At 30.7% G+C, this 71,740-nt stretch overlaps 7 protein-coding genes and 2 long non-coding RNA genes across 12 annotated transcripts in view; 2 read left to right on the forward strand and 7 right to left on the reverse strand.

Moving 5' to 3' along the window:
- Positions 1-324: 324 nt before the first annotated feature.
- On the reverse strand, positions 325-1,511 carry LOC121209467 (uncharacterized). The gene is made up of 2 exons (XR_005904605.1): positions 1,006-1,511; positions 325-605 (listed from the first exon to the last, which is right to left on the reverse strand). It is a non-coding gene; the product is annotated as an uncharacterized lncRNA (long non-coding RNA).
- A 3,517-nt stretch (positions 1,512-5,028) lies between these two features.
- LOC107944121 (nascent polypeptide-associated complex subunit alpha, muscle-specific form-like) lies at positions 5,029-7,404 on the reverse strand. The gene has a single exon (XM_016877947.2). It carries the CDS (start codon positions 7,402-7,404, stop codon positions 5,029-5,031), a length of 2,376 nt encoding a protein of 791 aa, XP_016733436.2.
- A 2,677-nt stretch (positions 7,405-10,081) lies between these two features.
- Positions 10,082-14,550, reverse strand: LOC107944120 (probable serine/threonine-protein kinase PBL7). Of its 2 annotated transcripts, XM_016877946.2 has the most exons (6): positions 14,398-14,550; positions 14,113-14,231; positions 13,288-13,466; positions 12,951-13,140; positions 11,891-12,285; positions 10,082-11,122 (listed from the first exon to the last, which is right to left on the reverse strand). In XM_016877946.2, the coding sequence occupies exons 2-6, from the start codon at positions 14,219-14,221 to the stop codon at positions 10,286-10,288; spliced, it is 1,710 nt and encodes a 569-aa protein (XP_016733435.1). In that variant the 5' UTR covers positions 14,222-14,231; positions 14,398-14,550; the 3' UTR covers positions 10,082-10,285. The 2 variants fall into 2 exon arrangements, with proteins under 2 accessions (XP_016733435.1, XP_016733434.1); XM_016877945.2 differs by having other exon boundaries at positions 14,113-14,488.
- Positions 14,551-22,400: 7,850 nt separating this feature from the next.
- Positions 22,401-24,753, forward strand: LOC107944119 (CBS domain-containing protein CBSX6). The gene is made up of 3 exons (XM_016877944.2): positions 22,401-22,768; positions 22,858-23,219; positions 23,681-24,753. The coding sequence occupies exons 2-3, from the start codon at positions 22,876-22,878 to the stop codon at positions 24,624-24,626; spliced, it is 1,290 nt and encodes a 429-aa protein (XP_016733433.1). The 5' UTR covers positions 22,401-22,768; positions 22,858-22,875; the 3' UTR covers positions 24,627-24,753.
- Positions 24,754-26,514: 1,761 nt separating this feature from the next.
- On the reverse strand, positions 26,515-31,374 carry LOC121209468 (beta-glucosidase 42). The gene is made up of 12 exons (XM_041080164.1): positions 31,166-31,374; positions 30,815-30,881; positions 30,633-30,691; positions 30,213-30,288; positions 29,976-30,138; positions 29,670-29,895; positions 28,517-28,632; positions 28,228-28,442; positions 27,991-28,025; positions 27,735-27,837; positions 27,261-27,369; positions 26,515-27,015 (listed from the first exon to the last, which is right to left on the reverse strand). The coding sequence occupies exons 1-12, from the start codon at positions 31,289-31,291 to the stop codon at positions 26,838-26,840; spliced, it is 1,473 nt and encodes a 490-aa protein (XP_040936098.1). The 5' UTR covers positions 31,292-31,374; the 3' UTR covers positions 26,515-26,837.
- An 11,734-nt stretch (positions 31,375-43,108) lies between these two features.
- On the reverse strand, positions 43,109-44,240 carry LOC107904402 (uncharacterized). Its single transcript, XR_001686214.2, has 2 exons — positions 43,898-44,240; positions 43,109-43,786 (listed from the first exon to the last, which is right to left on the reverse strand). It is a non-coding gene; the product is annotated as an uncharacterized lncRNA (long non-coding RNA).
- A 4,277-nt stretch (positions 44,241-48,517) lies between these two features.
- LOC107963588 (acyl-CoA-binding protein-like) lies at positions 48,518-50,084 on the forward strand. 2 transcript variants are annotated; one of them, XM_016900048.2, is made up of 4 exons: positions 48,518-48,661; positions 49,497-49,614; positions 49,710-49,772; positions 49,855-50,084. In XM_016900048.2, the coding sequence occupies exons 1-4, from the start codon at positions 48,650-48,652 to the stop codon at positions 49,902-49,904; spliced, it is 243 nt and encodes an 80-aa protein (XP_016755537.1). In that variant the 5' UTR covers positions 48,518-48,649; the 3' UTR covers positions 49,905-50,084. The 2 variants fall into 2 exon arrangements, with proteins under 2 accessions (XP_016755537.1, XP_016755532.1); XM_016900043.2 differs by having other exon boundaries at positions 49,865-50,084.
- A 4,974-nt stretch (positions 50,085-55,058) lies between these two features.
- LOC107963602 (acyl-CoA-binding protein-like) lies at positions 55,059-56,950 on the reverse strand. The gene is made up of 4 exons (NM_001426025.1): positions 56,851-56,950; positions 56,166-56,283; positions 56,009-56,071; positions 55,059-55,421 (listed from the first exon to the last, which is right to left on the reverse strand). The coding sequence occupies exons 1-4, from the start codon at positions 56,860-56,862 to the stop codon at positions 55,345-55,347; spliced, it is 270 nt and encodes an 89-aa protein (NP_001412954.1). The 5' UTR covers positions 56,863-56,950; the 3' UTR covers positions 55,059-55,344.
- A 9,122-nt stretch (positions 56,951-66,072) lies between these two features.
- Positions 66,073-71,740, reverse strand: part of LOC107926237 (plastid division protein CDP1, chloroplastic) — an 8,642-nt gene continuing 2,974 nt past the window's right edge. Inside the window, exons 7-12 of one of the 2 annotated variants that reach the window (XM_016857031.2) lie at positions 71,715-71,740; positions 70,055-70,120; positions 69,201-69,989; positions 68,275-68,465; positions 67,233-67,353; positions 66,073-66,474 (exon numbers count right to left, since the gene is read on the reverse strand). The exon at positions 71,715-71,740 is cut by the window's right edge and continues 94 nt beyond it. In XM_016857031.2, coding sequence (XP_016712520.1) covers positions 67,269-67,353; positions 68,275-68,465; positions 69,201-69,989; positions 70,055-70,120; positions 71,715-71,740 — 1,157 coding nt within the window. In that variant the 3' untranslated portion in view covers positions 66,073-66,474; positions 67,233-67,268. The remainder of the gene's footprint in view (positions 66,475-67,232; positions 67,354-68,274; positions 68,466-69,200; positions 69,990-70,054; positions 70,121-71,714) is intronic. The other variant, XM_016857038.2, reaches the window with a different exon arrangement.

Here is a 71,740-nt window from a genome sequence, read left to right on the forward strand (position 1 = left end):
ACTTTTTCATGGGATTTTTTTTATTTTTATTTTATTTTTTTATTGTTTACTTATTTATTTATCTATTGCAACTTCATCTTTTCATGAATTTTTCTGTTTATTTTTATTATTTACTTATTTATTCATTTATTTATTATTTTCTTGCTTTTTATTTTAAAATTTATGTTGTTCATACTTGTACATTTTTGCTCTATTGTCATTATTATTTCATTTTTCTATTTCTTTTATTTTTTATTTTATTTTTTTGTTATATTATTGCTTATCATGCATTTTCCATTTTATTTTATTTTCAAGATTACCTTATTTATTTTATTAATATTATGATTTGATCATTAATATTATTGTTATTATTATTGTACAAGCCCAATGTTGCCCGGGCCCATAAACAAATAAAATATAACAGCCCAACAAATAATTTTACAAGTCCAAACTCAATAGGCCTAAAACTAAACCCTAACCCAGCTAATCTTAAAAATTTTCAGCAAGCCCCAAGCCTCCAGCCGCTCCCCCTTCTTCAGCCACCGCTTCCACCATTGGCCTTACCACGCATGCCGCCTCGGCCACCACGCCCCTGACCGTTGCTTCTTCCACGCGTCACATGGCACCTACAACAGAAACAAATACAAGGGCAAGAGAAAGCATGCGAATGATGGGAAAAAAAAATAAACAAAGGAACAAAAAACAAAAAAATATGGAATGAATGTTTGGTAGATCGGCTTTAAAAAGCCCGAATCTATCATTTGTAAAGGGGGGGGGGAATGATTTGGTATTTTGGGGGTTTTGTTCTTTATTTTGAATACAAAAAAGAGATTTGAAATACAAAAAAGAGGTTACAGAATATTAATAAAAAATTTTCAAAGCAAAGAGGTGATTGTTCTTTTTTTTTCTCTTTCGATTCGACCCAATATTTCACTGTTTTTTTTTTTTGCGTGGTTCTTCTTTCTTTTTTCATTTTTTTGGACTGTTTATAAAAAGAAAAGAAAAGGATAAAAGCGGGTAACTCACCTGAATCGTAGACCGTTGGTATATATCGGAGTTTCTTCTCTGTTGAAACCAAATGTAATAAAGAGGGTGATACTATCTTTTTGATTCTTTGCTATCATAGAGGTTAGATTCTTGATCGCAAGTCTGAACGTGGTTAGAATCCGAATGGGCCACCGTTGGCGGTGGCTACATGGCAGCTTGGGCTTGTCTTCTTTGGGGTTTGAATGGATGAAAACGGCTAGGGTTAATATCAAAAAGGGAAGGGTTGATTGAGCTGGTTGAGGATTGGGGGGTATTTTCCTAATTAACCCTCCATTTCCTTTGCATATTTCATTTCAACCCTTTTTGTTCTTTATTTCCTTTCAATTCGATTTAAATTTATTTTATTTTAATTCATTGGTTCATTCATTTCGTTTATGTATTTATGTTAATTCTTGTACTCAATTGTTAGTTGTTCTTCCATTCTTTTATTTTATTATTATCACCTTAGTACTTGTCATCATTTTATAATCATTCATTTATTCATCATCTTCTCCATATATTTTATACCTATTGTCTCTAGTACTATGTTATTATTAGGTATCTTAAGCCTATTCTACGCATTTTAAACTATTATTCCTTTTTATTTTAGGATTTTTTATTTTAAACTATCATACGAAGTCTTATATGTCCCTTTTGTTTAAAATTAGTTTATACGTATAATACGTATTTTAAAATTTCTTATATAGTATTTAGTTATACTGGTTTATATGTTAATCATTCCACATGCTTTTTATTGTTATTTATTTTAAACTTCCCATAAACTACTTATTTTATTTATTTATATTATTATTATTATATTATTACTATTGCTATCATCATATTTTTAAATTAATTAATTTCATATTGATTCCGTCACATTATATATTTTTTTTTCTTTCTTTTTGTATATATTGCTATTACTATTACTGAACATATCATATATTTTATATTATTATCAACTTTAAATATTTTACATATGTTGTTTCTTTTAAACTTTTATACGTATTATTCATTTTAAAATTTTTATATACATCTTTGTATTTTAAATTATTATGTATATATACGTATATATTATTTATCTCAATATTCTTATATGCTATTTAGTTATATCATTTTATATGATAATGGTGTTAAATTCTTTGTATTATTTGTTATAAACTTTTCTGCTATTATTAATTTTAAAACTTCATATGTTATTAAGCTTTTGTATACATCTTTTATACGTTAACGATTTTAAATTCTTTTATTGTTATTTGTTTTGAACTTTCTACATATTACTTTTTTTTTAAAAAAAATTTTACTTTGTATTATATCTATATATAACTTTTCATTTAAGCTCTTTGATACATTTTATTTTATTATATATATATATATTATTCATATTAAACTATTTTTATTATCACTATTATCATCATTATTATTATATTATAATACCTCTTTATTATTATTATTATATTTTCCTTTTGTTGTATTTACTTATACGTTATTATTTTCTTACATTAACTAATTTAATATATATGTATTTTAGCACATTTATTTTATTTATATATCATTTACTCTTATTATTATTATTTCATCATCTATTTTATTTATAGTTTTTTTTTAAATAATTTCAAACATTTAGCTTATTTGTTATTTCACTTTCTTATTATTCGTTTGACGCATTTATTTTATCTTCGTTTTTATCGTTATCATTCCCGTTTATGTTTATGTTTATCCTGTTATGGTTATCAATTTTTATTTGTTATGCATTCTTTATTATCTCTTTTCATTACGAATTTAGGTTTTATCCAACCCGATAGTAATTCTTTCACAAAAGTAAATATTCCGTATTTGGTAATCCGAGACAATCGCGCCCTAACTTACTGGGTTTCGATTTTTTTTTCGCGTTTAACCTAAATAACGGCATATTCTTTTAAATCATAATACGAGTGTTAAATAAAATACTTACTCTCTGATATTTGAGGTGTTGTGTCCTAACTCACTGGATATGACATCTTATTACCTCGATATAAGATTTTTTTTGCAAATAAGGCAATGCTTGGTGTTTGGAAATTTCGAGAAAGTAGTGCCCTAACTTATTGGGTTGCCACTTTTCTCGTTGAATTCGAATAACTAAGTACCCTTCTAAGTTTTTTAGGTTTTCTAAATGCAACCCACTATCTTGGAATTTCAAAGCAATATGACCTAACTTATTGGATATAGCGTTTTGCTATTTCGAGATAGGAATTTCAAAAAAGGTTAACTTAATGTCAATACTTTGACGCGAGTGAATCCCAATTTTCAAAGTTAAAATATTTTAAAGAGGACTACATCTCAAAATTTTTTAAATTTCCGGCATTAAAGACATTTGATAATCAATTAGGTACCAATTTTTGGGCGTTACGAGGGTGCTAATCCTTCCTCGTACATAACCCCGTTCTTTTATTTCGTGGACCAAAACTAATGATTTTAAAACAAAATGTTTTAAAGGTGATCCAATCACACCTAAAAAGATTGGTGGCGACTCCCGTTTTCGTTTTTTAAAATTGATTCTCATTTTCCAAAACCCGATTTGAAAATGGTTTCGACAATTATTACAACTACATTTGTATCATTATAGTATTCCTCTATTTGTTTATTCTATTGTTCTACCCATATAGCTATTATATATTATTCCATTTATTATTATACTATACATTAAGTTTAGATATATTTATTCATTGATGTATTGTATTCAAATAAGATAAATACACATCGTTTAAATATTACATCTATTATTATTCAAAACAAATTTTTAAAAATAGGCAATGTTTGGTAGTTGGGAGATTCGAGAAATCGTACCCTAACTTATAGGGTTTCGACCTTCTCGTCAAACTTGAATGACCGAATATCTTGTCAAAATTATAATGCACAAGATTTTAAAATAATAATAATAATAAAATGTAAGCTTACTCTCAAGGATTCGACGTGTCGTGTCCTAACTCACGGGATATGACATTCTATTACTTCGAGATAATAAGGCATTTTATATACATCTTGATTTATTCACGCAATTTTTGGGTAACATTAACATAATATAAAGAGGGATTGTACTTTAAATTCTTTTCGGGTTTTTAACTTCCGACATTAAGACATTAATTAATCAACTAGGTACCAATTTTGGGCGTTACGAGGGTGTTAATCCTTCCTCGTGCGTAACCGACTCCCGAACCCGTTTTCTAAACTTCATAGACCAAAAATTGTTGTTTTAATAAATCAAACATTTTATTAAAACGATCAAATTACGAGGTGATCCAATCACACCTCATAAAAAGGATTGGTGACGACTCCCATTTTTTTCGTTTTTAAAATAAAAAGCCGATTTCAAAAAAATGGTTTCGACATGTAGAGTGAAGAATGAAGGGATTCTTATCCTTAAAAAAAGTTCTTTTAGACTTATAATTTTATGTATATTATAGACTATAAAATGTCAAAAGAAATTATGAAAGCATTTTTGAGCAAATGTGTATAAAGAACATTTTGTGGATTGTAAATTGTAAACAAAAAATCATTTAATTATTCAAAAAGTTATAAACAACATATTCTTAATTAATAAAAAGCACTTTCACCATAAATTTTAAAATTAGGAGGAAGAGTATAAGTTTAATGGATTGGTGACGAAACTTGATTTCCTCCTTTTCTAAAAATAGATTCTGGAGTGGGTCGTCCTTTCAATAATATCTCAATGTTCAAATTAGGACCAACTTGACTTCCATGAGATGTGGCGGAACTTGATTTCCACCTTTTCCAGGGGCAGATGGTGGAGTGGACCCTCCCTTCGGTAACATCCCAATGTTTAAACCAGGACCAACTTGACTTACTTGAGATGGTGGCAGAACTTGATTTATACATTTTCTAGGGGAAGATGGTGGAGTGGGCTCTCCCTTTGGTAATATCCCGAAGTTCAAACCGTGACTAACTTGACGTGGTGGTGGCGGTATATTTATACGTTTTTCAGGGGCAAATAATGGAGTGGGCTCTCCTTCGGTAATATCCCAAAGTTCACAAACCGTGACCAACTTGAAGCGATGATGGTGGCGTATTTATACGTTTTCTAGAGGCAGATGGTGGAGTGGGCTCTCCCTTCGATAATATCCCAAAGCTCAAACCCTGACCAATTTGACGCGGTGGTGGTGGCATATATATACATTTTCTAGGGGCAGATGGTAGAGTGGTCTCTCCCTTCAATAAGATCCCAAAGTTCAAACCGTGACCAACTTGACACGGTGGTGGTGGCGTATTTATATGTTTTTCAGGGGCAGATGGTGGAGTGGACTCTCCCTTCGGTAATATCTCAAAGTTCAAACTGTGACCAACTTGACGCGGTGGTGGTGGTGTATTTATACGTTTTCCGGGGGCAGATGGTGGAGTGGGCTCTCCCTTCGGTAATATCCCAAAGTTCAAACCGTGACCAACTTGACGCTGTTGTGGTGGCGTATTTATACGTTTTTTGAAGGCAGATGGTGGAGTGGGCTCTCCCTTTGGTAATATCCCAAAGTTCAAACCGTGACCAACTTGACGCGGTGGTGGTGGCGTATTTTTACGTTTTCTGAGGGTAGATGGTGGAGTGGGCTCTCCCTTCGATAATATCCCAAAGTTCAAACCGTGACCAACTTGATGCGGTAGTGGTGGCGTATTTATACGTTTTTCGGGGACAGATGGTGGAGTGGGCTCTGCCTTCGGTAATATCCCAAAGTAAACATCGTGACTAACTTGACGCGGTGGTGGTGGCGTATTTATACGTTTTCCGAGGGCACATGGTGGAGTGGGCTCTCCCTTCGGTAATATCCCAAAGTTCAAACCGTGACCAACTTGACGCGGTGGTGGTAGCGTATTTATACGTTTTCCAGGGGCAGATGGTGGAGTGGGCTCTCCCTTCGGTAATATCCCAAAGTTCAAACCGTGACAAACTTGAAGCGGTGGTGGTGACGTATTTATACGTTTTCCAACGGTAGATGGTAGAGTGGGCTCTCCCTTCGGTAATATCCCAAAGTTCAAACCGTGACCAACTTGAAGCAGTGGTGGTGGCATATTTATACGTTTTCTAGGGGCAAATGGTGGAGTGGGCTCTCCCTTCGGTAATATCCCAAAGTTCAAATCGTGACCAACTTGACGCGGTGGTGGTGGCGTATTTATACGTTTTCTAGGGGCAGATGGTGGAGTGGGCTCTCCCTTCGGTAATATCCCAAAGTTCAAACCGTGACCAACTTGAAGCGGTGGCGGTGACGTATTTATACGTTTTCCAGGGGTAGATGGTAGAGTGGGCTCTCCCTTAGGTAATATCCCAAAGTTCAAACCGTGACCAACTTGAAGCGGTGGTGGTGGCGTATTTATATATTTTCTAGGGGCAAATGGTGGAGTGGGCTCTCCCTTCGGTAATATCCCAAAGTTCAAACCCTGACCAACTTGACGCGGTGGTGGTGGCGTATTTATACGTTTTCTAGGGGCAGATGGTGGAGTGGGCTCTCCTTTCAGTAATATCCCAAAGTTCAAACCGTGACCAACTTGACGCGGTGGTGGTGGCGTATTTATACGTTTTCCGGGGGCAGATGGTGGAGTGGGCTCTCCCTTCGGTAATATCCCAAAGTTCAAACCGTGACCAACTTGACGCGGTGGTGGTGGCGTATTTATACGTTTTTCGGGGGAAGATGGTGGAATGGGCTCTCCCTTCGGTAATATCCCAAAGTTCAAACCGTGACCAACTTGACGCGGTAGTGGTGGTGTATTTATACGTTTTTCGGGGGCAGATGGTGGAGTGGGCTCTCCCTTCGGTAATATCCCAAAGTTCAAACCTTGACCAACTTGACGCGGTGGTAGTGGCGTATTTATACGTTTTTCGAGGGTAGATGGTGAAGTGGGCTCTCCCTTCGGTAATATCCCAAAGTTCAAACCGTGACCAACTTGACGCGGTGGTGGTAGTGTATTTATATGTTTTTCGGGGGTAGATGGTAGAGTGGGCTCTCCCTTCGAAAATATCCCAAAGTTCAAATCGTGACCAACTTGACACGGTGGTGGTGGCGTATTTTTACATTTTTCGAGGGTAGATGGTGGAGTGGGCTCTCCCTTCGGTAATATCCCAAAGTTCAAACCGTGACCAACTTGATGCGGTGGTGGTGGCGTATTTATACGTTTTCCAAGGGTAGATGGTGGAGTGGGTTCTCCTTTCGGTAATATCTCAAAGTTCAAACTATGACCAACATTACTCGAATGAGGTAAACGAGGAGCATGGTTTATCCCATTGCCAAACCCCGAAGGAGAAAGAGGGGTGTTCTTGGGTAAAACTTCAAAACTAGGTTGTTGTGTTTGGTAAAGTTTTGCATTGATCGAGGAACTAACAAAGCTTAGAATTAGAATTACAAGCAGATAGGCAGACTTCATGAATTCCTATATTCTTATTTGCTTCAAAAATTAAAATAGTTAAAACTAATTTCTTAATTACCTCTATAATTTGATGACTTCTTTTGTCCTCTTAAATAGGTGTCTTATTGATCTTATATTTGGAAGCAAATCCAATTCAGAATCTCAACATTAATAATATTGCAGCAAATTGTTTTTATTGTAGATTTTCTTTCACTTTTTGAAATGATCAGTTTATAGATAAGTTTGATTTCCTATTTGGGAAACTTTCTCTCTACTAATTATGAAAAAAATCTATGCCTAAATGTTCACAATTAATTATAAACTAGTTACCATTATTCAACTAATTTCAATTAGTCACTAGTGTAGTGATAAACAACTTGTATTATTTAAGTTTTTATTGCAAATTTCGTGTTCGAATTTGGACAATCTCTTCATCCTACACTTAATTTTTTAAAAATCAACTGATGAAACAAAGTCAAATTGAAAATTGAGAACCTAGTTAATTTGACATCATACTGAAGGTATTTATGGGTCGAGTTTAAGTTAAGATTTATGCATGATATTAGCATACTTTATACTTACTCATACTTGGCTCAATTCAAAATATGAGCATAAAATTTTATCCAGTCTTGCCCATATGATTAACCCAAACTCGTTTTAGGCTTGGTATATAATTTTTTTAATTTTTTACAAAAAAAAATGTTATTTCTAATTTTGCATAATATAGTTTTATACAATTTTGTCTTTTAATAAAATTTTAAGTATAGACATCTTAGAATATTTTTCAATGTTTACACTATAGTATTGTATATTATTATAAGATTTAATTTTTATGTTATATAAATTACATAATATAAAAAATAATACAATATAACTAGAAAAAAAGTTAGGTTGAACCTCGGAAATGTTATAGCCTAAGTTTGAATTATATTTTAAATAGGTCTAATTATTTTTATAAACTTGTTTTTAAGCTTAATATTTTTATTTAAATTCTTCCAGATATTAAAAAATATTTTGTTGATATAGTGTACAAGGAAGAGTGAGGAGGAGTAAGTGGTGATGCTAAGAAGGTCGATTCACCTAGGAAGGTGGAGAGCCAAAAATAGACAAGGGGATATGCTGACTGTTAAGAAAGAGGGTGATTAATCAAAGTATAGGCTTAGGCTTAAAAGGTCAATCATTTCTTCATCGTTGGAAGGGTATTTATAGGAGGGATTCTCTTGTCCTATAGTGCAACGTGAGAGGCCATTGTAATGGATAATGGACGTACTGGCATAGTATATGTGAGGTTTGGATGTAGCGGTCCTAAATAGTACGAGATTGTTGTTATTCCCTAGTAGGGAATGGAGTGTGTTCATGCTTGAAAGAGTGTTTGTACCTAAAAAGCGAGTGCCTGATGAGGTAACCTTTTAAGCATGTGGTCTTGTGAAGGAGCGGATGGTTAAGGCCGACTTCGAGAGGAAGCGAGTGGTCAAGACCATCTTCGAGGAGGAACAGGTGATCAAAAGGGCCTAATGATGAAGGGGAGGTCTACTGGTTGATTTCCAAGTCTTATTACATTGACACATGTCTAAGCGCTAGAAGGATATAACAAATTTCGAGTTGGAGTGAATAATCTGTCACTTTAACTACATTACATCCTTTTATCAACCAGTGATTATAGGTTTTTCGTTTTAAGAGGGGAGAGCTATGCCTGAATATAATTCTACACAAGAAAAAATTAACCAATTTAGTTAATTAATGATTTTATTTTGAACCCTATTCAGGTAGAAATCAACTAAAAAGAAAAGCTTAAACGCGATTTCTTTACCACTCCATACGTGACTCATCAATACTAATATTATATTCTTTTTTAACGTTTCACAACTACAAATATAATACAAATACGAATATATATTTGACTAATTACAACATAGAATCTAGAGTTGTCCATGAGCCGGGCCGAGTCAAGTAAAAAAATTAAACATGTTTTCTAGGCTCGAGCCTGGCCCGACCTGAAAAATTGATTTAAAATTTTACCCAAACTCTGCCCTAATAAAAATGCTAAAACTTAAACCCAGCTCACTTGTATTAAATTTTTTTATATAAATATACATTTAAAAAATATAATACATCAAATACACTAGAAAAATTAAAATAAATGTTTCTTAACAAATAATTTTTTTTTAAAATACTTAAATAACACTAAGATAGAAAAATTAATAATAAAACAAGATTTATACAATATCCAAACAATAACAATAAAATAGTAACAATATAATAACGAAATGATAGCAAAACAATAAAAAAACAGCAGCATTTTTTTTTTGTAAATTCAGACCAACCCTGAACCAAAAAAACTTACCATACCCAAGGCCCAACCCGTTTAGAAAAAAGGAGATTTATTTTTTGTTTAAGCCCATTTTCTAATACTATATTTTTGTCAAAACTCTCCCGCTTTTCGAGTGACCAGTACAGCCCAAGAACAAGTCTAATAGAATCCAACCAATATAAAACACAATAGGCAAAACAAAATCCACAATTAATATATGCAAATAATGAATTAAGATCCACACATTATAATTATAGATAATATAACTCAAACCCGAGCATTGTTGGAAACCTCAACTTTTATTACTATACCAAGGACTCATTCACACTAACATTACATTGTGTAAAGAAAAGTATTGTTTAATTAAATGAAAATTGAAAGATATTTCAAAGTATTAACTGTAAAACTTTCTTTTAAGAATGGTGGAATTAAAGGTACAGAAATAAAAATTAAAGACAATGAGCTCACATATAAAAAAAGAAAGAAAAAAAAAACATAAAAGGTATATATATTTTGCTGAGTAAAAGGGATTTTTTTCTTTCTTTTTAGTACTTGTGTTTTTTCAACCTTTATAAATAAGGTCCCTTCTCAATCTTCTTGTGATCCTTCAGGCGAATCATCACCTTCATCATCACTATGTTTCCTTGATTTCTGTCGATTCCTTTTCATCGATGCTTTTTTACTGCTGCTGCTCCTATGGCGTGAAGAACCACTTTCTTTCATTTTGCTACTCTTTCGACTCATTGATGTCAATTTCTTGCTGCTTTTATGTCCTAAGGATGACCCTTTTTGTCCACTTTCATCACCGGATGAACCCTCGGATACGCCGCTGCCGCTTTGTTGGCTCGACGAAGCTGCTGATTTCCCATCGTCGCTTTCGTATTCTTCGTCTGATGAAGTTTTGTTCGATTTTTTACGGTTCAATGAATGTGATTTTCTGCTATCATTGTCTATTGAAAACAATGACCTTCCACTACTCTTTTGGCTAAGTGTACGATCTCCATTTCGACTTTTTTGTTGCGTTAAACCTCTATCGGCACTGCTGCTTCGTGCGGAAGAACCGCCATCATCTTCGTCTTCAGATCCCTCTTCGGCGATGGAAGGTGTGACGTTGCTGTCGGCTGCCTTCGTCTTCCCTGCGGCATCGGCACCGTCTAAGAAGTTGAGCTTGGTGGAGATGCAGTTTAATTTGGAAGAAATGGAAGCGGGAAGAGTGGCCGGAATATTGTTTTCTTCGGTGGCGATGGATAGGAAACTTAAGACGGAGGCTAAATCACTGATTAATGGCCTAGCAGCAGCTTCTTCTTGGACACACATGGCTGCTATTGCTACTGCTTGATTTAATCCTCTTTCTGGGAATCGTTTCTCGAGTAATGGATCTGCCATTTGTGAGAAATGTTTTGGCTCTTTGAATATTGGTTGCGCCTAAATTCGAAAATTCCATTCAATCAATTTAATTAATAAATAAAAATTAACAATTTAATTATTAAAAAATTCTAAATTTAAGTGTCAAATCTTAAATAACTTAGATTGATAAATATCTCCGACTCAAAATCACAACTTGGCTTCGAGTGTCAAAATTTAAATGACCTAATTAACAAATAGTCGAATCCAAAATAAACTGAATCTAAAATAATTTGAATAAAAATCTTCAGACTTAAAGCTGAAAAAACAAGAACATTTAAAAGCCAAATTGACCTACTCCAACTCGCGTAGTTGATAAATCTAGTAAATTGTAAAATGGCTTGAGCCATACATAAAACAATTTGAATTTGAAATTACTTAGATTTAAAATAATCTCAACCAAATGATTGATCAAAATCTAAAATTATTTATATAAGTAACCTAAAATGACATGAAATAACCGAATAAGCAAACTTAAATAGCTAAAATTTGAAATGACTCAAACCCAAAATAAGCTGAACTTAAAATTTTTTGAATTTAAAATTGACCCAAACCCTAAATAACATGTACTAGTAATCTAAGATAACATCGACCTAAGTGATAAACTCAAATAACAAAACCTGAAATGACTAGAAACCAAAATAAATCAAACCCTAAACCACTTGAAATTGAAATTAACTCGAACTAAAAATGATTTCTAACATCTGAAAATTTTAAAACCCAAATTAATCTGCAACTCAACGTGCCAAATTCAAAAAGAAACAAGCAAATCCTTAGCTAGGTACTTACCCAAGCAACTAAGTCTTGCTGGTCCTCAGGCATGGAAGGATCAATAGGTTTTCTTCCACTGATAAGCTCAAGAAGGATAACTCCGAAACTATAGACATCGGTCATTAACGTGGCGGTACCCGATTTCGTATATTCTGGAGCATTGTATCCATGGTTATCCATCATCCTCGATTGCATCGGCATCTTGCTATCGGCCGAAGACCCGAGCTTGTCCAGCCCAACGTTGGAGAGTTTAGGGTTGAAGTTATCATCCAACAAAACTTTAGAGGACTTGAGGTCACGGTATATTATAGGAGGTTTAGTCTTTTCATGCAAATATTGTAGACCTTGTGCTGCTCCATATGCTATTTTCATTCGGGTTACCCAATCTAATGCCTGCCCTCCAGGTTTAATATCTACATTTTAGTTCCAATTACACAAATGTTAATTACAACAAAAAGATACGAAAAAAAAAAGTTAATTCCGCTTTAAAAACATCTATATTGTATCAATTAAGTCTTTTCAATAATCTATACATTAGATTCATCCTTAGATGTCTACTAAAATTGTCTACTAAAATTCAAGGGCATAGTTGGGGGCAATTAGGGCCTTTGCCCCTCTTGGCTAAAGGGGAAATTTCTTTTAATCCTCTCTAAAAATATTCAAACAATCAATTTAAGTTTTTTTAGCCTTTAATTAAATGAAAATTTTATAATTTTATCTCAACTCTCTAGATTTAATTCCTATTTTCATTCTGGTTTAAATTTGACATGCAGTATATTTAAAATATGTGAGGTCAAATTCTACTATACCCTTGTCTAGTTTACAATTTTATCCAAATATTTTCAAAAATATTCTACATTCAATCCGAACTGATATTTAACATCTAAACTACTAACTAAGTTTATGGAAGGACATCGTTAATACCATAACAATACTTGGATCACTTATTCGGAACATTTTAAACTTAGGATCAAATGAAAGTCTAGACGATAATTCAATGAATATTTAGTGCAATTAACCCGAAAATGTTTTAGCATGAAAATGGAAGAGGAACCCCAAAAGTTCAATATGTACATACCATGAAGATGTTCTTGTACTGAACCCCCTGACATGTATTCATAAACCAAAAGCCTTTGGTCTCCATCAGCACAATACCCAATGACACTAACCAGATTTGGATGCTGTAAGAGACTGAGTTGCCCAACTTCAACAAAGAACTCATTGCTCCCTTCCATTGCATTCCTATCAAGTTGTTTCACAGCAACCTCCTATATGTCCAAAATTTCCAATCAATTAAAAAAAAAAAAAAAGATCTTTAGCAGCAAACGAGACGGTGTTTTACGTCTGCATGTATCTGATACATATTCAAACATGATATGATATAATATGATAAAATAAACACATAAAGAGAGGACCTGGCCGGTAGCCTGAATAGTTCCCTTGTAAACTTTGCCGAGACCGCCTTCACCCAATAGACATTCTTGCCGGAAATTCTTGGTGGCAGAGGCTAGCTCACGGAAGTTGAATGCTTTAATGGAGCTATTGTTGTCATACTCAGCTGGGGTACTAGGTGCCTCCTTATTTTCTGTCTCAGCTGTATGAGTCATTGAATTAGTTTATAATTTTACGGTTTTTACGAAGATTAAATCGTAATTTCTTCATTTTAAGATTTAAATACAATTTTATCACATATTAACTTATAATCTATAAATTTTTACAAAATTTCCATCTTAAAGGGTTAAGCCCTCTACCTACCCCGTCAACTCCCCTACGGGGATGACTATGTCCAGGAACAAAGCGTAGCAAGTGCTTTGGCTTCATGAGTTAAATGGTAGAATTCTATTTTTACTCCCTATTAAAATTCAATAATTCAATTTAATCCTTTTTTAAAAGTAAACAATTTTAATTTAAATCATTTTTTAATATTAATTTCATTATAGATTTTTATAATATGCACTCGAACTCATGTCCTTCTATACTAATAATAATGTCAATATCAATCAAATTAAAACTCAATCAGCTTAGTTTAAATCATTTTAACCCTTCAAATCCTTTTAAATTTTATCTCAACATCCAACACAAATTTTCTTACTTCACCTCTAACCGCCTCATTACTTTAATATTCAAATTTTTTTATTTGCCTTACTAGCTTTAGGTTAAGTTTTTTTTTAGCTTCTTTTCGATCAAATCAATATTCATACAATCACCTTTAAAAGGTAATATCTAAAAAGAGGGCATACCGGTTACAGTTGGTTGAGGGGGCTGGTCAATGTTAACGTCGACATGCTCCCTTCTGCTACTACCTTCCTTCTTACTTTTTTGCGACGAGAAACATGGGAAGCAATTCATCTTATTATACCTTTAGCGAAAGAGCAGGGAAACGCGAGTTCGGTACGTCGAGAAAAATAAAAAACTATAATTGCATCCAAACTAGCTTATAGATATATCGATGAATCAAATTAAATTAAATCAAATCAAATCAATCAATGAATCGAAATTCCTAATTGAAGAGAATAAAATCGAACCTGCCGGGGACATGAAGGGGTAGGGTGGGGTGGGTAGCCTTCAACTAATTGAAGGACCCCTATTGGGAGCAGGGGGTTTTGCAACCAGGGAAAACAACAAAAGATCATGAGAACCCATGGTTTCGGAAAATAACCAAATTATAAAAAAAACCAAAAAAGGCAGAAACAAAATATTGTAGGTATTTTCCTCAAAGTTCTCGGAGAAAATTGGGGAGAATTGAGTGGTTCATTTTCTTTGAAATATATATTCAGATTCACAATTTCTGTTTTCTTTTTTAAAGCGTTTTAGGGCAATGGACCAAAATTTTTCTCTTGTAAATCCAGCTTATTGGATTGTTATTTTTTTTATTCATTCGTTGAACCTTTCTATAACCATCTTTCTTTTGTAGAAAATTACAATTAAAACAGCTTTTTAACTTAGATTGGGAAGCCAGCTGAGTCTTCGCTTGATTGGTATGGATATTGTCGCCGATACAGGAGGATGTTGGTTCAAGTACGCTGAAGTGCATTATCCTCCTATTTATGGGTTGAGAAGTGATTATGGGTAGTTTTAGGTATTATGTCAAAAAGAGCAGATATGATCAAAACTTATAATGAGATTAACCATCGTTGTCAATGAAGGAAGATGTGAGTTTGAATGCGCTGAAACACATTATCTTCTTATTTATGGGTTGGGAAGGGGCTATGGGTAGTTCTAGGCATTGTGTCAAAAAGAGTAGATATAATCAGAACTTATAATGAGATTGTTCAAAAAAATTATATTAAGAGAAATTTTCTTAATATATAATTTATGGAATAATAAAAATTTTAGTTTAATGTTTGCATCTTTTATCAATTTGACCCTTATTTTTTTTAAGTTAAATTTAGCAGTCTAAAAAGAGTCGGATTTGACCATCAACCTTTCAAAAAGAGTTGAATTATTATATATTTTACGAAAATACGGACTAAAATGTTAATTTTTAACATGGTAGCCCTCATGACAACTCACGCATATTTCATTCTAGTTTTTTAAATATTTTTATGATTTTTTAATTTTTTAATTTTTTTATAATTTTTAAATTATTTGTTGACGTGGCATATAAAACAAATAATGTTATATCAGCATGAAGTGCACATGGATTGCCATACAAGTTACCACACCAAAATCGTTAAAAGAATAATATTTTAGTCAATATTTCTTTTTAAAAAAAAAGCGATTTGATTCTTTTTGAAATGATAATGGATAAACTTAACTAAAAAATAATAATAAGAATAAAATCGGCAATAGGTGTGAATGTTTAGGACTAAATTTATCATTATATCTTAATTTATTTCTTTGATACATTTTATAAATATATTAATTTTTTAATTTTTTGAGATTTAATTTTAATAACAAAAAGAAAATTTTGTAATTTCAATCGTTTTTGTTTTAAGACCTTGGATAATAGATTTATATATTATGAGCTCATAGACATATAAACCTCATAAGGTGAATATATAAAATTAACCATGATAGGTTTTTTTTTCTCTCAAAACTAGGGTATCTACTATCAGTAGTAGTGATTAATCCACTTGTCGCGAGTAGGGACGAAGCCAGAAAATTTTTTTAAGAGGTCGAAATTAAATTTTAATTTTTATGATAGTAAAAATGTAATTTCACCATTTTAATAGCCTATATCTTTATCATTTTTAAAGGATTAAATCAATTTTTTATCATTTTTAGAAATTCAAAGTACAATTTACTTTTACTAATTTAAAATTTTAAAAATTTTAAAAGACTTAAATGAAAATTTTTTTATTTTAGTGGGAGCGGGACCCCTGCTAACCCTCAACTATGCCCTTAATTGTGAGTGCTCTAAAAAAAATAATTGGTAATGAAATATGCTCTATTCACGTGGATAGAGAGCAAACCTCGATCTTATATTTCATCCAACCTCTTTTATCTCAACAAATTATGCTTCCAACTTTAAACATTCTTCTATCTCATAAAACCAACAAACGTTATCACTTATTCTGATAACCTTCAAGCTAAATATTAATAAAAAAAAATCAACTAGTTCCGAACCTAAAATTCTTAATAATAAAACATTAATATTTATTGAGTTTTAGCTTAGTTGGCATTATGACAATTGCAAGATTCTGGTTGTCGGAATGGCGGGATGCAAGATTCTCAGTCTCTTCGTGGTCTTCCATGTTTTCCTCAGCGGGGAGTCTCCTTTGTCTTTTGTCTCTTTTGCTCCGATTAAGTCCCTAGTGCTTTCCGTGGAGCATCTCCACTGCTTGACCTTCGATGGCTTGTGATGGATGCTGATTGTTGTCGTTGTTCTCATTGGCCGTGTCCCCTCCTCAATCGATGGTTTCGGTAAACTCCACGGTGGCGCTGTTGCTTTTTTTCTGGCTTTGACACTTTGTTGCTAACAGGCTTGCAGGCAGTGGGTATGACAGCCATGGTCTCTTCCCCTCTTTAGACCTAATTTGGGCCCTTGTTTTTCTTATTTTGGGCTTTTTGGCCTGGTTTGAGCCCTTGTTTGTATATTTCTGGGCTTGATTTGGGCCATGCATGTACTCTGCTTCGATGAAATATTCGAACCCAACCATGTTCAAAGTGTTGCAACAAAATCAAAATCTTCATTATACCTTACTTTTTGGGACTTTTGTAATAAAAGGATTTCCACCTTTGTTTCTTGTAGCATCTAACAAATGTTCTATCAGATTCATCATTTTTTATTAGGTGATGAGAAGCCGATTGAATTGAGTAAAAAATTTCGAATTAACGAGTCTTATTTTATCACTTTAATTTGATTTGAATTTTTTTTGAATCAAGCAGTATGAAATAAAATTCAAGCCGAGTCGAATCGAGCTATTAAAAAAATTAAACATGTCAAATTAAAATATTGTAATAAGCTTAAATCGTTAATTAACTTATTTGGGTCCCATAATTATTATTTTATAAAATTTTAAAATTTTTATTTATATATTCTTTAGATTTTTTTAAAATTTTTATATTCTTTTTAAAATAATATATTTTTAAAATTTTTATAAAATTTTTGAATTTTAAAAATTATTTTGATTATTTTGTAATTTTTGTTGAGAGTGTGGTTAATTTGTTCAATTTCAAAATTGATAAAGACCAAAGGGGTATTTACACTAATTTGTTATTCAAGTTATTCGAACTGTAAAATTCAACTCGACTCGAACTCAAAACTTAAATTACTTATTTAAGTTGACTTAAAAAAAATCAAATAACTTAATTCGATTAACTCGAAATTTAATTTTTTTTTTAAATCGAATCAAGTTTTGCTCACCCTTACTTAAAATGTCAACAAGTTGAATATCTATAATGTTGTAAATTTTGAATTCAAATTCAAAATATGCTTTAAAACATATTCTGTTTGTTGTTCGTATTAAATTCAAGTATTATTATTCAAATCAAAATCTATTCAATTGAATTATTTATTGGATACATGAATCTACTAAATATTCAAATTCAGGAAGCTCAAAAAAATTTTAAAATAAAACACATTCAAATAATGAATATTTAAATTTGAATCTATTAGCCAATTAAGTAAGACGAAATTGGCATAGATATTATGTTGAAGCGCATTATTCACTTATATATGAATTGGGAATGGGCTATAACTAGTTGGAATCTACCCAATCTATTACCATCTCTATTTGGCAACCTTTTCTCTCTTAACCCTGTATAAATGTAAAGATAATCGATTAAAGATGTAGATAAAAATAAATATAATTTATTATGAAATATTTTAAAATTTAAAATTAAATTAATTCAAAATAATTAAATGTTCAGCCTTTGAGAGAGGCATAGCAAAAGGTGGCAGAGAAGGCCTTCTCTTAGGTTAGTTTACCATTATTTTTTAAAAAAGTTTTCGAGATAAAAAGCACTTTTCACAAAAGTTAAAATTTTTTATTTATATTTTTGTTAAAAAAAAGTGTTTTTACAAAGTTTTTTTTTTCAAAAGTATCATATTTAACAATTTTTTTTATCTCAAACAGTGTTTTTTGTCTTAAAAGTGTTTCTTAAAAGTAATACTAAATTAGTCCTTAGTTATAGGGGAAACTTTTTCATAGCCCCTACCAAATTTTAAAAAAAAATTATTTTTCTTTTGATTAAATGGAAAAAATTATAAATTGAATTTTTTTGAAAAATTAGTAATTTAATATGAGGATTTTTATATAAGATTTTTAGTTTTTATCCTCCAAATTTTATAATTTTATCTCTATCTTTTTATACAAAATTTTTTACTTCACCCCTCTTTGAGGTTTGTTTAAAACTTTATATTTGTGTAAAAATATATAAAATATTTTGACAAAATAAATTTTTTTTCTAAAAAATTATATAATATTCTCAATAAAAATCCTTACTTGCTATGTAAAGTACATGAAAGTTTAGATCACATTGAATGTTCATTTTGTTGTATTCAATATGTTAGTCAAAAAAGTCGTTTTATTATTTATTTAAAATTATATTAAATAATAGTTTCTATTAATATTTATATACCTTTTTATAAACTTATATAAAAAATTTAGTAATTAAATAATAGTCCAACCATGTCTGGATTAAATTGATAATATATTGAATTTAGAATGAAATTATTGTAAGATTTCATTAATTATGGGTTGTAAGAGGGTCAAAGGAGAATTCGACTAACATGAATTGGGTTTAATTGTGATAAATGTGTAAGTTTCGATTTTAAGGACTAAATTGAATAAAAGGTAAAAATTTAGAGTATTAACGTAAAATATTTTTAAAGAGTCAAATACATGTATTTAGATATTTTAAGGTATTTAAAATGGTTAATTGAGTTAAATTATTATGTAGATCAAGAAATGAATCAACAGATCGATAATTGCGGAAAAGGGAAAGTCGTCGAGTGGTCCTCAGTGTGGTGTTTATTGCTATTTTGGTTAGGTAAGTTCGTATTAGGTTATTTCTATTTAATAACTTTTTGGAATTAAATTATGTATGTGTATAAATGTATAAGTGTTGGTATGCTTTATTGACGTAAGAATTGATATGGAATTAAGGGACTGAGTTGCAAAATATATAAATTTTACATGTTAGAAATGAATTATGTCATTACAAGGTATGCAAATGTTCAATGTTGAATATGGTGTTATGTTATAAAGATAAAAAGATTATGGGAAAAGAGTTAAAGCGCATGTGAGCTTAGTGAATGATTAGGATACAAAAGACATGTCATTAGGGTTTATCAGGCACTATGTGCAGGTGATTCCAATTATCAGGTAATTTTTACCGGTGCTACAATTATCAGGCAATTTGTGTCGGTGTTATATTTATTGCGTATTATATACTGGTGGTGGATACCATATCGATGGCTAAAATCTAGCATTTGTTGCAGATTCTCTACAGTTTGTGTGAACAGCATTGAATAATGGTTAATGTCCCAATTGACAGCTTGTGTGAGCATAATTTCCCCGTGTATCCAAAGTTAATTTACTAAAGTCTCCAAGCAAAACAAGTTAATGAATTGAAAGGAAATGGATTATTGTGGCATGGAATATTATTCATTGATTGAATGTGAATTGGTAAGTGTAATATGTTATTTAAATGTTTTGATGCTAATAAGTGTTCATGACTAACCACTTGGTATGGTAGGAAACATGAAACATGGCCAGAAAATACTAGGTTGTGTGTTTATCGAAACATGAAACATGGCTAGAAATACTAGGTTGTGTGTTTATCTCAATTAGTATTTTTATAAATGACAGGTATGTCATGTTTAAATTATATGAACTTATTAAGCTTTAAGTAAACTTAACTCATTTTGTTTTCTTCCTTGTAGATTGCTAGATTCGTGCTGTCAATTAGATCGTCTTTGGAGATCACACTATTTATCAACTCTTTTGATAGTTATTTACTCATTTTGGCCCAATTATAAGTGACAAGTAAATAGGTTTATGACATTATATATGTATAAGTACTTTGGTTAAGTTTTGTGCCATCTTGATTTTGAATTATGTATTTGGATGTAAACTTTAAAGGTTGTTTTGGTTGGTCGTGGTGTTTGATAGTAAAAGCATGATATGATGCCTATAATGTATCTTACTTGATGAATGTGTCATTTGTGAAGTTATGTTTGTTTTGGTGAATGAATAGACATGAAATGTAGGTATGTTTATACATGAATGATTGATGATTAATGCTTGAATTATGGTGCCAAATGTAGCATATGGGTTAGGCACTTGGGTTGAATGATTTATTTTGTGTTTTGGTATGTTTTTGGTGTTTTTTAACAGGTTGGTCAAGGGTTCATTGTATAACTTGAGACTTAAGTGAACCTAGGTTGTGTTTTCTTATTTTGGAAGGCATTTTAGGCATACACGGATGTATGTCATACACCGGTGCAGGGCACAACCATGTGATCTATTGAATTTAGGTGCAGGTTGATCCACATGGTCATAGTCTGTTACACGGCCTGGCAACACAGCCATGTGACTCTGGGTTACATGGCATCAATTTGTTATACGATTTGGGGACACAACTGTGTGATAGCACCACACGGCCTCAGCCTTGTCACATGGCCGTGTGATTCCTATTTTTACTTTTTACCTATCTTTTCGTAAAAGTTTCAAATTAGTCCATATTTGATTTCGATTTGGTTTAAGAGCTTTGTAAGCTCGATTAAGGCTCAATTTAGGTTGTAAATCACAGTATAATGATGTTTTTGAATGCTTGATGTTTTAACTTCTTTTAATTGGAAATTAAAGATGATAAATGTTAACTGTCGTAATACTCTATAACTCAGGTCCGATGGTTGGACTGGGTATAGGGTGTTACACAATAATACTACTATCAAAGCCTTTTTTTTCCTTGATAAAAATATTATTATCAAAGTTAATCTTATACTTTTGGAGCCAAATACTTTATTAAAAGAAGGGAAATTATTTAGTACACTACCAATGAAGTTTTTAGACTTCACAAGCAAAGTCGAAGGTTGACAAGTGTTCCATAGGGGTATGGTAAAATATTTAAAAAAAGAGACATGTCAAAATTTCAAAATTACTTGTGAAATAAAACAAGTACATTACCAATGTACCAGAAACTAACCCCTAAAAAGAAGTTAGATAGAAAAAAAGTAAATAAATTTTAATATTGAAAAATTTAATATCTAGGGATAAAGCAGCATTTAGTCCTTAAGCTTGACATTTTTTAAAATTGGTCCTTAAACTATTTTACTCTTTAATTCCTAAACTTGACAAATTTCCCCAAATTTTAACATTCTAATATTGTGTCACATCATTACCTAAAAATTATCATTTTTATATAAAAAAATCCATGTGATGATGTGACACAATCTTAAATTTTCACATCATCACATGGACCAAAATCGGGAAAATTTACCACGTTCAAAACTAATATGAACAAAAAAATTTTAGGGGCTAAATTGAAAATTTAACAAATTTAAGGATTAATTGTTGCCTTATCCCATATTTTTGTAAAAAAATCCTTTTAAAGTAGAACAAAGCATGGCCACTTGCTTCCCAACAAACAATTCACTAATTTTTTTTCTTTGGTTAATATATGCCTATAGTCTTTGTACTTTTCAAAAATTAAGTATTTAGTCCTTATTCTTATATTTTCAAGAATTTAATCTTTTTACTTTTCAAATTTTAAAATTTAAGTTCAACTGTTAATATTATTATTATTATTTATTAAATTCAAGTTCATTACAATATTTTTTAATTATATGACTACCAAAAGAGTTCTTTTTTTTATTTCAAAATGCCACAAGAACCAATTTAACAAAAAAAATTAATAAGATTAACAGTTAGACTTGAAATCTGAAATTTGAAAAGGAGAGGAATTAAATTTCTAAAAACATAAGGACTAAATTCCCATTTTTCAAAAAGTACAAGGGCTACAGGCACATTTTAACCTTTTTCTTTTCTTCTCTCAAATCTCATTCACGGTATCCCGCAAATCACCCGATTAAATCCAAAAGAACAAATAAATAATTTTTTTCCAAAATTCGTGCTTTGTGAGCCACTAATTCAGTCAGCGTTTTGTGAGAGATCACCGCAATGGCCTTTTGTTTCATTATCTTTGTTTCAATCCCTCCTTATCTTCCGCCTCTTTTCCCTCTTATAAGTCTTCCCCCTCACCATTTTCTTTTGGTTTCTAGAAAAAAAAAACCCAGATTTTGCTTTGATTTCTGAAGTGAATTAAGCACAAAAAAAATGATGATGAAAACCCTTTTTGACTCTTTTTAATATTGTATATTGAATTATTATCGGTTTTACAGAAAACCCGATATGTTCTTATAGAACAGTTTGTTGTAATTGAAAAACAAAAAGTGAAGAGAAAAAAAAATCAATTTTGGATTGAATAAGTCAAAACCCAGTTCAGGTAATTGAAAATTAGAAGTACCCTTTATTCCAGAAAGATTAATAATCCATCACTAAATGATGAATTTTCATTTTTCTTTTCTTTTACAGCTTTCTCGGTAAACAAACATGGCATCGGTGTTTTTATACCATGTAGTGGGTGATCTAACGGTGGGGAAGCCAGAATTGGAAGAATTTTATGAGACAGAAACGATTGGATCAGCTATAAGAGCAATAAGAGAGTCAACAGAGTGTGGGATAACAGTTTGGAAAAGAAAAACTCATATGGGAATGGCGGAAAACAATGATACGAGACAACAAAGATTTGTGGGTATTTTAACTTCACTTGATGTTGTGTCTTTTTTAGCTAAACCTCAATGTTTGGAAGACCAGGACAAAGCTATGAAAACACTTGTGTCTGATGTTGTTGTCCCTGACAATGCTCTCTTGAAGATTGTTGATCCTGGTATTAGGTTAGCTCATTGCCCCTTCTATGTATATTTGATCTATTTGCTCAAGCGTGTGTAGTTTCAAATTATTGTAGACATGCTTGTTATGCTTTGTTTATTAATGTTGTGATGATAATGGATTGATTGTTATGCTTGGGACTGAAATTTTATTAAAAGGAGTTTACTTTTTGATTTAACATACTGACTCCTAATACAGAGACATGCATGATACTTTTACCTGTCAAATACTTTTCTTGCTGTTGACTTATATGCACTTGTAGGAGAAAGATTTTACGATATTGATCTCTTTTGTCCGGTTTACCTATGATGCAGAGTTGATGAATCTTGTTTAGGATCATTTTGGTAGCTAGTTTAAGGTTTTGAGCAGTTGTGTTGAATATCGGTAGTAAGGACATATTTCTAGTTTTATTGCAGGCCAGCGGTGTTCTCTAATGGCATTGCTAACTCTTTTGTTGTTGGTCTAGATTGATAGATGCATTGGAGATGATGAAACAAGGTGTGAGGCGACTTCTTGTTCTGAAGAGCACGGTATGGAAAGGAATGAGCAAGAGATTCTCGATCCTTTATAATGGCAAGTGGCTCAAGAATGTGGACAACAGTAGTTGCAATAACCTCAGTATTAATGTCAGTGCCCCTTCATCTGCTGCGTCTTCTGCTTCCTCTTCCTCATCATCCACCCCACCCTTCATGCGCAACAAGTTTTGCTGTTTGTCGAGAGAAGACATAATCCGTTACCTCATCGGTTGCCTCGGTGCTCTAGCGCCACTCCCCCTGTCTTCGATCTCCTCACTTGGAGCTATTAACCACAACTATAGCTCCATTGACGCTTCCCTCCCAGCTGCCGAAGCAACGCAAAAAAATCCGGGTGATCCCAGCGCGTTTGCCATTATGGAGAGCACACCAGATGGTCGGCATAGAATTTTAGGAGAAATCTCAGTCTCTAAACTATGGAAATGTGATTATATAGCCGCAGCATGGGCTTTAGCCAACCTTTCTGCCGGACAATTCATTATGGGGATCGAGGATAATGTGAGTTCAAGATGGCTCGCCGATTTCAATAATAATTCCCTAGACAATGGTGTTGAATCAACAAGGCCAAGGAAAATCAGTAGTATGAGCAGTGGGTACAGTCCAGTGTCCCCAACTTTCGGAGTCGGTCGGGGCACGTATAGGGGCAGAAGTGCACCCTTGACATGTAAAACCACAAGTTCGTTGGCCGCGGTTATGGCTCAAATGCTATCTCATAGAGCAACCCATGTTTGGGTGACTGAAGGTGAAGATGATGATGATGTTTTAGTAGGGGTGGTGGGTTATGCCGACATTTTGGTTGCGGTCACCTCCAAACCACCTAGTCTCTCCGCTCTCACACCTCGATCTATCGTAGAGCTTCGCCTGGAAAATCATCATTGAATTCCCAAACTCTACCTCTTTTTACCATTTTCCTTTTTTATTCTATTTTATTTATTTATTTTAGTTCCATTGCTGTTCCTGACTTTAGCACCCATGTTTGCCTTCTTATGCAGCACATTTTGCTTTATGAGGTTTAAGAGAGTTATCTGTATTTTTCTAGTTCTATAGTGCCATTTTCTTAAAGAAAAGATGTCCATAAAGTATATCATATCTAAGGTTTTCAAAATTAGACGGGTGGTCAAATTGATTAAGTCATCGATCTGGTTTAATGAGTTCAATTGGTACATTTGAATTGATTAAATAAATTATTAAAATAAAATAAAAAAAATCTAATTCAACCGATTGATCAAACCGGTTTTTAGATTAATTCAACTAGTCTAATATCTTTTTACATATTGATATTCTAGTTGGTTTTCAGTCCAATTCAAACAGTCATGATTATTACCGAGGAAAAAAAATCAAGAAATAGAAAACTGATTCAAATTGATTATGTTAGAATGGTTTTGGTTCATAAGTTAAAAAATCGAGATTATTCAAACTAAATTAAAATTTATTTTCTTAATTCAAAAATTAATTTATAAAAAAAAATTAATGAAAATTACTTTGAAACTTCCTAAATAATTTCAAAAAGCTATAAAACAAGACTATTTTAATAAAATAAAATCTCAAAACCCAAAATTAGTATGGAAAAATCGGACCCGAAATAATTCGAACCGAATTTTGCCCTAATTACAACGTCAAATAATATAATAGTTCATTGTTTTAACTCCACAAAAGCTTTTAAAGAAATTATCTTATATGCCGTAGAGATTGTCCAACACTCGAACTTGAAACTAGTATTAATTGAAGACTCAAACAAATCAATAAATAATGACAACACAAATAAAATTAATAAACCTACAGATAGTTAGACCTACCTATTTAATTAAGTAAATTTGATAGCATCTTATAAATAATTACCACCACACATTTATTTAAACTAATTTCTAATGTCACATGTGATATTACTCATTTAATATTTAATTAATTTTTAAATGTTATATTTTTAATTACATTAATTAGCATAGAATAATATTTCTCATTTTAATTCTTGAATATAATTAAAATATATTAAATTTTTTAATACAAATATTATAATAGAAAATTTTAAATAATAATTAAATTATTTTAAACATATTTAACATAAAAATAGTTTTACTTTATGTAATTAACACAAAGTAATATTATTCTAAATAATAATTAATTAACATAATTAAGTGATAATTAAGATACTTAGAATTCTATTCAATTAATAACTCTATTTTACATCAATAAAATTAGCACATTCTTTTTAAAAATAAAATTAGCACAATTTTTGTTTACATAAAAAAAATTTTAAAGTAATAATTATAATTATAATAACTTTTTTTCTATGCTTAAAGTTCTATTCAAGTAATAACTTTATTTTAAAATTACCACCACTTTTTTAATTAATAATTGTAATTTAAATTGTAATTTTTTTAATTTGTAATTATCACGACTTCTATTAAATTATAATTATTTAAAATGTATAATTATCACTTCTATTTTATTTTAACTTTAAATATTATAATTAATTTTAAATTATGAAATTAATAATATGATGAAAAAAAAAGGGTATTCTCATCAGTTTAAAAAAAATTCCAAACTCGTTCTTTTATATATATTATACATTAAGATTGAGCTGAAAATTAAAAAAAAAAAAGTCAAACAACATGCAATGTAGTATAATAGTACCGATAGAGAAACCCAACTCTTGATTTAGTAGGTGAGGTTGTCCAGAAATCAAACTTGCAACCAATGTGAACCGAAGACTTGAACAAATTAATAGAAAAATAGACGACAGTAATACAATTAATAAACTTGAAGATAGTCAAACTTACCCTTTTAATTGAATAAATTTGATAGCATATAAATAATTACCACCCACATTTATTCAAATTAAGATTGAGCCAAGGAAAAAGGAAAGTCCCCCAAAATTATGAGGCATTAAGATGAACAACATACAATGTAATATAATAGTAGTGATAGAAAATCCCAGCTCTTGGTCTAGCAACATTGGATGTTCTTCTCAAAAGCTTACATCGTGGGTTAAATTATAAGGACAATTCTGTTTGTGACTTGTGAGCTGATAATGATTTGCTTCTACTAATAGTGATAGTGAAATTAGTAGGTGGCAATGCAGCTAATGGTTCATTGTTCGTTGTCTTTCAAGAAATTCTTGAACCAAAATGCAGAAGATTTGGGATGGCGTGTTAGGCCATTTTTGTAGTCAACATATACCAAACCAAAGCGCTTGGTGTAGCCATGAGACCATTCAAAGTTGTCCAATAATGACCATGCACAATATCCCCTCACATCTACTCCATCCCTGTAAATTTCATTAATTTCTCAATGATTTTTCTAGTATAAATTCAGAGTGCCCCAAATCACATTGGATTTAAAACGAATCTCTATCGGGTCGGGAGCGTTAAAGGTAAAGCCCTCTGAATAATTGCATAAATCAAGGTTCGAATTAGTGTTCTCACACTTATGGGAGACGAAGCTACTGTCACCTTAATCAATAGCTTATTGATATTTTTAGGGTTTCCCTTAAAGAAATCAAGTTATACTTACTTGATTGCTTGAGCAACAGAAGCAAGGTATCCTTTGTAAAACTCAATCCTTTTTTTGTCCTCAAGCATTTCAGGGAGTGGGACATTTTCATTCATTTCATCATCCATACCTATATATATTTCAAAAAGCATTCAAGTTATTAATACTAGTTACATCTGATAATTTTTATTCAGATTCAAAAATCCGACTCAATTAATTTAAATCTAAATCCAATCTATTTTAATTTGACATTAAATGTCTAATAACCCGAACCCACCCAATTTGAATCCAAAAATGATTTCAATCAAGTGTTAAATTCGAATGACCTAAAATCAAAATAACTCAAACTCAAAACGATCCAACTCCAAAATAATCTAAAAACATTAAAACTTGAATTATTTCTATCATGATTGACTTAACTTCAAACCAATCCCCTAGTCTAAATTGTTGCAGGCCCTTGACAAAGTCCAAGTATGTTTCAAGTCAATTGCATACCATTCTCCATGATATATATTGGTGGGTTGTTGTATGTATGAGATATGTAATTGAGAACCTTCCGCATCCCCCAAGGAACAATATAGAGCCATTCCGATGCAGCCTGCCATGATAGATAATTTAGTTTATTTAATAAAATATATATTTATAATATGTAAAATATCTTAATAAATAAATTTCTTTGTGATCAAGTAATAGAGAGTAAGGTTACAAAAACCGAATAAAATTATCTCCTCTGAGTTCAGTTAATTCGTACCTTTTCACCGATTATTTCACCATCTTCCCATTCCACTGCCAAACATATAATTAAAATCATGAGTTAAAGATCATATATCATGTAAGGACGAAGAGAGGGGACATGCAGGGGCTTGGTCACCTAAAATTGTAATATTCTATTTTAAACCCTCGAAATCTATAAATTTATCTATGATAAAATTTTAGTAAAATTGTATTTTGACACGCATAAAAATTGTGTCGTAGTTGATGATATTACCAATTTTGGCAACCTGTTGTGCTTTCTCAAAATGACCTTCTTCGACACTATCTTTGGCATGTGAAACCAACCTCGACGTATACTGGTTTAACCCAATGAAGTCCGTGGAGCTCTCGAGTAACTCCTTGTCTTCCTCTGTGAACTGCGGAAGCTGGTCGCCGAGCCGGTCACGCATGGATTCGGGATAGTCTCCGAAATACAAGGGGTGCAAGAACCTGTAGTATACTTCATATTCAAAACTAAATTTTCGTAAAACAAAGTAATGAGTGAGTGTGAGGGAAAGGTATACCATCCAAGCTGAAATTCGACCCGTCTTTGTGCAGCACATTGATCTTCGATTTTATCTGAATTAGCTTCGGCCCATTCACAGTCCACCACTAACCCTATCTGTCCCCCTTGCTTATCCTACAAAAAGAAAGAGGTGCAACCAACTCTTATAAACTAGAACAAATTCAAATATAACCATTCTTGACGTTAAGATTTTGGAGAGGACTAAAATAAAATTTTAAAAACATTTGAAGGATTTAACGAGAATTTTTAAAAATTTTGATAGGTCTAGTTAAAACTTTAAAAAAATTTAAAGGCGTAATGAGAATTGACAAAACTTCTAAAGGGATCTAATTAAAAATTTTAAGAAGTTTGAAAAGTTTACTAAGAAATTCAATTTTTTGGGGGTAACTAAATTTTTTAGAAAGAATTTAAGGGTCTGAAATTTCAAAAATTTTAAGGACCCTCATTACCATCCGCCTTTGGTTTGTTGGTACAGTATTGAACTCTTAATTTCGTAACCATTGATAAAATCGGAAAAAATAAAAAAGAAAAATATGTATAATCAGAGGCATGGGCAGGTAGGAGGGAAAATTTTTTATTTAGGTTTTTTAAAATTTTTAAAATTTAAATTAGTGAAAGTAAAATTCTACTTTGTCCCTTAAAAATGATAAAAATTTAATTTAATCCTTTAAAATTTATAAAAATATAAACTATTCTAATTGTAAAATTATATTCTTTTACTATAGTAAAAATTACAATTTAATTTCAACTCCTAAAAAAAATAAGATCAAGATATGAGGAGCAAAAAAGGTCCACCTGAGGGATGAGTTTAAAGAGGGCTTCGCTTCCAAAATTAAAAATTTTAAATATAATATTTTTTATAAATAATGGAATTATAAGTTAATATATAAAAAATTACACTTTGCCCCAAAAGAAAAAAGAAATTCTATTTAATCCCTCAAAAATGATGAAATCAATATATCATAAAATTATATTTTGACCTCTCAAAAATTTATAATTTTATTCTGACCTCCACTAAATTTTTTTGTTTTTTTAATCTGGTCCATCCTATCAAAAGGAAAGTTGATTGTATCGTTTAAAATAGATAGTTTTAAATGCAAAATTGATCCTCAAACTATTCCTTTTTTTCACATAGATACCCGATATTGTACCTTGTACTTGCTATGATATATGGAAACAGCAGCAGCATGTGCCAAAATCATATGGTGTGCGGCCAAATATGTTTCAATTGATGAATTGTGATTTCTCCCAGGGGCAGATCTTCCTGTATCATACCCTCCCACAGCAATATGCAATGGTTCATTTATTGTACCCCAGTTCTTCACCCTATCACCAAAATGTTCAAAGCAAGTATCTGCAAATTTTGCAAAGTAGTACCTACACATTCCCTCCACATTAAAAAAATAAATTAGCTTGTTTAACCTTTTCATAAATGTTGCAAATACCATTATACTTACACAATTTGCTTGTTTAACCACCCTCCTATTGACTCATGGAGATGCAAGGGAAGATCCCAATGGTATAATGTCACAAAGGGCTGAATACCCTCTTCAAGAAGGGCATCAATCACATTGTTGTAAAATGCAATTCCTTCCTCATTAACTTTGGTTCCCAAACCATCTGCCACCATATACAAATACTTTAATATATTGGGATAATTATTTGATACGTTGACGGTAAAATTATGTATGTACCTGGAAAAATACGAGGCCATGATATGGAAAATCTGTAAGCTTTGAACCCCAAGTCGGATATAAGCTCTATATCTTCCTGTATGTTGTGTGACCATTAATTGTGGATTTAGGGAAGATTGAAAATATATTGAGAGCTGATATTAAAGATATAATCCTTCGAATGCAAGCCATCGATTTCCAGTTTCGTTGATTAGTCCAGTTTTAATTACATGAATTATTAAAAAGTCATAAAATTTTTAATTACAGTTGATTCCATCAATATTTTTACTTGGTTTATACTCATTTGCAAGTTAATCAATTCTTTATATTATTTTAAATTAATATATCAATCAATTCCTAATTTAATTGGTTCGGTTTGGTTTCAACCACCTTATTGAAATGCACCATGTAGTGCATTTCACAACCCCATGTAATACTAACCTTGTACCGGTGATAATGATCCACTGCAACATCAGCATTGCTTCCATCAATTATTTTTCCTAATAAAACAAGAAAAATAAGATACCTTATTTATATAAATATATATATATGGTATTGAAGATAATTCAAGGTTATTATTATGGGTGAGAATGGTAAGAAATGAGGACATTATTCTGATATACCTTCAATGTGAGAGAAAGCATCCCATATGCTTTTACCTCTGCCACCTTCGTTCACACCTCCTTCAATCTGAAAGAAAGAAAAACCAAAGTAATGGAAGCTAAACTCCAATAGAAATAATATAAAATAATAATTTTTTGTGTTCCGAGTTTAGATGTTTGAGTTTGAGGTTTAGGATATTACATATTTAGATCATTTTAAGAATAAACAACTTTAAATTATTTGTTTGTTTGATTTGTTTCGTGTTCAACCCATTTCGGCTAATAATAATTTTGTTTTCATATCAATTTGGGTTCAAATTAATTGATTTTTCATGATCAAAACCGAAAAATTAAAGAAGAAGAGAAGAAAACCTGATAGGAAGAGGTAGAAACACCGAAGACAAAGTGAGGAGGGAAATCAGCTCGACAAACTTGATTTTTAGTGTTGGAATCATCATGTTCTACGTCTTCCTTTAAAACATGCTTCTTCTTAGCCATGTTCTTTTTGTTGTTGTTGTTGTGTTACTCACTGAGAGAGAGGCACACTCCCATGCTTATATAATATAAGCCAGGCTGAGATCACTCTACTACTGTTGCTTAACGGTGTTAGAAATAATGACATTCTCCTTTTATTTATTTATCATGTAAACTAAACACCTAATGTTACTAAATTATTAATAAATTTAAGTGATCAAAACTTAAACTTATAAAAAATTTACCCTAAAAAATAGTGACATTATCCATTTATTTATTAATTTTTTTATAAAGCATCTTTTAGATTTTTAAATATAACTCAAAAGTCTTAGCTTTGTTTATAATTTTATATATAGTTAATGAAATAAACAATAGCATATTATTCAAAAATATTTTAAAATAAACTTAAATATATTCATTTTTAACAATATATCATCAATTAATAATTAATATATAATTTTATAAATTGTGAATACATTAAATATAAATACACAAATTTATGCTTATATTGTAATTTGATAATGGGTCTTTTTAACTATCAAATGTTGATGTAGCGGTAAAGCACTTTGCACTTACAAACATAAAATACGATTTAAGCTTTGGAGACAATATTATTAAAAGAGGTAACTATGAACCTCAAACATGAATTATATAACAAGCATAAAAAGTATAAAAAGAAGGAAAAAAAAGAGAGATAAACAAATATTTTTTAAGAGTCTAAGACCATGGATGATGATCAAAGAAAAAAATATCCTAAATCTTAGATTCTTATAAATATATATATATATAACTTTTTATCACCTTTTTATATATTCAATTGTTTAAAATTAAATTTTAAAGTATAACTTTATTTATTGTTAATATTATTAATAAATTTTATAACTTTTAGGTGGATTTGATTTAAGGTATCGTACATTTTTAGTGACACTGTAAATTTTCGGAATACCATTTTTTATTTCAATTTTAAAGTTTTAAATCGATAATTTTATATTCGTAACAATGTTCTGATTTGATGATATAAGAAGTAATTTCAGTACTAAATCTTTCATAAGTAATGTGAAATGTTGGAAATAATATTGATTTTACGACATTTTTAGTTCTTGTATGTTATTTATTCTTTGAGTTTGACTTCTTGACAAAATTAAAATATCTTTATCTAGGGATAGCTTGATATATCATTTAATATTTAAATTTTATAATTTATTTTTAATGTGGTATATTTACATTATTTCCCGTCTAATTTGATATTTTTATGTTTAATTCGGGTTTTAAAAATAAAAATTCTATTATTCATTGATAAGTTCAACCCTTTTTTTTTTTAAAAATTATGAAAGCATATTTTAAAGTATCTCATAAGTAAATTTGCTTTGATATGCCATTGGTGCATATATAGAAGATGACTTTGATTTTATTTTATTAAGTGGGCTCTTCTCCTTCAAAAGTGATGTTTTGAAGGGAAAAAAAGAAAGAAAGTGAAGGAATTTTCTTTTTCAGGCTCTAGCATCTAATTCTTATTCTCTTTTAACCCAGCTTTGCATCTATAAATGTTTTGCATTAGCTGTTTAGATTCTTTAAATGGAAGAACAAATATCTAAAATAATTTTGTTTGGAATCTCGGAATAGTTGAATGCTGCACAATGAGATGAACGTGGGAACTTTTGTTTGTATATTTATAGTACAAGTATCATAAATGCCTTTATACTAAGAGTCGGATTGCAATTTATTCTTTTTATTTAAAAAATGAGTAAATTAACCCTTATACCTTAGATCAGAAAGTAATATTTCGGTCATTCTGTTAAAAAATTCATCTATTTTCACTGTTAAAAACTAATTCATTTACGTCAGAATGAGGTATACGTAACATACAACATGTTATTATTTGGTTGTTTTATTAGCCATGCTAGTTTTTAACAGTAGAAATAGATAGAATTTTTAACAAAAAGGACTCATTTGCTCTTTGTTCCAAATGTACAGGAATTAATTTGCCCATTTTTTAGTAGAGAAAACAAAATCTAATCTGACACCTAGTACCCTTAAAATGGAAATTTTACCATTTTGGCCCTTTAAATTTTTAAAAATTTTAAATTAATAAAGGTAAAATTAAACTTTGACCCCTCCTAAAAATGATAAAAATTTGATTCAATCTTTTAAAAATTATAAAGATATAGACAATTTAATTTCAACCCCTAAATTTTTTTTCCTGACTTCGTCTCTACCTCATACAGGGGCCTCCAACCTTTTTTTACCATACATTTTATACCTTTTATAAAAGTTGTCCTCAAATGTAGGAGAAAGCTCAATTTGATGTATTAAGTTAAGTCACCCTAACACCGTCATTAAATTAATAATAAAATTTATATTTTATCCACGCATTTATATAAATAAAGGCCATTTTCATGATGAGTCTTCCAAATATAGCATTGTAAGTTGAGGGATGGTTAACTACTAAGAATTCCACCATTTCAATTGTTTTGTGCTGTCCATCATCCAGCATATCTAGTAGAACAATTGATTCTTTAACCTTTATATGTTGGTTAGAGAACTTATTAGGTAAGGCTTACCTTCTTTACTGTGAATCATTTAATATCATCTGCCAGAATGTTTGCCAATGAAAACCTATCACTATCACTTCTGTTACGGGGTGGCTAAGCTACATATTGTCTATCGCATCTTTTAAATGGACACAACCCTCAGCTCCATGACTAGGGGCATTCTAAAATTTTCATCTATGTTTCGACTGACTTCTAACATGAATAGGTTTCATTTGCAAGGGTGCTTCTAATATTCATTAGCTTTTTATTTGACTAAGAATGTAAGCTGGAAAGGTAGGAAGAGTGGTGTAAGTCTTAAACCTGTTATAAAGGGCTTTGTCAATTTGTCTTCACTGAGGATGTTGCTATGTTTCTTCTCTCACTAGCCTCCACCGTTGTGGAGAATTGATGGGGCTAGGAAAGTTCCCCCCCCCCCACCACGGAAAATGTATGCTTGCATTGTGGTTTCTTTTGTGGTGGTCATGTAGTGGTAGGTGTCCTTTATGTGGAATACTGTAATTTCTCTGCGCAGGCTCAACATATGACTTGTATATTTGGGTATTGACCCCTTGAATTTCCTCAATTTCAGAAAATCTATGTGCCTTTTCATACAAGGATAGCAACTTATCCAGCGGGTCATTTATCAACGGAAACCCTCAAGTAGTCATGACCTACCACTTCAATGAATGTTTGATTTGCTCAATCATTTGTTGCACCTTTAGACTTCATGGTTGCAGAGCTAAACCTACGAGCAAACTCCTTTAGAGGTTCGCCTTCTTTCTACTTGATAGAGAAAAGGTGCGTCGAACTCTGTTTTAGTGTCTTGTTGACAAAAAATCAACTCACGAATAGATTCGGTAACTGATCAAAAGAATGGATGGATCCCTTTGGTAGAGACAAATACCAAGCTCTTGCAGCATCTTTTAGAGTCATTGAAAGGGCACCACACTTCACTTCATCAAAGGGGTTTATAAGTTCACGTGATTATTGCAATATGTCAAGTGGTCTTTAGGGTCACCCTATCCATTATACATCACCTTAGGTAGCTTGATACTGAGATGTGCTGGTATAAAATTAAATACAGATTAAATCTAAATTTTCCAATGCAATATACTTGTGAGAGCACTTCATTTTTGTTCGTTAAGGATCTATTGTTTTGAGTACAGATATTGTAAAAGTAAACTCAAGTGAGTCATTTGGTTTACATCTTAAATTTTAGGGAAAAGTCTTGGAGGAGAGTGATCATGTTTAGAGTATAGGTATGAGGTTACTATTTGACAAATGAGTAAGACTTAAATCACAACCTATACTTGATGAAGTATAGTATATTGATGATTTGGGCAAGGCCCGCCAAGCATAGGAAGATTCTAAGTTGCACAAACAAGTTCTTGACGTTCATCTTTATTTTACCTGAAGTAGTTACTTGGTACAGTTACAACTTACCTTATATCTAGACTTGTATATTATTTGCAAAAATCAACTAACTTTCAAGTCGAGTTACCTATTCAAACTCAAATGTTCACCCAAAATATGTATAGTTTGGATAAAAGTACAAGCCCCAAAAATGGGCTTAGACAAAAAAAAATTACTCATTTAAATTATGGTTCAAGCTTAGGCTTCAACATTCAAGGCTTAAGCTTAGCTTGACCTGACCGATTTTATACTTCTATAATATATATTTATTTTATTTTTATATATTATGTAATTTATATCACATAAAATTAAATATATAACCATATAATGCTATGTAAACATTGAAAATCATGTTAAGTTGTCAAATTTTAAAATTTTAATAAAATAATAATATATGTTTTAAAAAATAATATGAGTAGCGCTAAAATGAGATTATGTTAATAATTTATAAATGTAAACGAGTTTAGACAAAATTTTAATATTATATTTCGAATTGAATCAAATTTAAACAAACATAAAATGTACCAATATCATACATAAACTCGACCCAAACCTATCCAATAAGCTTCCTAATAGAGAAAGAAAGATGATTTGATGATGCCTTATCTCCTAAGTTGGATATTGGTTTGTAAGACAAATTAAAAATTGGGCTTGGGTGTGCTGTTTTAGGGTATTAGCTATTGGATAATTCATTGGACTAAATAAGCCCATCTTTATTGATCATTGGGTTTAATTGGGTTCAACCTAAATACAGCAAAAAAGCAAAATATTCTATTTTGTTTTTTTTTCCGATTTTAAGTATTTAAAGGTTATGTATTTATTTATTCTTCAGGTCTATTTTACGAATTTATGTTTGAGGTTTGCAGTTTTCTCCCTCAAGTGATTTCTTTAATTTTCTTATTACGTATAAAAAGGTTGAATCAATCGATTCCTATTCAACCGGTGGTCTAGTTAGATTTATGGTTCCATATTATATGTATATACTTGAACTTGACAATTTATACTAACTTGGTATTTAAATTATTTTTTTGGACCTAACTAGTACCTAAAATTTAGAAATCGTAAGCCAACATGATAATTTTTTTAGGTATATAACTAACACTATTAAAATACGATGATGTGGCTCTAACGACTAATAGAGTTGTGGCATGTGGCAAAAAAATAAAATAAATTTTTTTTATCACGTGTCCAAATGTGAGGCTATCGCATGTCATCATGTAATTGATTGTCAGTGTCACATCAACACCTCGTCAGTATATTTTAACAATATTAGTTAGGTACCTACAAAAATACTAAGTTAGCTTACGATTTTCAAATTTATATACCAACTAGGTCACAAAAATATTTAATTACCAAGTTTAAATATATTTATATATATTAACTAAAGAAAAAAATAGTGACACAAATGTGTTGAAAAATTTATTTAATACTTAAATTTGAGTGTAATTATTTATAATTATATATGTGTTATATTTGATTAACCATTATAATTAATGAGTTTCATTTAATTGAGTGTAATTGAGCGCTCTAATTATTATTTTTTAATTCATAGTGAAGGTGAGAATTGAATAATTATGTGGGTAATTATAAATTTACGCTCAAATCTAGTTATTTTATGATTTTTAGGCACTCGTATGATTATATAACCAGTGTGATTATCTTAATTCTCACCTGTGTAATTGGATATTCAAATTACACTCAATGAACATAGGAGAACTGGTGATGGTACAAGCTTCAAGTATAACACGATTGGTGAGTGGGAGAAGCGCCTCTTTCACGGATTATGGGAGATGCCGTTGAGCAGTCCTCCTCTTTGATGGTGTCTGATATTATTTCAAATAGTAGAGGGTGGGACCTTCGGCCAATTGAAACATTGCTTTCGGGATTTCTTTTCCCTTCCTTTCTCACAATGGTTAAAGCAATATCGTTGTTCGACAATGACGTCGTCTTACTTGCTTCCGTGGGGTGTTGTTTTCAGCATGGTTTTATGGAGCCTTTGGAAGTGCCGGCATGGAAGGATGTTCAAGGGAGAATCCACCACCCCTATCAACGTGCTGTTTTATGTTTGGAATTTTACCCAAGATATTGTTCAGGCACGCCACACGTTGGTTTCCCACGTCCACCATGGGCCAAGGTGGGTTCAAGGGCAACTCCCATCGGCAGCCTACTATATTCTGAATACGGATTGGGCTTGGCGCAGAACAACAGGTGTGGCGTCTACCGGGGGCCTTCTGAGGGACGCTAACGGAGATTGGCTGCATGGTTTCATGAACAAAGTTGGACTGACTGATACAGTACATGCAAAATTGAGGGGGGTTCGAGAAGGCCTTCAGTTGGCCAAACCATTGGCATTTCAAACCTCATTGTCGAGCTCGACGCCCTTCTGGTAGTTCGACTGTTAACTTGTCCCTTCGACGCTAATCATTTGAAAATATATGTTACGAACTGTTTAGCTTCGATAAGTGAAGGGTGAGTCACCGACATACGCCATATTTTGCAAGAGGGAAATAGATACACAGATCAGCTGGCGAATTTAGCCCAAGAGTCCTCCGGGGAGTTGATATTGCTGGCAGACTCGTCGGGGGGTCTCATTCCATTGCTGCAAGCTGATTTATCGGGTCACGGCTGCTTGCTGCTTGCACCTTTAGCTTGTTTGTTGTTCTTATGTACCAAAAAAATTTCAATAAATCCACTAACAACAAAAGTTATTTAATATAATTACATCTAAATTCAATTATTAATACACATACTTTAAAAATAATAATAACTTTCGAGACACATTTTGAGTATATTTGGACAAACTTTGCTTATGAAGAGACTCTTAAAATTCAAATTTGAATTTCTACTATTTGTGTAACACCCCTTATTCGTATTCCGAGCCTAGAATAGGGTACGAGACATTACCAAACTTAATATGATCAATCATGTAAAAAAAATCAGCCATAAAATTTTTTCTAAATTAAAAACTTTCATACATATGTTTAACGTCCCTTATATGGGCCTACGGGGCCCAAAACATACATTCAGGGTGGTTCGGGACCAAACCGTAAACATATGAAACTTTGCAACACTTAGAAAATTTTCACACTTTGGAGAGTCACACGCTCGTGTTTTCAACCCGTGTAACTCTCTATTTATAACTTCATCACCCTTGTCAGTCGTACACTTCATATAAACAACAAGAAACGTGTATGGGCTTAATTCTCATTCAATTTCTCATATATACACAATTTCATGTTATGTAATCATACAACATATATTAGCCATATCTCTGTAATCTAAATATATTTTCATAACAACTTATCTTGATTTCAGACTATTTCATATTTAAGCTTAAATAACCAAAGTATTTGAAATATCATCTTTATGCAAATAGTACACATGAGGTATATAATTTTATAATTATGAATAAACACATTTATCAAACATTTTCCATATTCATATATCAATGTCTCATGTCTCCATATATCAATAACCGTCATTTTCATGAATTCCGAGTTCAATTTCATAATTATTTGTCTCGTGTTTAATTTATTCCATATCGGAATTTTATTCATTAAAACATTTGAATTATTAATACATATGGATAGTACATTCAAGATGAACAATTATATAATCACAAATGAATTCATTTATCAACCAAGTTCTACACTTGTATCTTATCAACTCGTACTTCCTTGTATCACATAATTCCATGTAACACTTACCAAACTTTGTCAAATTAGTGAACGTCTTACGAAATTGAGTACTTCGTTTTCCCGATGCCATAGTTCAACTATGGTCTTACACATCTTCATATAATGATGCCATAGCCCAGCTATGGTCTTACACATATTCATATATCAATGCTATAGTCCAGCTATGGTCTTACACAAATCACATATTTCACTGATGCCATATCCCAGATAAGGTCTTATACAGTAGCATATATCACACCGATGCCATATCCCAGATATGGTCTTATACGGAAATCTCTTGTCACTTGTCACTTGTAGCCGAAGCTACCACTATTCACTGATCAGGTAGCCGGAGCTACCACTTTTCACTGATTAGGTAGCTGAAGCTACCACTTTTCACTTGTCATTTGTCATTGATCAGATAAGTGTAGCCGAAGCTATCACTTATCACTTTCACTTTTCCTTGATCAGATAAGTGTAGCCGAAGCTTTCACTTATCACTTGTTGCCATGGTCCAACCATGGTCTTTTCCTTCAATTCATCTTGTCACTGAACTGAAATGCTCAATTTGATCATTTATTCAATTTTCATGCTTTTACATTATTCACGATTTTATCATCAATACATATGAAGTAACACATCATGTAATTCATAAAATTAACAAATAATCACTAAAATTTAGCCATATAAACTCACAAGTTCAATTTTTGTATTATAACGATACTCATAATTTCATAATAAATATACCAAATAAAACATTATATCATTTCTAATCCAACACTTATCGATTATAATCGGGCATGTGATCAATTTATACACGAGCCATTCATATATTTTTTGTATATTTTCCTCCTCCTCCTCTCCATCCACATCCTTAGTATAAACAACACACTTGTAGGTAACATTATCCATAATTTTCACTATCTACCTATGTGAATATTCAAGCTGTCCATCTGTGTCATAGTCACTAAATTATTTTTATCTTGAGCTGCAGAACTCCAAATTAAGATCCATAAATTTTCCCAGAAACTAGACTCATATGTATTCCTACCATAAAAATTTCATAATTTTTGGTTGGGCCAATTAATACAGTTTATTCATTGAAGTCTCCCCTGTTCTGCTGTCTGACAGTTCCGACACTTCTTCACTAAAAATTAATTATCTTCTCATACAAGATTCTAATGATGTCCTTGTTTGTTTCTCTTGAAAATAGACTCATTCAGGATTCTAAACATATAAATTTAAGCCCCTAATTATTTTTATCCAATTTTTGATGATTTTCCAAATTCAGAACAGGGGAACACGAAATCATTCTGACCTTGTCTCACAAAAGTTATTGTATCTCATGATTTACGATTTCATTGCTTATGTAATTTATTTTGTAAGAAACTAGACTCAATAAGCTTTAATTTCATATTTTATTCATCCTCTAATTCGATTTCTACAATTTTTGGTGATTTTTCAAAAGTTAAACTACTGCTGCTGCCCAAAACAGTTTTAGTGCAAAATGTTGATTTCCATTTTACCCCAAATTTCACAATTCATACAATTCAGTCCTTGCTCAATTAACCCCTAAATTAAGATAATTTTCTCAATTAATACTTTTTATAGACATTATAAGTTATTTCATAACTATTGAAGTTCAGAATTTCCACATAAAACTCTAACTTCAAACTCTTTTACAATTAGGTCCCAAACATTCACTTTCTATTCAATTCTTTCAATAAAATCATAATATAAACAATTTAAAGCTATAATTCCATGCAAAATCATCATATACTACCAGCACTCATCCATAACAACTTCAAAAATTAGACATGGAATCAAAAACTAATGAAATAGTAAGTTGGACCCACTTGTAAAAGTCCAAAAACATAAAAATGTCAAGGAGAAAGCAAGAATTAAACTTACATGAAGCTAGAGTATGAAACCAGCTTGAACCCTCCTCCATGGCTGTTTTTCAGCTGATGAATATGAAGAGAAATGAAGATAATTCTAGATATTTCAATTTAGTCCCATTTTTATTTAGCCAATTTTGTCAATTTTCTAATTTTGCCCTTATTTCAACCATTTCCTGATTTTTCTCAGCTATTGCCGCCCAAAATATCTCCTTTGGGCTTATTTTCACTTTAGGTCTTTCCTCATTTGACAATTGAGCTATTTAATTCTTTTAGCAACTTTTACACCCTTTTCAATTTAGTCCTTTTTATTTAATTAACCACCCAGACGTCAAAATTTTCTGACTAAATTTTATTACTACCTCACCAACACTCCATAAATATTTTTAAAAATATTTATGGCTCGATTTATGAAGTTGAGGTCTCGATACCTCATTCTCGACCCAATTTACCTAATTAATTCTTTTAAATCACCAAATTCACTAATTCAAAAATGCTTTTATATTCACATTTGACTCATAGGTATTAATTTATTAAATTTTCAACTCACCCATCGAATTTAGTGATCTCAAATCTCTATTCCCGATACCACTGAAAATTAGGCTGTTACAATTTGACAAATCGACTATCTTTTACAATGACTAAGAGAGCACCACTAAACAACTAGATCGTATCTCCCTTTTGCAAAAGTGATTTGGTGTAAACAAAAAAGACCTCCCTAAAATGAGTATTTACAAATTTAAGCTGTATCAAATACAAACAAACACTTGCATAAATAAATAAAACTACAAATGTTTGCGTAGAAAGTTTGAGTATGAGAAGAATGAATGAATAGATCTTGAAATATAAGCTTTTGTGTAGGTATCAATACCCAGATGTCAGTTATTTTTTAGGATAAACCTGATTAAGCAACGAATAAGAAAAATAACAACGAAATTGAAAAGAACATATGTGAAAAAATCCTTCTGAAGAGAATAAAAAACCACGGGTAAAAATAATTTCACTAAATCAGCAAAAACGAAGAGTACAAATATGGAGATAAAAACTAAATCCCGAAACCCGAAAATAAAAACCCTCAAAACTTAAACACAAAATTCCCTGAAAACTTGAAAAAGTTAATATTTCAATGTGTTATGGGTTAATCTTTTTAGGGTTGAAAAAATGTCTATTTATAAGCTAAATTCGTAGGCCAAATAATCTTAAAATAATCTATACTAATCAGAGTTCGACCGAAACAAATACTAAGAATTTAGCTAGGAAAAGAAAATCGAAAAAATTGTATGACACATCGCCATGTCTTTTCTTGTGTCATTGCAACGTTGTTTCTGCTTCTCCCCTGTTTTCGTCATCCCATCGTTGTGATATAAAAAATTTGATAAATTAAAATTAACAAGTAATGTTTACATTTATTTTTTTTGAACAATCTCATTATAGGTTCTAATCATATCTGCTTTTTTTTAGATAATGCTTAGAACTACATATAGCACTCCTTAACCATTAAATAGGAGGGTAATACGATTCAACACACTCAAACACATATCTTCCTGCATTGACAATAATATCCATACCAATTGAGTTAAGACTCAATCCACGTTTATTATTTTATTTCTAACACTACTATTTTTATTATATATTATTTTATCAAATAAAAAATTAAAATGTTTATTTTAAAATTATTTATCCAAAAACTAAAATTACAATTTCTAAAATCTTAAATGGATCCAAAATTTTCATCATTTAAATGTGTCCTAATTAATTTTTGTATCATGAAATTAAATAACACTAATTTACTTAAAAATCATTTTATTAGGATTATTTATGTCTTAAAATAAAATATATAAGAAAATCACCTCTGTTACTTAAAAAATTTATTATTTATTTAAATGGTATATTTTTACATATTACTTTTTCTTTTTACCCTTAGTAATGTGATATATATAACTTATAATAAATATCTTTATATAATTCATAATTTATGTCCACCACAACCAATGAGAGATTAGTTAATATGGCAAGTTGAAACCTTGGGAATTTTGATATTATTAAGTTTAAGTCTCATTAAGGGAGTAGTGAAGGGCAAGCAGAGGTTTTGGCCCTTTTCGATCAATAGTATAATTGTAGTTGTATTGTCTTTTAAATGTCAATTATTCAATTTAATCTATTTTTATTTGTATTTAATTGAGATAATTACAATTTTGACCCTTTTTTAAAGTTTAAAAATTTTAATTTAAGATATTTTAGTATAATTTTTTTAGCTTTGCCCTCATTTTTTTAAAAATTTTATCTCAACTCCTTCGCATAAATTTTTTTTTTTTTACAATTTACTTGTAATTGTATTATTATATTATTTAAGATAAATTACATCAACAATCACCTAACTTTTATTCCAATAACAAAATAATCACTCAACTTCCAATTTGAAAGTAACAAATCGGTGACTAACGGACATTTTCAGTTACAATGTAATGAAAAGTTGAGATGGCCCATTAACTAACCACGTTAACTAGCCGATTGTTGATTTGAGTTTTCTCTTTCATTTTCTCGGCATCCAAATAATGGAGATTGGAGAGTTTAGCCCTTTGGGCCGTGGCTTCCTCTGACTTCTCTTCGACCTCTTCTTTTTTACCTAATCTCTTCTCTCATCTCCTTCTCATTTTTGACGGCCAGCTTTTTCTGTTTCCTGCGATCCGTTCCAACCCTAAACCCTCGGCCAAACAAAAGTTGTGCCTTGTGAGGGAGTTTGGTGTGATGCGGATAACGACGGTTCTTGGATTGCTTGCTATAGCAAATTCTTGTATTGGGATGCACCAAGTTAGTAACACAAATGCAGGAAAAGATTTTGATTTTTGGAAAAGGATTTCGGAGGAGGGCTTAGCATAATGAGAATCAAATGTATTGTTGGTAGTGTCGTTAGAACGGCAGAGGTCTTCAAAGCAACGCTTCTATATGGCTTGTTGTTCTTCAAGGCATTGGAGCCTAAGTTGTTCTTCTCCACTTCTTCTGCAATTGATATGAACATGTTAGTGGGACAAATTACAGAAAGAAAAATGCAAAACCCTAGAAATAAAGAGAACGAGGGGGAACGAGGAGAGACCAACTTTGAGACTTAACCTTAGCCTCGTTGAGGCGTTCACTAAATTCGTCGAGCTTCTCAATTTGCTTGGATTCCTCGGAAGTGTCAATCATCTGGTGGATTTAAAGATGGAGATAACTCAAAAGATTGAAAATTCAATAATATTAACATAACAAAAAATTGAAAGGGAAAAAAAACAAAACAACACATTTTATTAAGTTTTCCTAGTATTTTATGCTCTGTTTGGTTACTGAGAAACTGAGAGGGAAAATATAGTGGTATTAGAAGAGTGTAAAAAGTGAGAGAATACTAGAAGAAAACTACGTACGAGGGCATTTTTTATTATTATTTTAAAATTGATTAAAGATAGGAACCAACAAATCCAACATGGGAAGTATGTGAATATGTCTGACGTGGCTAGCTAATAAGCCATGTTACCTGTTCTGTAAGCATGTAACAGACAATATAAATAAGTGATTGATTTATCATTTTTTAATAATATTAATAATTAATTTATTATTTTTTAAAAATTTAGTCACCGGATTAAAAGTTAAATAACTGTTTTAATTATTATTGCACGTAAATCAGTATTTGTATACTAGGAAAATGTGAAGTCCCTAAGAAAAATTATGGCTAGTAGACACATCATTTCATGCAACCAAACAAGAATCATCGAAAATATCGACATTATTATAATATTTAGGACTCCCAACAACTGTCAACAATTATTAACCTCTTTGTTCTATTCATAAATTAATAAATAAATAACTTCTTTGTTTTTTCCGCCCCTCAAATCTTTCCCATTTCCTTTACCAGTATCTTTTTTAGTATTAACAACCGTATCTGTTTTTTTTTAATATAATATTTAAAATTATTTATTATTTTTTTAATCTATAAATAAAAGAATAATATATTTCAATTCACTCGAATCTATATCTTTTTATTTTAACAATAATACTCATGCCAATCGAACTAACATTTAATCTACCTGTTTACACAAATTTTATGCATTGCCAATAGAAAATATTTCTTTTTAGTATTAATTTATTTTGCATGCGATTTAATTCATTATCAAAAGGCATTGACTTCAACTACAATTATTCATACGTTAGAATTCTCAATTATAATTGTAGGTTCCACATGATCTTTTGTTGGATTCTATTATATTTAAAGTTTTTGATGGATTGATTGCAGTATAATATTTTATAAAAAATTTTACTAAAAATAGTTTAACTACACTCAAATTTGAAAGTTTAATTTTTTATTTAATTATTTTTATTTAATTTTTATAATGTTTGATTAATAACTTGATTATGAAATTAAACCGGGTTGATGCGTAAGCATGTTGACAAATTTCTTAGAATAATTTAGAACTTATAGTTATTAAAATTAGTCTAAAAAGTTTTTTTTTTTTAAATAGGAAGGAATAACCCTTACCAACTAATCAACAGAAAGCTTAGCAAAATCTCGTCCTAAATAATCTACTAACTTATTTATCTTATTTGACTCGGAGTTTAAAACTAAATTTCTCTTATACATGGAGCAATTCAAGTGAGATTCAACTTAGATTCAATTTTTTATTTACTCCAGAAATCTGAGTATTGAGAGAGAGAGCACCACAGCTCCTCTTTTTTCCATAATCTATACATCTCTTGTGAACAACTATCTCTCGAGCACAAATAGAAAAATAAAATAGAGCACCTAACAATATATCTTCACGAATATGGAGGGATATCAATGACATCTTGTGGAGGTTGATCGAACAAACGCACATCCCCATTTCAGACAAACTAGACTTCACCAACCAATCAGCTACGAATTTTCTTTCCTTTGAAACATGAACGAAGCTCCAACAACAATCCCTACGCAATGCTCGTTGTATGGCGTCAATGAAGTAGAAATACGGATGTCGGTTTTTAGCACCATTCAGAACAATCTCTGCAGCCGTCGATGAATCCGATTCAATGATAATATTTGGAATACCCTTCCTCCATGCAATCCCAGTCCCATGGAAAATTCCCCGCAACTCGGCAACAGTAATACTACAAAATTCCCACAAAATGCAGAGAATCCGACTACCCAATTCCCATACCAATCAGGAATGACGCCTCCAGAACCTGCTCTCGCCCATGACTGATCCCAACTCCCATCCACGTTTAGTTTAAAACAGTCACTGCCCTGCTTTTCCCAATGAACCAAAATACTCCGTGGCACACGGGAACAACTATCTATATCACCAAAGCCATCTCGAGATTCAGACAGGACCTCTCCGGAGAAGGTACTCTAGCATTTCTCCAGTTCCAACTGAGCCAACACACTGTGGAGGCCAACTCCAATCACCAAATCTAACATTCTTCCAAGTGATTAGATGATAATGCCATCAATCATCAAACATAACCTTAAAGAACTGGGATGCCACAGCCGGACTCAATAACCTGGTCCAAACATCCTTCACCGAGGGGCAAGTCCGAAGAATATGATCCCTACTCTCCCTAACCTGCCAACATAAGTTACAGCTTGGGTCATTAGCTAAATTACGAGCCACGCGATTCTCATTCCACATAAGTCCATCCTTCCATGCCAGCCTAACCCTATTTTATATATGCTAAACAAGAAGAATAAAATAAGGCCTTTCATAAAAATAAATAAATGTTATATTTATTTTAATTCCGAAATCAATTTAAATTTAATTATAATATGATATGATTAATAGTGAAGTATATTATAGAATAATTAAATTAAATAAGTTAATAATGAGTCCATAATTACAGGTTAATAATTAAAGAAATATTTTAGTACACAAAGATATATTCTAGAACTCAATATTTTTATATATGTTCCCGAATTTTCTTTTATATAATATATATTTTTTCAAAAAATATATATGATATATGATTTGATATAATTTAATAATTTATTTTAAAATTTCATAATTCAAATAATTAATTAAAAATATCACAAAAAAATCTTTCAGAAAACCAAAAAGTTTGATTAAAAAAATTTATATTAGTATTTTAGCATGATGAGTTATTTTTTAAGAAAAATCTAGATGATTATTTTAACTTAAATAGTTATGATATTAGCAGGAATAAAACTAATATATTTTTTTAGGTCGAAATTAAGTTATATATTTTTATTAGAGTTAAAAGTATAATTTTATCATTTTATTAGTTTATATCTTTATAATTTTTTAATAAATTAAATCAAAATTTCATCATTTGAATGGTTAAAGTGTAATTTATCATGCACTAACTTAATTTTATAAAAATTAAAAGCCTAGTAAGAGTTTCGATTTTAAGGGGCCAAGGCCTTGCTAGTCCTTGATGATGCCCCGGATATTAGTTGTTTGTACTAACCAATCTCAGTTCATGTCAAGTTTTCAATTCAAATTTATTTTAGGTTAAATTTTATTATGTGTGAGTTTTGTCCATATTTATTTTGATTTAAGTCCAAATAAATTTTGACTATAAATCCAATCACATTTTGTAATATTGATTCTACTTGTAATTTTTGGATATATTAATTGTAATTATTACACTTATAATTTATTTAAAAAACATAAATCAAATTATTCCAAATTAAAATATAAAATTAAGTCTCAAATAAATAATTAAAGCTACACTATAATTATTTTTTTGATAAACTACCTAATTTTGGTGCTTTCATTTTAACAATCCAATCATTAAATTTCTAACAGGAGTTGAGTGTATAGTCAACATCATATTTATAATTTCATTTTGATCACCCAACTTCTAGGACACTTACATTTTGGTCATCCAAAATAATATCCTTTTTAAAATATTGAGAGGTAAAAAAAATTAAGAATTAAAGTAAAAAAACCAATAGAAACTAAAATATGCATTAAAAAGTTATCAAACTGTACTTGTTTATCCCTTCGTCGAAAGTTTTATTTTTCTTCAATATTAAAATTTTAAATTTCAAAACATCAAATTAATTAAATAATTTATCGAAAATTTTATATCCTTTAATTGTGTCAATCGGTTTATTACTATAATATTGGAATTAATTAATTTAATTTTCTTATAAAATTTAAAACTTTATTTTATGTTTCCAAATAATTCATAATGAAATCAACTCAATTAACTAATATTTAATAATTGTCTATGAAACTCAAATTTATTTTTTATTAGATGATCTTGAATATTTTATGTTAAGCTAAAAATAAAAAAAACATTACAATTAATTTAATTAATTAATTTCAACGTTATAGTAACAAATCGATTGACATTATCAAGGGATAAAAATTTTTCAACAATTTTTAATTGATTTAACGTTTTAAAATTTAAATTTTCAATATTGAAAAAAATTAGAATTTTATGCGATGGGATAGACCAGTACAATTTGATAACTTTTTAATGCATTCTTTTAGTTTTTACCACTTTTTCACTTTAATACTTAATTTTTTTACCTCGACCAATACTTAAAAAATATATTATTTTGAGTAACCAAAATGAAAGCGTAAACATTATGTGGCGTGTACAGTCAATTATTTGGCTGACTAAAATAAAAGCATTCTAAAAGTTAAGTGATGAAATTCTAAATATTTCATTTTGAGTGATCAAAATGAAAACACCTTAAAATTAGGTGACCAACTGAAGAATTTACCCACTTCATTTTCTTGTTTTATTTTCCCAAGAAAAGCTACCCCACCACGTCATTGGGGGATTCCTTATATGTAAACGGTAGTCTCTTGTGTCCAAGAAACAAAATCACAAAGAAATTTCAAGAAACTGCTCTCTCTGTCTTAACGCTATAATCATTGAAGAAAAATGGGTTTGAAGGTTTGATTTCCTTTCTGTTCTTTTTTTTTCTTTTCATTTTAACTCCATTCATAATCTAATTTGTTGTTTATCTTCTGGGTTTTTTTATCCTGTTTGTATGTTTTGGTGATTCATTCGTTCAATCGAAACTTTTTGATTAATTTGTTTATTTTGATCGATTTTATGATTCTTTTTTCTGTCTGATTAATTGCTTCCTTTTGATTATCTTCACAATAATGTTAATTAATGTTAAAAAATTTGATCTGAAGTAGATTACTCCCATATCTGGAAATGTATTTCAATTGATTCTACTGAATTTTTAATCCACAAATCTATGGATCTTGTTGAGTATTCTCGATTTTTGTCGAGAAAAGTTTGTGAATTGTTGTCTGTTGAGAGCGGCTATCCCTCAACACGTCTGGAGTTGTCTTTGGGTTTTTGTCTCCTAACTCTGCCATACAACGCAGACGACGCTTTATAGACTTCTTTTGGCTAGAGTCGGGAGACAAAATCCTCTCGGAGCAATTCCGAACGTGGCGGATGACACTTTGTAGACTTCTCTCGATAAAATCGAGAATCCTCTATCCGATCTCTCTTTGCTTTGTACAAAGCTTAAATCTTGCTTGAAACATCTCTTATTTCTACTACTCTTTGTACAAGTACTCACACTCTGCTTATATTTGTGTTCCATAAAAACAAAATCAAACAAGATTTTACTTAGAAGCCTCGCGGATTTCGAACTGATTACTAAACAAAAACATTGGGGTTTTCCTTTTAGCTATCATTTCACTTCAATCTTCATCAAATTTTGATGTTTTAGTACGATAATCTTGTACCTTGATTGTTGACTGTATAGGAGGAATTCGAGGAGTATGCGGAGAAAGCTAAGACCCTTCCCCAGAACACTACCAACGACGACAAGCTCATTCTCTATGGACTCTACAAGCAAGCTACTGTTGGACCAGTGAACACCAGTTAGTATACACACATAAAGATATAGATATAGATATGGATATAGTCACCATGTAATAAAGGGACTAATTGGTTTTATCATTTTCGCTGTTCAAAGGCCGTCCTGGAATGTTCAACATGAAGGAAAAGTACAAGTGGGATGCATGGAAGGCTGTTGAAGGTAAGCTTATATTCGAATCAATATTCGATTATTGTTTCATTTCCTTTGAAAATCCATTAATGAACCGGAATTGGGCTTTCAGTTTTTGATAGGGAAATCGAAGGAGGAAGCAATGAACGATTATATCACTAATGTAAAACAGCTGCAAGAGGCTGCTGCTGCATCTTCTTGACGTGTGTGTGAGAATAGAAAATGGTGTAATTTTCAAGCCCTTTGATACCTATGGGTTTGAAAAGGTCTAAAACTATGAATAAGCAATGTACTATGTTTTATTGCTATTAAGTTATATTAATGAATTATGGTTTATTTAAAGTCAGATGTGTAAGTTTTTATTGTACTTATAGTATGAATGTGTTCAAACTAATCGATGTTTATGGTGTTTTGTGCTAATACAAAACTACCTAAATACCTAAATTTAGTATAAGACAATGCAATGGTGTTAGTTTCGAGCCTAAGACCGTATGTATTTTCGTATGTTTGTTCAAGTTCCGAGTCTAAGACTGCACGTATTTTGTATCAAGTATTTCGAGTCTTAAGGCTGCACGTATTCTAGATTAGGGATGTCAAATGTTGGTTGATGGTTATCTGTTTTTGTTGTTTAGCTAATAACAGTTCTGAAATTAAGTATTCATGAAAGTAGTATGGATTGGTGGTGGGAAGATGGAGTTTGGTCGATTTCCAGTTGTTAAGAATTTTTTCCGTTTATTTAATAATTTTGTTTTGGTAAATTACTCATTTGGTTTTATTGAAATTTTGCAATTTTATCATCCAACTTTTAGAGAGTTTTTATTTTAGTCATCTAAGCATTAAATCTCTAATAATGTTAAATTAATTTCAATATTATAATGTATTATTAAATTAATTTCAATATTATAATGTAAACATGAAAGTATAAATCGAATTTGACATTGTAAAAAAAAATTAGTGATAAAAATAAAAATGTTCTAAAAATAAAAATTGAGTAATTATACGTCGTTTGTTTTTTATTCTTAAGCTTATAAAAAAATTTTATGTACATGTTTTATCTTGTAGGAACATATAATATTTAGTGTAGTTAATTTTTAACATTAAGCCAAACGGGAAATTTGAAAAGAAAAATTAATTTATAATTTCAACAATAACTCAATTAAAGATATCGTCAAAGCTCTTCAAGATATTCAAGACTCATCTAAAATTAAATTGTTGATCGCCTTGTTAAGATGACTACAAAAAAGAGTACAAATGTGCAGGTGTTTGATGACACCCAATGGAGTTAATAGTTGTTCTTGAGACTGATAAAGTAGCAAATTATTCGGTTATGTTCGTTTAATATAGATGTTTAATATAGATAGCTAGTTTATTCACTAAAAAAAAGTTATTAACAAGGGTGTAATAATAATATGTATTGTACTCTTAATTAAATAACATATGTTCAAATTTTTTCTTTAAAGACGACATTATTAGGAGGAGCAGTTATGAACTCAAAATATAAATCGTAAAATGAATATAAAAAAGATGATGAATTTGACATTGGTTACTTATGAAATGATTTTTACTCTCATTAATCCCAAGCATTTTGACTAGAAGAGGTCTAATGTCAACCTTAAAAGACACATAATTATGAGTGTAATTATTAACAGGGGCGTAGCCAGGGGGGCTGGCATGGGCCCCGGGCCCCCCTAAAATGGAAAATTTCATTTTAGGCTCTTGAAATTTTTTAAAAATTTTAAATTAGTAAAGGTAAATTACACTTTGCCCCCCCTAAAATTATAAAAATTCAATTTAATCTTTTACAAATTATAAAAATATAAGATATAAAAAATTAAAATTTCATCCGGGCCCCCCCAAAAAAAAATTTTCTGGCTTCGCCCCTAATTATTAATACAACAAGTCTCTTATAAATGTAGAAATTATATTTTTCGCAGTTTTTTTTAAAGTGTTAAGTTTGCGTATTATTTTTTTATATCATGTTTGGTAGTATAACTATAATTACACAACTATATAATTGAAAAGGAATAAAAAAAATTTTGGAAGTCATCATTACTAATTAATCAGTGTAATTCTCCTAATTTTCACCATCCTCTTACGAATTGGATAAAATAATTGGAGTGCTTCAGTTATATACAATTATGCAGTATTTATTAATTATAATGGTCTTTTAAACATGTCATACATATGTAATTACAAACAACCATATTTAAATCCAAATATGGGATGACTTCTTAAAATGTCATTATATAATTCTCATAGGTAATCATACAACGAAATTCTCCTCCTCTTATCGCTTGTAAAAATTGAAGAAAGTAACTAGAATGTTTTAATTACGTTCAATTCAGTAAAAAACACTAATTACAATAATTATTTAAATATGTCACACATATTTAGGTAAAAGTATTATAGAGATCTTTGTACTAGGAGTTAGATTGCATTTTATACCATTTACTCAAAAAATAAGCAAATTAGTCTTTATATGTTAGATCAAAGAGCTAACTGGTCCTTTTTGTTACAAATTTTATCAATTTCTACTATTAAAAACTGGCATGGCTGACGAAATAATCGAATAGTTATACTTGGCATACCACGTGTACTTATGCTGACATACATGGACCGATTTTTAATAGTAAAAATGGATGAAATTTTTAACTGAAAAACTAATTTGCTCGTTAGTTTGACGTATAATTTACTTTTTTTTTAAAGTAGAAAAACAAATTACAATGCCACTTTTAATACAACGACTTCTATAATACTTTTACCATATATTTAATTTACAAATATAATTACATTCAAATTTAATCACGGAATCACTTTTCAAACATACACTTAGTGTGATTATGCAGTTAGAATTAGGTGGACGAAAAAGGCAACTCTAATATTCTCAAGATGATGCCAACGGATATATATCGACAATGATTGGACCATAAGCATCAAATAGCATCAAGGACCATGCCCTTAGTGTGATTATGTTCTATTAGTAGTGATTGTACCATGGAGAATCTAAAAGCTATGGTGCTCCACAATCAAAGAACCCCAACAATTTTAGTGCAACACAACATAATTGATCAGAAGACCCTCATATTCCATTCCAACTATTACCATTACCACCCAACATTGTTCTCTATATTTTCAACAAACACAAATATTCCTTTCGTGTTGCGAACGAAAATGTGATAGTAATTTTTTTAGGGTAAACTGAGATAGAAATGATAGTTCAGATATCAAAATAAGATAAATAAAATAAAATAAAAATAAAGATCAAATTATAACTTAAACCTATTGATAAAGTAGAATGGATTGTAAAATCAGGTTGGGTGAATTTGAAAATTATCAAAAAATTTATACAAACAAATTTCGTATAAAAAATTTGAAGACAAATTAAAATTTTTATATGTTATTCTTCTTTTAAAAGTCTTCACAACTTTAGGTTAAAGAGAGAAAAAGAAAAAGAAAAAGAAAATCGAAACTAAAAGTGAGAAATCACAAACTTTGAATTTTGTTCATTTCTTTTCATTTTTCCAAGATTTTTTTTTTAAAGTTTGAAATTGTTTTCAAATATATAAAATTTTAGGAAGTTGTTTTCCTTTTTTTTTTCTCTCTTTTTTGAAAGATTCCAAAATATTTTTTAATATAAAAAATGGCTTTAAGAATAATTTCTCATAATATTATCGCATTACTTATAAATTAGAATTTTGGATGATAATTTTCCTTATTTTTTTACTTTTAATTTGACTTAAAACGAGCTGTTATCACCCTTGTTGATACACGGTATTAACAGAAGAAGCCCCCCTCTTAAATAGAGTGTCTAAGGTTACTTGAATCATGGGTATTTTGAGTTGGATAAACGGATTGAATTTCGGGACAGATTATTATATATTTTATTATAATTGTATAACAACCCTTAATCAATATCTTTATTTATTAAGATATATTATAAAATATTTCAACATGATTATTAATAGGACATATGTCAAGTTGATAAAATTTCAAAACTTCTCAAATTAAAATAAACGAGGCGGACATAAATGTTAACATAATTAATTCTAAGAGTTCCAAACTGAAAAAATAGGAAAATGTAATTTTTAATTTTTTAAATTACAAAATTAAATTTCAAACTTTTCCTAGTAAATTTATAACAATTCACTAATGTAAGTCGACGCAAATTGTGTAAAAAGAATTAATGTATGGAAAAAAATAAGGCATAATATCAAATTTAGTCATCAATGTTTATATTCATTGTCAATTTAGCTATTATTCTTTTTTTTAAAAGTAAATTTGACCCTTAACCTTTTAAAAAAAATCAATTTGACCATAAACCTTTCAAAAAGAGTTAAATTGTTGATGTTTTTAATAGAAATATTTTCAAAAAGAGTTAAATTGTTGTTGTTTTTAATAGAAATATTGACTAAAACGTTAATTTTTTAAACATGGTAGCTCGAATGACAATCCACATGTATTTCACGTTGCTTTTTATGAACTTTTTGTATTTTTTTAAATTTTAAATATTTTTATTTTTATATTTTTAAAATTATTTGTTGACATGACATATAAAAGACAAATAATGATATGTCAGCATAAAAGTACATGTGGAGTGCCATGCGGGTTGCCACACCCACATCCTCAACATTTTCGTTAAAAAAATAATTTGACTCTTTTTTGGAAAGTTGAGAGTCAAATTTAACTAAAAAAAATAACAATGGTCAAATTAACAATAAATGCAAACGTTGAGGACTTGAGGGTTAAAAAATTCAACGTTCAATGTATCAAATAATTAAACATTATATATATATATATCTTTTTATATTTTTTATATATTAAAGTTTTTGTGAATATATTATCTATTTGTATTATGTACGGGTGAAATTAAAAATTTTTAACAAGCCAAATTAATTTTTGAAATATCAAAATATAAATTTTATTATGTATTAATTTATAATTTCATCATTTTTTAAAAGATTAAGTAAAAAAAATTATTTTGTCAAAGCATAATTTTATTATGTATTAATTTATAATTTGATCATTTATAAAAGATTAAAATTATAATTTTTCATTTTGAGGACCAAAGCTCCTGTTTGCCCTTGTATTCGCCCCTCATTATACATACTAAATAATTATATATACCTAAATTATGTTAATGATTAATTTATAAATATAAAATAATATGATATTAAATCGAAATCTCATTAATAAAAATAAAATAAGGTGGAACAGTATAAAACATGTGGAGTTACACATATATATCCAACATGTATGAACGTGAATATTTTCAACATCAATGCAAACAAAAAACAGAATGGATAAGACAAGCCAATATCCATATAACTATCTCGTTTCGTTACCATCCTTATTAAATGTTAGAAATAACATGAAAAAGGTTACATCGTAACAATGCGACATTCATAACATAACATAAATGGATGATTATGTAAAAATCTACTTTGAAATAACCACAAGAATAAAAGTAAATCAAAGAGTTTCTACTGTAAATAACATAATAGCAATAGAAAAAGAGTACATAATTTATTCATAGTAATGAAAACCCCAAGTAACCGACAAGGGCTTGAAATTACACCAGTTTCATTGGTCATACACACACACATCAAGAACTTCCAGCAGCCTCAAACAGTTGTTTTACTTTGGTGATATAATCCCCCATTGCTTCCTCCTTTGATTTCCCTGTCAAAATGCCAAAAAACCCAAAGTCAAATCATAGTTTTAGTTCATATATTTCGAAACCCTCTGCTATCTGATAGTCACATTAAAGCCCCCAATTAAATTCAAAGTCGAAACTGATTCAAACCCCTAAACAAGAAATAAAGCTCTTCTAAAGTTGCTTTCTTTCTCCACAAGATTCCAACACAATATTGGTAAAAATATTGTGGAGGTCCCCATATGAGAAGTCAAATTGCATTTTATCATTTCTACTAAAAAAGAGCAAATTAATCTTTGTAAGTTAAATAAAAGAACAAACCAATCATTTGTATCAAAAATTTCATCCTTAAAAAATGGTGTGGCTGTGGCTGATGAAATAATCCGACAATGACACGTGACGTGCCACATGTACCTCATGTTAATGTATATAGACCAGTTTTTAATTATAGAAATGGATGGAATTTTTTTTAAAAGAATGACAAATATGCCCATTTTTAAGTAAAATAGACAAAATACAATTCAACTCCTAGTACAGTAGCCTCCATTGTACTTTTACCCCTACAATACCTTACTTAAAAGGACATCGGATTGAACAACTAGTTATTACATACCTTCAACAGCCTTCCATGCATCCCACTTGTACTTTTCCCTCATGTTGAACATTCCAGGACGGCCTTTTTTATAGACAAAAATACAAAACACCATGAATCCCTTTACTATATAGTGACTAAAAGAATATGATTAAATGAGTTATATATATATACTAACTGGTATTCACTGGTCCAACAGTAGCTTGCTTGTACAGTCCATAGAGAATGAGCATGTCATCATTCGAAGGGGCGGCCGGGAGGGTCTTAACTTTCTCGGCATGCTCCTCGAATTCCTCCTACAGTCAACAACAATCAAAGGGATTAGATTGAAGTGAAACAATAACATACATGCAGTGATCTAATTACGGTTTTAATCTCTTCATTATACTGAAATTCGAGATTTATAATTAGCAAATCTGAACTGATAACACCCTTAGTAGCTGCAGATCACATTCAAACAATAACAAATTTACATACACTTAATAGAAGAGGCTAAAACCATAACCATAATTAGATCATATCTAGTTAGACATTTGGATTTAGGGGTTAGTTTAGAAATTCAAAAATCCCCAATTAGACGTATCAGTAGATTCAAGTTGATTGGCGTTAGATCTGGGATCCGATATCTGTAATTGTAATTCATTCACAAAAAAACTTCCAGATCTAAAGGTAATCTACTTCAATTGACTTCATATTAAACCTAAAATTCTCCCCCCCCCCAAAAAAAAATGCAGATGCAGTTCTTTGGGGTGAATGAATGAATAGATAATCAGAACATAAAACCATAAACACAAGTAAACTAATTAATTAGATTAGATTAGATTATGAATGAAAGTGAAAGGAAAAAGTAAAGAAAATCAGACCTTCAAACCCATAATTTTGTGAGCGATGGATTAAAAGATGGGTGAAACTATGGGAAAGAGAGAGAGAGAGAACAGCAGCTTCTTGCTTTCAGTGTGTTTCAATGGATCCAAACTAGCATGTTATTTATAACTGTAAACCCCTGCCCATTAACACGTGGTGGGTAGACTTTGAAATTAAGTGTACTTATACAATTTATTACTATAAATTATCAAGAAGATGAGGATTGAATTCAACTCGATTGATATTGGTATTGTTATTAATGTAAAAAGATAGAGGTTTAAGTACTTTAAAGTGCATTATTCTTTCGTTTAAGAGTTTGGGAGAGACTATAGATAATTCTAAGTATTCTAAGGGATGAGGTAACAAAGATTAGATTCGTGCCAAACAGCTGTGAAATTATTAATGTGACAAATTTATAAAAAAAACAATATTAAAATTAAACATGTTCTTAAATTAAGGTTAAAATATGTTGTTTTTGTATTTTTTAGAAATTTGAAATTTAATTTTTGTAATTGTATTTTGAGGAATGCAGTTCCTTTACTTTTCAATTTTCAAAATTTAAATATTATTGTTTCATTTTAGTTATATTTTTATCGTAGAAATAATTTATCGAGATCTTTTTATTTTTATCAATTTAGGTACTTGAACCTCTTTTAGAGTATTATCATTAGTTATTTATTGATCTTCTTCATTAGTACTTGCCTTTATAATACAACTATCTCGAGTGTTTACTCATTTTCTTTTACTAGCAGTTTTACCTCTGGAACAAACTGGTTTACTATGCTTTAGGTGAGACCTACTTTCACTTGCACTAGTAAATTGTCCTACAAGGGCCTTGATTCGATTCGGAGTATTTTCAGTTGGTATATAAGATTAAAATTATCTGATAATTTATTTACAGTATTTTACAAATGGGCTACCTTTTAAATTTCTAGTTCACATTGATTTGGTTAAAGATTTATATGAGATGATAATGATGCATTCCCTTTAATTTCCTTTACCAACTTGTTACTTTTTCCCCACAAATGTTGGGAACATTGCTTCATCAAAACAACAATCAACTAATCATGCTATAAATAGGTTTCTTGTCATTGGTTCAAACTATTTAACTATAGAAGGGATTCGTAGCCAACATATATTTCCAGCTTTCTTTAAGAGCTCGTCTTTGTGCGTTGCAATGGGACAACTGGAAGATATATTGCACATTCAAATATTATAAGACAGGAAATGTTTAGTTCTTGATTAAAACTCAATTGCAATGGGAAGAATGTATGATAACTTATTAGTCCGATGCATACAAGTACTGCAACATGTAAAACAGCATATCCCCAGGTTGAAACATAAAGCTTTGTCCTCCTAAGTTATGGTCTAGCAATTAATTGAAGGTGTTTAACGAATTATTCTACTAAACCATTTTGAATATGAACATGGGCAACAAGCCTTTCAATTAATATTCCAATAGACATACAATACTCGTTAAAAGCCTAAGATACAAACTCACCGGTATTATCAAGACAAAATTGTCTAGATTGCATAAATTTAATTATTTGCACAAGTAATTTCGCAAATGTCAAGTTACAAGTTTACAATAAACACGCATGGGACCATCTTGTAAATGAATTTATCAAAACCAGGAAATACTTAAATGATCCACATGATAAGTTAATAGCCCCACATGTATAAACTTGAATGCATTTCAAAAATGCAAATGACTCCAAATCAATTTTAACCAATGTTGGCATGGTACTTAATTTACCTTGAAAACAAGCAACATATGAAAAATTTCGAGTTAAAAAATCTTTTGATTCTTCAATGAATGATCATGTGAGTTCTTAATGATTTGCTAAATAATAAATAAATTTGGATCTGTAATCTTCTAGTTTATTGCAACATGTGTTTCAATTATATTAATAATTGTTTGTTATGATTTTCATTTCTAGTCTCAACATATTATCTATTTCGACGACTTTTTTAATACGTAGATAAAAACGATACATATCTCTAATAAGTTTTTTTCTCCGGATAATAATATTATTACTCTTCTAGAGCTTTGATATGATATTAATATTTGCATCACACGTTAATGGAGATGCTTCAACGAGGATTTACACGGCTAGAATATTCAACCTTATACAAGAAAGGACGACTACTTTTAAGCAAAATAGTGATAATAACATATTTAAAAAAAATTAAAAGGAAAGAGTGAGAAAAAAAATATAGATGAATAAGTAATATAATTTTTTTAAATAAAAAAGACACAAATTCAAAGAATTAGTCACAATAAAATTGATGGGAATCTATATTAATTATGGCTTAGTGAATATCCTCTTCAAATAAAGATCGAGTATGATTAAATAGGTCTTCAAAAATCGAAAAATTATTAAGATTACTATAAACAATTTTAGCCATGCAATTTGCTAATTTGTTATACTCTTACGGGACATGTTGAAACTTATGTTACCAGTCTTGCAATAAACGAAGCTCAGAAAAATTATTATCACCCATATAAATAGATTGTCACTTTCTGTCACAATTTTACGAAACTTTCTTTCCAAGATAAACTGAGTCGTCAGGTACACCGACCTTCATAGCAAAATCAAACTGCCAGCCTCCTGTCGAATCCCGAAGAATACTACCAATAGCAGCATTAAAATACCGTAACGAGATTGTCCCAACGGTATTTATAACACAAAAAGTAAATAATAATAATAATAATAATAACGATAAAACTTACAAAATTAAAGAAATAATGAATAAATAGTGATAATTAAGAAAAGATGAAGAAATTACTCATCTTCAACAAACATACACAATAATTACATTATTATTTATAACAAAAATATTTTTTTTCCTATTTTTAAGACACATATTTCTCTACATCGAGATGAGTTGCAGAGATTAAAGATAAATGGCGGAGAAAACAATGAAGAATAAAATACCCAAAAAAATCAATGAAGGGTATATTTAATGCAGACAGCTAGATGTTGGGACTAATTAAATTGTATAATACTTTAATGGATATCTATTGAGTGGATGGCAGCTGCTTATAATTTCGACCCCATTTCCATTTATTTTCTAATGAATTTTAAAAATTATAAATTTATTTTTTTATTTTTTTAAATTCTTAATATATTTATTATAACAAATTCAGTAAGTAATCTTCTGCGTTCTGTAGACCCATTAAATGAATTTTGATTTAATATATAATGCTACTTGAAACTTATGATTTTGGATAATTATCAAATTTTAATTTTGATTAGTTAAAAGAGAAAAAAATATGTAAAAAATATATTTATCAAACGGTTATATTAATTAGTTCATGTTTTGATTACAATATTAATGCAGGAGAATGTCAGTTCGAATGCGTTGAAGCACATTATCTTTCTATTTATGGGTTGAGGAGGGATTATAGGTAGTTCTAGATATTATGTCAAAAATAGCAAATATGATTAGAATCTATAATGAGATTGTTAAAAAAAATTAATTGTTTATCTTACAAGACATTTCGAGTTCAAATTACATTATAATTAAATTTTTATTGATTTATTATATGAAAAGATAAAAATACCTTCAAAAATATAATTTATTTTGTATATGAAAGAGTGTTTTGGTAATTTCATATTTAAATTCATGCTCAATTGATTCATAATATCAACTCAATAAAATACTTCAAATAAGTATAATAGTATAGATAGATGTAGCAGCGAAGCCAGGGGACTAGCAAGGGACTCCCCTTGTGACACCCCTAATTTGACCCTAGTCGAAAAGTGGTTTCGGGACCACAAAATCGAGTCATAAAAATAATTAGCCGTCATATTTTATGTTTATTATATGTGAATATGAATGTGTGAAAGTTTTAAGCTTCGACTTAGTAAATTGCATGTGAATTTAGTTAATAGGACTTATGTGTGACATTTTTGAAATGTGATAGGTTAATCTATAAGGGTCTATTAAAGCATGTATTGAAAATAATGGTTTTGCATGTCAAATTCCCCACTTTAGAGGAAGTGGCCGGCCATGATGGTATGGGATACAAAATATATGCCTTTTATATTAATAAATTAAATGTTAAATGAATAAATAATATGAAATATGAACTTATATTAAAAGAAATGGGTGATAAAAACAAAGTTGGTTCATCTTTTTCTTCCTCCATTGCCGTACCTAAAGAAAGAAAAGAAGAAATTGAAGTTAAGGCATTTGGTCACCTTTAAGTGGATTAAGGTATGTTAATGCTCTATCATTGAAAATCTTTGTATATTTGGAGTGGCCATCAAGTATAGAAGCTAGCTCATGGCAAATGTTTTTGTAAAGTTATGAAGATGACATTCGGTCATGGATGTTTGTATTTTTTTGATGTCGTTTTTGATGCTTTAGGGTATTGAGGGTTGATTATAGATGAGTTGAGCTTGGTAAAATTAAATGTTTGTGGCTAAATTGCTTAATGACAATCGGCTATGTTGAAATGCTAAATTAGTGCTAAATTGTAAGTATTTAAATGAGTGTTAGCCGAAATTGAGCCTATGATATTAATTAGAATTTGTGAAATTTATGCATTTTGTGGTCCAAGTGTGATAAGAACCATACGGTTATGGCATGTAAGCATGAAGATTTGTGGATGATTTAGAATTGGCCTAAGTGTTTTAGTCATTAATATATATGTATATTGCCGAATGTATGCTTAAGGAATTGGTTAAGTACATTGTTGTTAAATGCTTGTTGTTTTTGTATAATTGTTGCCTAGCTACTAAATGAACTTAGGGTATTATGGATAAGTTTAAGAGTGGCATAATTGAAATGAAGTTTGCTTGGGCCAAATGTGAACCTAAGTTTTGAATTACAATTGATGCTTGTTAGTTAGTTGATGATGTCCTTTGATAGCCCTTTTGATATTCGGCCATTGTTAAGGAATTTTGAATTGGTTATAAATTTCTATGTTTTAATTAGCAAATTGAATTATTGAAGGTTGAGCTAATTATATATGCATACGTTTTATATGTACATTAATTTCTTAGTCTATGTTATTCGGCTATAATCGTCATGGTAGAATTTTTTTTTAATTTGTAAATTTGTTAATCATTAGCTCAAGAGCATCAAGGACAAAAGTCGGAAAAAGGGACGACAAAACTAAGCGAATAGCCGTAGAATTATAGTCGTCGACAACTTTTAAGGTAAGTTTCTAGCATATAAGTTTAGTTATAATGAAGAATGATATGGAAAACGGCATATATGATATTATGTTTTAAATATGTGAATGAGAACTTTTCAGAGTAAATTGTATAAATCTGCAAGGGACAGCAGCAGTAGCGTGTATTGGAAAATTTACCATAAATTGTGGGAGTTGAGTTAAAGGCTGAATAAAATATGTAATCAAAGCTTATTTAGTCTAGTTTCTTATAAAAGAGACCGTGGAAGCAAAGAAATCTCCTATAAAGAGATATTTAAAGTTGTGTGGGATAGTGTCAGAATGACTCTGAAATCCCCTGTTCTGTTTTTGGAAAATCATTATAATTTATACAAAAATGGTTATAAGATAATATTTATATGCTTAGACTCCTTAATGAGTCTAGTTTCAAATGAAATCAAATCGAACACATTATGAATTCTGTACAATGAAAAATTTGATTCGTAGTGAAGAGTGGTCAGATTAGTCAAAAGTGAAACAGGGGAAACTTTAAGAAAAATCTGGTATTGATTGGCCAAACCTAAAATTCTGGAAATTTTATGAATGGAAGATATACGAGTCTATATTCAGGGAAAATTAACGGAAAGTGATTTGGAGTTTTGTAGCTCCAGTTATAAATAATTTAGTGACTATTGCTCAGGAAAACAGCTCGTAGTGAAAATGTGATTTTGTTGTAAACATGGATAAAACTTATTTTAGTTGCTCATAAGCTATTGATTAAACTCATACGTGAATTCTAAATCGTGATATCGTAAAACGATATATGAGTGTTAGACGGATCTTTGATATTAAAATTTGTGAAATTGTAAGTTATGAGTATTCGAATATGAAATGATAGTATGGTGTGAAATTGAATTATTCATTGGAAAATGATTGATGTAGATTCGGCCAAGACAAAGTGTATACATGATAGTATATGTGGAATGTGAAAGTATATATATATATGTGATAAGGCCTAATGGCCGATGTGATGAATGTGAAAGTGTATATATGTGATAAGGCCTAATGGCCGATGTGATGAATGTGAAAGTGTATATATGTGATAAGGCCTAATAGCCGAAGTGTATATATATGTGATAAGGCCTAATGGCCGATGTGATGAATGTGAAAGTGTATATATGTGATAAGGCCTAATAGCCGATGTGATGAATGTGAAAGTGTATATATGTGATAAGGCCGAATGGCCGATGTGATGAATGTGAAAGTGTATATATGTGATAAGGCCTAATAGCCGATGTGATGAATGTGAAAGTGTATATATATGTGATAAGGCCTAATGGCCGATGTGATGAATGTGAAAGTGTATATATGTGATAAGGCCGAATGGCCGATGTGATGAATGTGAAAGTGTATATATATGTGATGAATGTGAAAGTGTATATATATGTGATAAGGCCTGTGATGAATGTGAAAGTGTATATATATGTGATAAGGCCTAATGGCTGATGTGATGAATGTGAAGGTGTATATATGTGATAAGGCCTAATAGCCGATGTGATGAATGTGAAAGTGTATATATGTGACAGGGCCGAGTGGCCAACGTGATGGACGTGAAAGTGTATAAATGTGATAAGTCCCGAAGGGCATTTGTGTCAGTACTATATCCGGGTTAAAACCCCGCAGGCTTTATGCGAGAATATTATCACTGATTAATGTCCGTAGGCTTCGTACTCGTACTATATCCGAGCTCTAAAGACCCGATAACTTTGTGTTGAGATTACGTCCGAGCTAAAGGTCTCGCCGATAATCCGAGTAGAGGTTAAAGCTATAAGACTTCGTAATAAGAATTGCTTATAAATATATTCAATGCGAAAGGTTAAACAGGTATGTACTCCAAGTTTATATGTGAGCTTGATTTGCACTAAATCATAAGGTAGTTATGTGATGCATACGAGAGCAATCTATGAGACTATTCCTATGATTATGTGACATCGGATCAGTGTGAGAGGTTATGTGAAATCATACGATATATCTATGTCACATGAGCTCACTTTTATGTGAAAGTTTATCTGCCTATTGTATATGATGAGATGTGCATATTCGGTAAAAGGATGGTATGCCCGAAGGAAGAGTGAAATAAAAATACGAACAACTATGTTATAATTTGATTGTTATCTGTTGACACTGCTTAAAACTTACTAAGCATTGTAATGCTTACTCCGTTTACTCTGTTTCCTCTGTTTTATAGATCTCATTGCGAAGCTACAGGCTCGGGGATCATCAGCAACTAGTCACACTATCACTATCCATTGTTTGGTACTGCTACGTTTTGGATTATCTTATGGCATGTATAAAATAGACTAGTAGTGAGAGGATATTTTGGTTAATGTATATAAGCCATGCGAAAATGGCATCTTTTGAATGTTTACTTAGAGAAGTTCAAATTTTATCCCTGGCTGTGCTTAGTACTTATTTAAATGAATGATCTTTATTTCAAGAAAAAGTTCAAAATTTTACTGTTCTGACATGAGTTACAAGTCCGGTAATGCCCCTTACCTATTTCGGCGACGGTTACGGGATAGGGGTGTTACACCCCCTCCCCCCTAAATTTAAATTTTCACTTTTTTTATACTTTTATAATTTATAAAATTTTAAATTAGTATATAATAAAATTACACTTAGTTCTCGATAAAAAATTAATTTAATCTTTTAAATATTATAAAAATATACTATTAAAATGATAAAATTATATTTTTATTATTATACAAATATATAACTTACTTCCATCCCTCCCAAGATTTTTTAGACTTCACCCTAAATAGATAATATATCAATAAATGAATTTTTAATTAAAAATAAAAGAAAGCATTATTATATAATTTTTTATTTGATAAAGACACGTCACACCAACTATTTAAAAAATGAATAAATTTAATATTTTTTATATTAGATAATTTTTTATATATGTAATAAATAAACAATACTATATTGGTGTGGTTGTTAAAAAATGTGAAAGATTAAATCAAAATTATACAATAATATTATAATATACACAATTTTAATTCATTGATCAAAGATAAAAAATAATAATAATAAACTAATCATCCAAACTTTTTTTAGGGCACTTTTATTTTGGGACTAAAATGAAATTCCTACAATTTCGTTAGTCAAATTTTAGTGTGCTCCTATTGTAGTCACCCACGTATTAAATCTCTAATAATGATTAACTGTACATGTCATATTATATTTACACTTTTATTTTGGTCACTTAACTTTTAGGTCGCTTTCATTTTGATTAGCCAAAAAGATATTTTTTAAGTATTGATCAAAATGAAAAAAAAAGAATTAAAGTGAAAAAACAATAAAAACTAAAATAATGCATTAAAAATTGTCAAATAGTATATATTTACCCTCTTGCAGAAAGTTTTAATTTTTTTTCAATATTAAAATATTAAATTTCAAAACATCAAAATTAATTAAATAAATTATTAAAAACTTTTATCCCTTAATAGTTTTAGTCAATTTACAACTATAATATTGAAATTAATTAATTTAATCTACTAAAATTTTAAATTTTATTTAATGTTCTCAAATTAAAATCAACTCACATAATTCATATTTAACAAAAATCTCATAGTTTTTCACTTCTTTACCTAAAAAAAAGAAATAATTAATTTAATTAATTAAAAGAATTTTCCTTTGAAGATTTGACATCATATAATAAAAAAAATTATGTTTTGTAAATAGTTATTAAATATTAGTTATTTAATTTTTTTTTGTTAAAGATAATTCAAAAACCTATTTTAAAATTTAAAAGATTAAATTAATTAATTTAAATCGTTGACATTATCAAATAATAAAAAAAATCAACAATTTATTTAAATTATTTGATGTTTAGATATTTAAGTTTTCAATATTAAATTTTTTTAAAAAAATTCAAAATTAAGATAAAGAAGCACAATTTGACAATTTCATGTATTATTTTAAATTCTACTATTTTTTAACTTTAATCCTTAATATTTTTTTACCTCAATCAAAACTTACTTAAAAAAGAGATTTTTTTGATAACTGAAATGAAAACCATCTAAAAGTTGAATGACAAAAGAAAATGTAAATATGATATAATATGTATAATTAACTAGTGTTAAAAATTTAACACCCTAAAATGATGACCAAAGTAAAAGCTCTAAAAGTTTGGATTACCAACTAGGGACCTTGTCATGAGATTGGCAGATGAACCGGAAAATTACAAACTTGTCAATCAATGCTCTAAAGATCAAACCACCAATTTTTTTTATTTAACAGACACCATTGTGATTCGTGAGTCTGACAATATCAAATAAATAAATAAAATATACTAAAAATTTTATAAACCGATTCAACCATCTGCTTTGTCCTGGTTTCTCTGTTTTTACCTATTCCAAGCAATTCACTCAAAGGCCAAACTATGCCTGAACCAATATAGTGAACGATTTTCGGTTCAATCGGCTAGTCCTGTCTGGTTCCAACAATACAAGTGTCAATATATAAATTCAAATATGCTGTTAAGTCCCTATACTTTCATAAATTTTGATATTTAGTCCTGTACTTAAAAATTAAAAATTAAGCCCTCTTACTTTTTTTTTATTTAAAAATTTCAGTCAAATCATTAAAACACTATTAGTATTTCCTGTAAAAAATTTATCAACTTGGCACGATTAAGCCATCTCATATGATTGACAAAAACTTAACATGTTAACAAATTTTGACGAAAACTACCGAGTAAGAGTACTTAATTTTCAACTTTTTAAGTTCATGGACTAATTCGCAAATTTTATTAAAATACAAAGACAAACAGCATTTGTTAACCAATATATATAAAAGTTTATAATTCCACAAACATGATTATGTCGTGAAGCATAACACAGCCACGATATGAATACATGAATTGCTATAGATCTAAATGAAATCTTAAGAAAGAACCACCTCAAAACCCAGCGTAATTTAATATAGCCGCATGGATCTATCTAATACTACCGAAACATACAGCCATTATATAACTTAACAGTGTGTGTAAAGCAAAAAAAAAAAACCAATTTTATAATAAAATAAAAATAAATAAATAGAAATTAGGTTTTCAAAAGGTTGGATTTGGACATTTAAAAATTGTTAAATCTTTTCGAATCAGGCAAATCCATCCCTAAACTATTAGACTTATTATAACATAAATTAGAAACTAGAAACTAAGTTATGAAAAAGATTAGCAGTCAAACTGACCGTGGCTTGTTATGCATATGCTGTCTGTTTTTGGTCTCATGATGGCATTTCAATATCACCTCCACAGAATTTCCATGATCCATCATCTTGCCTTCTAAGGATATATCGGATCTTATATGTGCTGCAAAAATCGATAAAAAACCGAATACATCTCAGTCCGATGAAACAATTTCGAGTTCTAGAGTTGATGGTAATGCATTGGCAGGTAAAATGTAGAAAATTTTCCCTCAGCGTGATTTTTGAAAGAAAATTTTTTACAAGTACAAATACAATCCAAGTACAAGTAGGAGTAACTACAAAGTATAATGCACATATGGACGAATAACTGAAAATGATCCGGACTAAAAACCTACACATGCATAATTGTGCATGGTAGGACCCAAACTTAGGCAGTCAGGATTCAAGACTCGGGCCTCAGCCTTTGCCAAGACTTCGACCCCTCAGCACGTTTTTAAGCAGTGTAAAACTGTGGTAAAAAGATCTCTCCAGTCCCTCTCAATTTCAAAATATAGCAAATTGGTCCCTCTCAAAAAAATCGGAGCAATTTAATCCCAGTCAAATTCAAATGTAATCAATTAAGGACAATTAATCACATCGTTAATGTTTTCTGTCAATTCTACATAACTTTGATTGGTATAATAACAAATTGAGCCCTTAAAGTTCACACATTCCGTCAATTTGGTAATAATTTAACAATTTTAGCCTGCAACATTTATGTTAATGTGTAAATAGTGAGGCTAAATTTGTTGAATTTTTTAAAATCTAGACCAAATTGACAAAACATGTAAACATCAAGAGCTAAATTTGTTGTTATACCAATCAAAATTAATACAATTGACTGAAGACATTATTGTCATGATTAATTGTCCTTAATTGCTTGCTTTCGAAGCTGACAAGGATTAAATTGTTCTGATTTTTTTGAGAGAGATCAATTTGCTCAATTTCGAAATTAAGAAAGACTAGAGAGGTCTTTTTACCTAAAGTGCAACTATTATACATTCTGAGCTCTGAAAATAGAGTAACCCAACGTGTATTTGCTTACCTGTAATAATTAGGATTCTTTGGCTGAGACTCATCGACAAGCTCTGCTGCTTCCTCTAGGAGAGCCTCAATTTCAGCAATCTCCCCCCTGTGAATATCCAATAGAACGTCTGCTCGCAGAATGGTCAATTGCAGCAAAACAAATCTCCAATAACAACATCTAGTTTTCGCCATGTCAGCCAAAGCTTGCCACTGCAGACCACAATAATGTCAACAAAAGGAATTCAAAGGTTTTACACATCATGAATTCATAGTTAGTGTCTTGCAGATGTTTAGTTTTGAAAATCGAAAAATCTCAGAAATGATTGAATCTTGATTTTATTTTGGTTTTGATTTTCCAAATGTTTAGTTCAGACAACATTCATTAATTTTTTTAGACTGATCAAGCTCCCCCAAATTTTGACTAACACGTGATGTTCCTTTTCACCACACGAGGGAAATAAAATCAAAGAATAATTTCAGTATTTCCTTGCAGCTATTGAAATAGGCAGCTAAATCGCAGACGATTTGCTATCATCAATAATATCTAAAATCAGTTTCTCCAGAAGGAATGTTCTTATTTTCCAAAGAGTACACAAGTGGCACTAACTGATCAACGGTAGACACTCCTTTTAACATATGTTGCTTGGACCTAGATGTAAGTGTGGAGTATGGGTCTGTCTGACACAGGTATGGTTAGGTTATTCTAAGTTGTTCCATGTATTTGGAGGATCCTTTCATGTTCTCATGTCCAGGTGTCAAACAGGAGAACCGGACAGGGGTACTTCAACAAAAATTAAGAGCCTGAGCAACAGAGTTTTGACCTTTCTTATCCTCCCTTCTGAGGTTCGGGTGGTCAGGCAAGGATACAAGGGAAAGTTCATGTATCATCTTATTGTTAACATAACAAAAGCATGAAATTAAATGAGACCCTTCAATAGATTTTACCTGAATTAACATTGACTCATCAAGGGCTTCAGAGAGGGTATCAACCTGATGGTTAGGTCCAAGAGCTTCAGCTTTAATTGCTTGCCATTGCCTGACAAGAGCTTCAGCTTCTTCCACAGACATTTGCTTTGTGTCAACTTCCGTGATTGAAGTTGACAGGCTAGCAGGAAGGCAGGAAGTTCTTGCATTCCTAGCTTCAGAAGGGTTCATGAATTGAACCTTAACCAAATCCAAAAGTTTCTTTATCTTTACACCAATACCAACTGCCTTGATACGAGGAGAGCCTACATTATAATCCAAGAAAGAATCTCCCTTACTGGTAAGGGAACTTGTGTTCATATGTGGTTTACTGGAGGCCCATATTGACATACGCCTGACCCCACTTAAGTTCATTCCAGATAACTTACAGCTAGTTAAAACAATGCACCCTAATATAGCAACAAAAGTTACCCTTTCGGTGACATTACTTTGCGAAAACCAGCTTTCCCAAGTTTTATTCTGGTTTACTCCAAATTTTCTTTCCAACTGAACAGAAGATGAACTGACATTGCTTCCACCGCTATCGTCACCCATTACCAAAGGACTCTGCAAATCAGTTGGTCCTAATTGCTTAACAGCTGACACAATATGTAGAGAAGATTTCATATGGGGAAGGGAATCCTCAAAATCTCTCCTCTCCGATGCAAGAGCAGTAGGTAGTGATCTATGGCCTAGATTTGGGATGGTTTGAGGGGACCCTTTAATTTTCTTGCTCCTAGGAGCTCTTCTTTCACCGCCAAAATAGTTGGCCTGCAGACAAGTACATATGTTAGTACATCCTTGTTAATCTGATAACTCAATCATTGTGTTCTTACCAAAGAAGGAGAACAATCTCTTGTATCAGGAAAGAGAGAAAGCACAGCATCCTTCAGCCAAATTTCCTGATTAAAGTCAGAAGTCAGTTTAATATTAGAGAATGCATCAATCTTGATGATAAACAAGAACTTCAAAAGACATGATCCAACTAGTGACTGAATAATGACTATTTTCAAATGCACAACCTCACCAACTTACCTGTCTTCAAACATAAGACAAGGAATGAAGAAAAAATAAATCACCCCAGGTGCAAAAAGGTGTGCTTACTTGAGTGGAGACACTAATTTCTAAAGGAAAATTAATAACTACAGGATAAAAGCATTCCCTGTATTGTGTCTAATAGCTTAAAAAATATTAGAGATTACACCATTACAGTACCTAATGTGCTCCAAAAGACATGAATTATCACAAGTAATGTCCCTTTTTTGACCATTAATTTTTTATTCCCATAAATAGAGCAGAAAACGTCCCCTTTTGACCATTGAAACAATAGCTAACAAAAGATGAGAAAAACTTGAGAAACCAAAGGACACTAGAGTCAGGCATGCTTTTTCTCTACATTTAGCCTAGGAGAAGGAAAAAAGCAAATGCCTAGGCACAAAAGACATGCATCTTATTGAACACACCTTCCTGAAGGGGTGTAAGGAGCTTTGCTTGATTGACACTGCACCTTAGCACCTAGGTATGTGCACTGACAATGTTGTATCTACCTCATGGAATCAGCTACAAGGAACATTGTGTTCTTTTCAGAATCCTAATTAGGGTAATATCATTAAACGCTAAATTGTAAGTTTTCTCCTATCTCCTCATTGGAGTATCCTTCCTGCTTTTTGAAATCAACTTTCTCCATTAAATCATAGATTCCCAACAAAAGCATTTACAGACCTCTGTCCCACATAGCCAAACCACTACTCACACCTCCACGTTTTATGCTTACTACTGTTTCCACATATTCCTGAAGGCCCGTGTGCATTCAGAATCCTCTTTTTTTTTTTTTTATAAGCTCAAATATCTTTGCAGCATCCTCGTTTAACTATTTCCATCTTTGCTTAACCACCCAAAATTCAATAGCATAAAGCAATTGTGGTGTTATTGCTATCATGCAGAAGTCTGCCTTAAGCTTAAGAGGTATTTGCTGTCACACAAGTAAAATTTCTCCTATGTTTGCATGATTGAGCCAAGATACTAAAACAAATCACTTTGCAGTATATATCTTTTTCTCTAATTTTTACACTTGCTTCATTGCCAGTCCTTTACTGAGTGTTCATCTCATAAACTTTCTTGTACATTTAAAAAATCATATACCAACAAATTGATCAATCACCAAAGAAAATAGATAAGGCTCAAGGCTGACCCTTGGTTAAACTATGCTAGTGAGCAATGCTCCATCACCCCCTCTATTAATCTCTAAACAAGTCACTACATTATATGTAACATTCATTACCTGAAATAACACATCGACTCCCTAATGCTCCTAAAGTTCCTAAGCAAACATAAAATCACAATTTGATAGTCAATCCAAAATAAGTAATAATAAATCAAAAAGGTAACATCCAGAGTCAAAAGAGTAAAAATTAAACATATTTGATCCCCCAACTGTTGAACTTTCTACTCATTGCAATCTTAGATGCATAAGCAGGAAGATGATTTAAGACTTACCAGTGAGGAATTTATACTAGAACTGC

Source organism: Gossypium hirsutum, chromosome A11 (assembly GCF_007990345.1).
Source record: "Gossypium hirsutum isolate 1008001.06 chromosome A11, Gossypium_hirsutum_v2.1, whole genome shotgun sequence".
NCBI lineage: Eukaryota > Viridiplantae > Streptophyta > Magnoliopsida > Malvales > Malvaceae > Gossypium > Gossypium hirsutum.

What these genes read in the sequence shown, in the direction of transcription:
- LOC121209468 (XM_041080164.1), bottom strand. Translation starts at nt 31,291, where the DNA reads ATGGCTAAGAAGAAGCATGTTTTAAAGGAAGACGTAGAACATGATGAT. An exon ending in TGCTTTCTCTCACATTGAAG is followed by an intron (nt 30,692 to 30,814) that starts GTATATCAGAAT and finishes TTGTTTTATTAG; the next exon opens with GAAAAATAATTGATGGAAGC. An exon ending in AATATATATCATGGAGAATG is followed by an intron (nt 27,370 to 27,734) that starts GTATGCAATTGA and finishes AAATATATATAG; the next exon opens with GTATGGATGATGAAATGAAT.
- LOC107963602 (NM_001426025.1), bottom strand. An exon ending in TGTTGGACCAGTGAATACCA is followed by an intron (nt 56,072 to 56,165) that starts GTTAGTATATAT and finishes TCTATAAAAAAG; the next exon opens with GCCGTCCTGGAATGTTCAAC. An exon ending in TGCATGGAAGGCTGTTGAAG is followed by an intron (nt 55,422 to 56,008) that starts GTATGTAATAAC and finishes GCATTTTGACAG; the next exon opens with GGAAATCAAAGGAGGAAGCA.
- LOC107963588 (XM_016900043.2), top strand. An exon ending in TGTTGGACCAGTGAACACCA is followed by an intron (nt 49,615 to 49,709) that starts GTTAGTATACAC and finishes CGCTGTTCAAAG; the next exon opens with GCCGTCCTGGAATGTTCAAC. An exon ending in TGCATGGAAGGCTGTTGAAG is followed by an intron (nt 49,773 to 49,864) that starts GTAAGCTTATAT and finishes AGTTTTTGATAG; the next exon opens with GGAAATCGAAGGAGGAAGCA.
- LOC107944119 (XM_016877944.2), top strand. Translation starts at nt 22,876, where the DNA reads ATGGCATCGGTGTTTTTATACCATGTAGTGGGTGATCTAACGGTGGGG. An exon ending in ATTGTTGATCCTGGTATTAG is followed by an intron (nt 23,220 to 23,680) that starts GTTAGCTCATTG and finishes TTGTTGGTCTAG; the next exon opens with ATTGATAGATGCATTGGAGA.
- LOC107944121 (XM_016877947.2), bottom strand. Translation starts at nt 7,404, where the DNA reads ATGAAGTCTGCCTATCTGCTTGTAATTCTAATTCTAAGCTTTGTTAGT.
- LOC107944120 (XM_016877946.2), bottom strand. Translation starts at nt 14,221, where the DNA reads ATGAATTGCTTCCCATGTTTCTCGTCGCAAAAAAGTAAGAAGGAAGGT. An exon ending in CCCTCAACCAACTGTAACCG is followed by an intron (nt 13,467 to 14,112) that starts GTATGCCCTCTT and finishes TGACTCATACAG; the next exon opens with CTGAGACAGAAAATAAGGAG. An exon ending in CTATTCAGGCTACCGGCCAG is followed by an intron (nt 13,141 to 13,287) that starts GTCCTCTCTTTA and finishes TTGGACATATAG; the next exon opens with GAGGTTGCTGTGAAACAACT.